This window comes from Pinus tabuliformis, chromosome 4_2 (assembly GCF_031772625.1).
Source record: "Pinus tabuliformis cultivar Carrire ecotype Pingquan chromosome 4_2, CPIR1, whole genome shotgun sequence".
Taxonomy (NCBI): Eukaryota; Viridiplantae; Streptophyta; class Pinopsida; order Pinales; family Pinaceae; genus Pinus; species Pinus tabuliformis.
In genome coordinates this window covers 1,132,093,725-1,132,165,813 of record NC_142304.1, presented here as the reverse complement: position 1 = coordinate 1,132,165,813, position 72,089 = coordinate 1,132,093,725, and positions in this window count along the sequence as shown.

Below are 72,089 nucleotides of genomic sequence, written 5' to 3'. Positions count from 1 at the left end.
TAATTGGGATACTTTCAAACTATATCTCAAAGTGTCTCACTGTGATATGCCACTGGATGCCTCTACTGGGTAAGAATTGCACCAATAGCATAGTCAGAGGCATCTGTCTCAATTTCAAACAGTTGTTGCAGGTCTGGTAATGTGAGCACTAGTGCAGAGCAGAGGCGATGCTTTAACTTGACAAAGGCCTTCTGTTGGGATTCATACCAAAAGAACTTTTCTTTCGCTCCACCTTTGGTGACTTGTCTCAAAGGCCAAGTGATATGGGAGAATCCCAAGATGAACCTGCGAAAGAAATTGGAAATACCCATAAACCTGCAAATCTATGTTCGAGTCGTTGGTGCTAGCCAATCTCAAGTCACTTGTATCTTGGTTGGGTCCACATGCACACCTTGCTCATTAATGATGTACCCAAAATATTCAACCTGGATCATACCAAAAGTGAATTTCTCCAAGTTGGAACATAATTTGTGTTGTCAAGTGGTTTGGAGGACCTGCATGATATGGTGTAAGTGCTCTTCCAAAATTGAGCTGAAGATCAAGATGTCATCTAGGCACACTACCACAAATGATTTGGTAAAGGACCACAAGATTTCGTACATCAGTTGCATGAAGTTTGTAGGGGCATTCGTCAACTTGAAATGCATGGCCAACCATTCGAAAAGGCCCTCCTTGGATTTGAAGGATATCTTCCACACATTAGAGGGTTCAATTGGTACCTGGTGTACCATACTTCAAGTCAATCTTACTGAAATATTTGGCACCCTTAAGATGGTCCAAATGGTCATCAATCTGTGGGATCGGATACATATTCCAAAGAGTGATCTTATTCAACACTCTATAGTCAATACAAAATCTCTAGGTGTCGTCTTTCTTCTGTACCAGCACAATCGGTCTCCCACAGGGTGATGAACTTGGCCTAATGTGCTCTTTCTACAACAACTCCTAAATCTGCGTCTTAATTTCACCATTCTCTAGAACATAGCATCAGTAGATCAGCCCATTGAGCAGCGACATGCCTAGGGTCAGATCGATGGTGTACTTGACCTAACAGTGTAGGGGTACCCTTGTGGGTGAGGTGAAGATGTCCCTGTACTCTTCCATAACCTTTCCAATATGATGCTGCCATGCAGAGGAGCCCTATTTGGAGGTTGGGGATGTGGCCACTGTCTTCTTCTTTCCTTGAGGGAAAATCATAAGGAAGATAAATTTTCGGGTTTGGGAAATGATCTTAAAGCATTTCTTTACAGATTTCAAAGATATGGCGATAAGTAGTGCTACCTCTGGTACCTTGTATAACTTATTTCCCAAAGAAACAGTGAAAGTGTGAGGCCTAGACTCATACATAGAATGACACTTCCACAAGTATGTTTAGCCTAATAATACATCACAAAATTCAAGAGGAGAAACATCACATAATACCTCATTTTTGAAGGATTTGATGTTGTAGGGAGGGTGACATTGTTGGATGATGCAGAGACCTCGCCCTTGGTGAAGCCACCCGATTATGTACGACTGCGAGTGTGGTGTGGTCTGTAGGACCAAAAAATTCATGAACTTTGCTAAAATGAGGTTCTTTTGGGTTTCATTGTCGACAATGAGTTGCAATGGAGAACCCTTCACCCATATCCATAAGTAGAAGAGACGCTCCCCCTCCTATGGATATCCAGGCTTAATCTTCTGGATGTTGGTGGTGGAAATTGTGGCACTAGGCTCTGCATCAATAATCTGCTTCCCTTTGTCATTCCCCTTGTTGGCTTCTGACTCAGAGTCGAAGCATGCATCTGATTCAGAAGCCTTCAGCTCAGCCACCTGTGACTTCTTGGCTCGAGACTCACTTATGTTGTGAGTGGGTTTCTTACGGAACTCACACCATTTCCCTATGTCCTTCATTATCTTCATGGTAATTTTCTTTGATTGCAACTTCAGCGGGTTGTCTTGGGTCACCCTGCCTTGGATTTGTCAATTGTTCTGTAGTTTGGGGGCACCTTTCCCTTGCTTCGGATTCACAGATCCAAAGTCTCGCTTGTTCTATTTAAATTTCTACTCTATCTTGATAACATATTGATAAGCGGTGCCAAATGAGGAGATATGTCGGAACCCCATGTTTTCCTAGATGTACTTGTGTATATAAGTATGGTACTTGGGCACCAAATGTCACTTAGAATCCTTGATACCCAACTTCATGCAAAGGGTATGAAAAATATTTGTGAACTTCGACACATATTTGTCCCTTCCTTGTCACAGTGTGGTCCACTTTATGTATTTATTTCATAGTTCTCGACAACGTAATATTGTTCCTTGATGGCATCTCATAAAAAATCCCAAGTGGGTGCAGCTGAAAATAGTGAGGATTCCCTCTCATACCTTTTTCCACAATAGGTTGCCCACGAGTCCTTGACATGGGGAGTGGATTTGAGGAGTGAAAAAGTAATATTTTCATGACTGGACATGTCATGAATCACAAAATATTCTTCCAACATATTTAACAATCTATCTACATCGTCTGCATCTATCTGGCCTACAAATATGGGAATGTCAAAATTAACTTATAACTTAAAAGGAGTGGCGCCTTCAGACTGGCTTCTAGATGAAGATGGGTCATCGGTGGGTACCCATCGAAGGATTTGGGAAAAGTTATCCGTCATTGCATTCCTCTATCATTCGAGGGCTTCCTCGAGAAATATTTTAAAGGATCTCCTGCTCCCTCATCTTTATTTTCTTCCGCCATGGGAAGTTGTTGAGGTTTGCGAGGTTTTTCTTGCAAAGGTTCAACCAGTTTGAGCCCTAACTTCTTATACCCTGCCATTGTTGGGGACATGCAAAAAAAAATAGAGAAAGAACATACTGCTCTGATACCACTAATTCAGACTTATGCAGGAATGCAAAAAATACAAATATAAACATAAACAAAAAGATGCAACAGAAATAAAACTTCATTTCATTAATATTAAAGAATAGAAATATGCTTACATGAAGAATGGAAATAAACTAGCTCGAGTAATGGTAGCTTAACTCTGAGAAGAGATGTGGTGGCTACATCCTTCTGAACTGTGTTACAATTAGGATCAAGGTTCTTTTAATTATTGAACCTAAATCCTTAACAACCAAAACCATAACCCCAGGAGTCGAAACACCAAGAGCTTTTGGGCCCCATTGGGGTTAGTTGGGTAACCAACTTCCAAAGGTCGTAACTTGGTCATATGATCTTTGTTTGGTGTGTACGATACCTCGTTGGAAAGATATATTCGAGTAATAAAGGTTTTTTTCCCTTTCCTATGTCTATGGGTTGGATGCAAACCTCAAAAGAACGTCGTTTAGGGGGTCAAAATAGATCCAAAAGTTCAGGACCTAAAAAACTGCTAAAAATAGTAAATGATGCTATAATCAAGGAAATAGATGAAACCCACTGGAGGTCTAGGTGGAATAGGCGGGTGGCCACCAATATCTACCTAGATCATTATTTTAATATTTCCAATGTGTCCTTGTCTTTTTTCTAGTTTATACCAATAATTATAAGGTTCAAGGATCTTTTGTGTCGTTCAAGATCCAGTTCAATTAATTTGTTCATTTACTCTTTTGTGGGTTTGATATCTAGTTGATGTGTTGTGCTACGGAGGTTTGAATTATTATCTAGGTTTTCTTTTAATTATTATTTCATCTTTCAAGGTACAATTTTCTTCTTCCATCAAATTTTTTTTGTCTTCTAAATCTTGCCTCCTATCTTTCATTCTTTGGATTTCAGTCTCGAATGTAGTAATTTTATCTTCTAATGTTTTTTTAACTATTTCTAAGCATTCTAGATAATTCAGCTTTATTTTTTGTAAGAATTGTAGACAATTCTTGCTTGTGTTTATTTTCCCTTTCTTCTCTTCGTTGTTCTAAAGATTCAATGTATTCATATAGAATTTCTAGGGTAATTTTGCTTGTGTAAAACCCTCCTCCCACATCCACTGAAGTAACTAGGCCAACCGGGGTAAACATGAGATGAGAGGCTAATATGATCATACTAGACCTCCTATGTGACCTTAAAGAAGTGGAATCGATGGAACACCACACAAAATCATTGAACATCATCAAGAGAACCCTTAGGAGACAAGTCAACCACTCAGAAAGCATATCCCTGGGTCCCACTGTTGTTCTGGACCTCTTAGGCCATAGTATCTCTCATGTTATGGGCAAGGGAGAGACCAACAACCTAAAGTCGCTCTCATATGCTTGTTTGCCAGTGACCAGAGACCCAAATTTCCAGTTCTATGCCAGCGACCTCGGGATTTAAGCCACTTTTTCAGGCCCAGAACCCAGGCCATTGCCCAAAATGGAATCATAGCTTAGAATCAGGAAAAATATAGGGAAACAATGATGCAAAAGCAATAAGTTGATCAAGACCTTAACTAGACCTCTACTATCCATGACAGACATTTTGTCAAACATATCATCAATATGTAACCTATAGGTGTAAACAACATAATTAAGTGTAGGGATCTCATACTTATCTCAAAATAACTATGAACCATTTTGCCCTCATGTCATTTGTTGCATATTCATCTATTAGGTTGTAGACACGTTAACCATTCACATACAAGTAAAAACATGTTGAGAGCCATGCACAATTGTTGTCATAAAATGTACATATAACCAACATAATAGGAACATAAATACAATAAACATATCAACCATCAAAATCCATATATAAACTAGTACATTTACATTTGAAAATCAAGGGAATGAATTTCTCATTAATGAATGTAATGAACCAATTGGTGATGGGACTACCACGTTCCATCTGACCATAGCTTGGTTGAGCCAAGTCTCTGTTCATCCAATCACCCTCGTGCCATATGCCAAGCATGAATGTGGGACTCATAGAAAACATAAAAAACACCAACCAATGTAAATTCCACCGAAGTTCTCCGCCTACACTGTGAGGAATTTGAGTGCCTCCTAGTTTCTCAGGATTTATCATGCATCCACAGTCTGATCCAAGGATCACTAGGCCTTACACCAAAAAATACCCTCCAGGATTTACCATGCATTACATCCCAGAACCACTAGGCTGAACGAAGATAAAATCCACGTCTTGGCTTTATTGTATATGCTGCCATTCACCATCAAGGATTCCTAAGCCCACCGAGGCACACAATCTAGCTTTACCATAACCCACAATCTAGTTCAAGGGTTAGTAGGCCAGTGGCTTCATGATCCTCAGTCTGGTTCAGGGACCACTACACCATGTGTTTGTCAATTCATAGATCCACCCCACTCAACTTGGAATCTAATCCGGCCATCCCACATAAACCGAATGAGAGAACCCATCTCATCAAAGCTATCAGGAAATGGAAAGAATAGGGTGAAAATGTTGTCACACCTAGAAAAGCCCATGCCAAGGTAGAAAAGAAACACATGAAATCCCATGCATTCCAAATATAGCAAGGAAAATACACATGCAAGTTGATACCTGCAATGAAGCCTGTTGTAGCTACCTGATCCTACCTTTCCCTACTTGATCTTTTCTTCCTCTTACCTTCTTGCCTTTCTTGCTCCAATGACAAAGTGCTCCAGGAAAACTCTAAGTATCCAAGAGTACGAGAGAAAGAGAGAATAATGAGAGAGCTCCAACACTTAATTGAAAAACGGTTACCAATTGATCCTCAGAAGCCTTTTTATGGATGAGGCCTCTATTTTCATCATGTTCCATTATTTTCCTTCATTTTCCTCCTCACATGTAACCTGTGAGCTCTCACCTTCTCTTTCTCCTATTTTCCATTATTTTCATAAATAATTGTGCAAAAAATGCCATTTTTCCTTTCCAAAGCCTTAGCCATTTCCTTTGGCAATTTCCTTAGCCATAAACAACCAATTGATGACACACTAGGATGTCTTGCCCAACATTCAAATTCGAATAATCATCCCATCAAAAGTGGTTATTGTTTTTAACTTTTATTACATGGAATTTTCACTAAGGCTATTATAGAACTCTCCCCCTTGGGGGAACCCTCCTCGTTGTTCAATCACACATATACCTCAACAAACTATTGAAATAAGACATATTTCTCATGGATATTTATAACGCAACTTGGTACAATATTTACAAAAATACACACATATACACATATGCACATTTTCTCAACCAACAAATAAAAGGATACGATGCCTGCATCTGCAACAAGGGAATGCAGAGGCTTACACCTCTACCCTCAAAGTAATACCAGGATTCACCTCCTTCCCAGGAAGTCCATAATCCACTGCAAAGTCAAAGATACATCCAATGTCCAACGCTAAATCGTGTGCCACTTGTCCTCTTAGTGAACAGTTACTGACTCATTTTTCCAGGGCACACTCCCAATGTGCATCTGATTCCATATGGCAATGCCAATGACCAAAACAAATCCATCCATGACCTTTCCTTCTCTGTTACACAGTCCCTTGGGGAATCCGGTCAATCCCTTATGCGCAGTCACTCACCTTCCAAGTTCTGGTGGCACCCCCATCTCGGGCAATCCATCCCTTGGCAAGCCTTCCTTGCATCGGAAGATACAAAAACCAAGGAATATACCTACTTGAAAACCATCATATCGGTCATAGCATGTTCATGGAAATTAATGGACACTATTGGGTACCAGTGTCCCATAATGGCCTTGCTTCTGAAGTGCTTTACCAACATATTGTTGCATCTTCCAATTTCTTTCACTGTTGCCGCCGATTCTTATAGTCAATTTCAATCACCCAATCGATATTTTTGTGCTTCCTGTACCAAGCACATAGCTTCCATTATATTTAAAAGCAAATTGAAATAATTCAATATCATACCTCATTAGTAACTCGTCAATAAGGTACACTTGCAATCTTGTTCACTTCCTGTCACAACAAGCCAAACTATCATATTTGACCAAATCAACGTGTATAAAATTATCACATTAGGTTAGATCAAAACATAACCATCAAAATCATAAATCACATGTAACCATCATAAACCAAAATCATAGATCACATGTAATCATCATGGACCAAAATCTTAAATCACATTCATACTAAAACTGAAATAAAATATTAATGTTTATCTTTCAATCAATCCTTAGCTTCTACCTTTGTCTTTATTTTTTATGCCCTTTGGATAGGTTGCCACACTAGACAAACACCTAGTTCCTTCTCCTCAACCATGTGCACATACGCATAGTGTGCATCACACACATACAACCACACATGTCATACAACACCATGTAATACATGCATCTACACCAGTACCATATGTACCACCTATACATAGTACCATCTATACACTGCAACCACCTGCACAATGTGTGCACAACATCACATGTACACGACACTACCTGCAAAACATGTGCATAACATCACATGTACATGTCACCACCTGCACAACATGTACACAATGTCACATGTACACTGCACCATTATACAAGATGTACACAATATCACATGTACACATTACCACACACACAACATGTACACAACACCACTTGTACACTACACCATTGTACAACATGTACACAACACCACATGTATGTAGTACCACACACACAACATGTACGAGACACCATATGTACACAGTGCCACATGCATGACATGTACACAAGACCATCTGCACACAACGCCACTTGTACAACATGTACACATCACCAAATGAAGACAACACCACTTGTACAATCATGCAAACAACACCATATATACATAGCGCCACATGTACAATATGCATGCAACATCACCTATACGTAGCAGTACATATCCAACATGTACTTAGCGTCATCGATACACAACACCGCATATCCAACATGCACAGAGCACCATATGTACACAACACCACATATACATCATGCACATAATACAATATGTACATAGAATAATTTGTACACAACACTGCATATCCAAAATGTGCACAACACCATAGGCACACAGCAACGCATATCCATCACGTACATAGCAACATCCATACCCAACACTAGATATGCAATATTCACACAACACTATTTGTACCATCTTGTACATAACATTTCACAAACAAAATGTACACATGTTATGTATATATAACATCATAGATGCAAAATTTACAACATATGCACAACAATAGTACCTCACATCCAAAAGCACATTGTCTCTACCAAGAAACCTTGCTCCCAGTGTCTTATCTATGCTTGTCCCAACATGTCACAGACCACACTACTTTCATTTCACTCATGTATCCTTCCACATTATCTGTCATAACATAAACATAGGCATAATAAAATTATACAATATAAACTCATATCCACATGATACTTACATCATATATTTGTCAGGGCTACTTTTCCCACTTGATTCCCATAAGACCAGGAACCTTGTCATGCCATTCACTTGTATAAGAAATCATCCCTCCACAAGAATAATCCCTGACAAAACTGTCAAATAGTAACATAGATACATGGATACATACATACATATATAAACGTTAGCATAAAAAAATCATGATCCTGCGAGACAATGACATACATACATGTATACATATGTAAACATCAACATAATCATGATCATAAAATAATTACCATATAACATAAGGCCTAGGTTAATAGAACTTGATTATTTATGCACAACATGCACAACATTGAGAACCATTGTTCCCAACTTAGTCAAATGATTTGACATATCAAGTCCATTGAATTAACCTTTTCTAGTTACCTTTCTCATGTATGTACTTCCACCGTTCATTTACCACAATGGACCAACTAGTCCAATTGACTGCCTGATCTGAAAATTAGTTATGAGTGATATCAGTTAATTAATGTAGGTATTACATATTCATGCGCTGGGATATGCCTATGTTATTTTAAGCAACGGATTGATAAGATTGTGAAATACACAGGCAATTGGAAAACAGTAAGAGAAACATAGCAAGCAAATGCAAGACACAACAATTTAATAAGGAGTTCACCCAATCCTCCTGGGCTATGTCTCCTATCCAGCTTTCAGTGGTGGCCTTTTTTTATTGTGTCTTTAAGTAGATTTTTTACAATGAGGAGCTCAATTGGAGTCTCCTGTAACAGAAAATGCTTAGTAGGGTGGTACTTGGATTCCCCAAGCCACTAGAGTACATAGACTCCCCCTTACCAAGTCTCGACCTCAACTAGTCTTAATGGGATGAGTCCAATTTGGTACTCAGTTCCCGACATATATCCTCACAAGGATTGCTTGAACCTCTCAAGCCTTCTCAGTTTTGTCTGCTCGATGTTGCCTTAGCTCTGCAGGTCAGTTCGACTTCTCTGTTCTCTGCTTCTTGCTTCACTCTCTCCTCCGTCTCCCCTCTGTTCTTTGTCTCCTCGTGGCTTAAAGCCAATCCATCCCTTGACTGTTCGCTTCCTGTTCCGACTCTTCAGATCGCCTACCTATGTCCACTGGAATTCCCTGCTTTTGTGTCATCGCCACTATGTAATGTTTCATAGAGAGGTGACCACTTGTCTCCCTATGAACTGGGCGCCAGCTTTTCCTCGAATAGTCGTTATTTCGGTTATTCCATGAAATGATTCATCTGCCAGCTCATCGGTCATTCGGACCCCATTTTTCATATGCCTCAGCCTATTCTTTCATCAAATCTGGTCTCCCATCGGGTGCAATCTCCACCGTTGATCTGGGGCCTCCAGATCCTACGGTCATCGCTTTTATCGCACGGGTGAGTTGCTCGACCGTTACCCTGCGATGAGAGCAGTTTTTTCTCTCATCCACCAAACACGGGTCATTCGTTTATGGAATTGCTAAGTCTTCGTCCAAACCCACTTACGCCCGAAATGCCTCCGATATTCCGTCGGTTTTGAGCGCGGGACCCGCCTGTTGGTTTTAGCGCTTTTCCCATGGTTTTCTGGTTTCCTTTGTGATAGGGCGCTCGGGGCTTTTCCTTATCGAGGGGTTCTGCCTAGCGATATGTGATCAGAAACAGCCTCCGTTTCTGGGTTTGAGCTTTCCAATTGCCATTTTTGCACCATGCACAGTCCCCATGGGCCAACGGTCAGCGCGCTTTGACCGAAGGTCCTCGTTGCTCCGTGCTGATTGCAAATTACCATTATTCAGAGGTTATTTCTAATAGCTAGAAGATTTCTTGAAGTCTGTCATCCATTCTTAACAATCATGGAATTATTTGAGGATCCAATTCGGATCACGACCTTCCCACTGAAAAAGATTTTGGACCACCAAAAGTTGGTTTTCAAGCATCGACTAAGTGAGGATACAACTTTTTCACTTGTCCAATCTCTATCCATTTTGCACTGCTTGGCTTTGAACCCTTGAGCCCAATTCTGAGGTACTCAACATCTCCCCTGCGCGTCGTTCTCACCTTCCTATCTAGAATTGTTTCTTCCTGCAATTCATTAAGATATTCAGGTAGCAGATCATCAATAGAAGGCAATTGACTCTCTTCTTCAGGATCTTCAATTAACGAAGGTTCAAATAGTCTCAAGATGTCTGCATTGACGACTGAGTAGATGTGCATATAAGCTGGCAAATCAAGGTGAAAAGCATTCTCACCAATTTTCTCAAGGATCCTGGTCCATACCTTATTGGTTTCAGCTTTTTACCTTCACCTTGCATCCTGTCCTTGTTGATATACAGCTAGACTTGATCACTAACTTGGAAACTATGCTCCATCCTATGCTTGTCATGTCTTGCCTTGTATTTGGCCTGGCTCTTTTCCAGCTGTTCCTGTACTACTTGATGGATCTCTTGGATTTGTTCAATGAACCTAGTTGCCTTGTCCACATCGTTGTGTCCCTCAACTGTTGTGTCCTTACCAAAGACAAAATCCAAGGGAGACCTTGGTGTGAAACCAAAACAGGTCTCAAAAGGAGATCTCTGTGTGGAAGAATGTTTGGCTCGGTTGTAAGCATGCTGTACATAACACAAATGTTCATCCCAAAGCTAAGGATGCTTGTTGCAATATCCCCTGAGCAACTGGATCACTGTCCTGTTGAATACTTTTGTCTGGCCATCGGTTTGTGGATGGAAAGTTGTGCTTTTCTTTAGGTTGGTGTCCATCAGTTCCCACAGACTTGACCAAAAATTTCCCACAAATCGGGTGTCTTGATCAGATATAATGGAAGTGGGTAATCCAAAATGAACCCATACATGTTGAAAGAACAATTTTGCATTTTGTTCAGCTGTAATCTGTTTATTACAAGGTATCAAAATACACATTTTGCTGAACCTATCCACAACAACATACAGATAATCATGACCTTTCCTAGATTTAGGTAGTCCTCCAACAAAGTCCATGGAAACACTTTCCCAAGGATGAGGAGGAACTGGTAATGGAGGGTACAAGCCTAGTTTTCTATTGTTGGGCTTGCTTTTAGCACACATAGTACACCCTCTTACATATCTAGAAATTGTCTTGTTCATTTTTGGCCAATAAAAAAATCTTTGCAGCTGTGCAATTGTTTTACTTACCCCAAAGTGACCAGATATTAGAGAAGTGTGTGCTTCTCGAATTATCTTTACTCTTTTAGTTTGTGGAATGCATAGCTTCCCACAATGATACAGGAGTCAATCCTTAATATGATAATCCAATTCTTCTACTCGTTTGCCTTGACTGAAAGTTGCATATACATCTTTAAAGTCTATATCTTGAGCATATTGTTCAATGTAACTCTCATGTAACACAAAATTATGCTTAAGTATAATAGATGCATTTATAATGGGTCTAGATAACTGTTTGGTCAATTTAGTGTGTCCTAAATTGCTATTTAAAATGTCAATCCGAGAGTCGTAAACTGCTGAAGTGAAGTGCATTGTATATGAAAGATAACCGATTTCTTAGTTATTTGTCGTTTTTGAGTTTTTGGTTTGTTTTTGGGTTTATCTTCTATTGATTCCCTAATGTGAGATGACAAAATTGAAAGTCAAATATGGATGGCAATGGTGATTTCTACAATGATTTTCCAAACTTTTAAAGTTCTCAAAAGGGCTGTAAAACTTGCTGTGATGGAATCAATTCCCAAAAGAAAAATAAAAATGTACCAAAATAGTGAACTAGTGACAATGAAGCCCAGTATCCTTACTGCTTTGTAAAAATAAAATAAAAACTGAACTCAAAGCAATTCAAAGACTGTAAGCAAGGCAAACTAAACCACACTACTTCAACTCATAGTCTGACCCCTCACCTTTCGACTTGCTCTGGCTATAGGAGGTAATCATAAACAAATTGAGTAATTTGATATCTAAATTGCAGGAAATGAAATTGCATAAAATGAAACTAAGATTAAACTACTCATTCATACTTCAATCCCTGAAAATGACATAAGTAATTTAATCACTAACTTGTAGGAAAGTAAACTAAATCATACTACATCAAGTAATATTCTGATTCCTCACTATTTGGGTCGCTTGGCTATAGGAAGGAAATCATAAACAAATGAGTAATATGATATCTAAATTGCATAAAAGTAAATAAGCAAAGTAGAACTGAAAGAAATGACAATGCTGGAATTAAAACTCAGAAGATAAATCAACAGAAAGGACAAGATGATCTCATGTCATTAGTCATTAAAACTATGTAAATTTCCTGGGCTGCCTACAAGAACCTGAAAGAAAGACACTGATCAGCTAACAATCATAAGAAAGCATAAAAGAAAATATGGACAACAGTTAACATGAATAATATACAAGCAAACAATTATGAAAGAAGTGACATAATGAAATAAAGCGAGAAACTATACAGTAGATACAGAGCCTTGGTGTATAGGGGCCCTCTGCAACCTCGGCCAACCAATGCTCAGTCACAAATTGAACTTAAGAACGTTGTCTTCTCATATATTAAAGTGCAGTAAAAACATAAAGATAGAGCACAACATAGTGGCTCGTAAAAACAGTCAAGATTACATGTAAAATCTAGCTATCAAGCGTATGATAACGCGTTATTTATAACTGAAGATGCTATAAATGATTCCTAAATTCTACGCTGCCAAACAAACACGTAAATCTCCACGTCCTAAGATCTAGCAGTATGGTAGCTGTGAAAAATAAATCTATGGAGTGGTGGCTTGTTCAATTTGGTTCACGGATTGATTCATAGGTGTTAGCACACCTCCGTAGATTGAGGAACTTGCCATGCAAAACTTCACGTGGGAAAAACAGAGCCGTGCCACTGCAAAACTCTTGGTTTGACCACTCCTTTGACTGTCCTTGACCATGGCTGTTTGTGAGTGATTTGGCCGAACCAAGGGGACACGCTCCATGTACATGTCATTTGCAACTTGTCCATGTGGCCGGATTCTCCATTGGACACCTGTAACATAGTCTTCAACAAAATGGCTGCGGAAACTTGAGCTGACTGCGGAAAGTGACAAGTTTTCGTAGCTGATTGAACAAAAATCTAAATCGAACAGTAGTCACAAACATAGTTAGGAAACCATTTTATAAGCTCTTTTTAAACTAATATGCAATGATTTGACAGCTTGGTGGGTCAAGTAAATGGAAAAGAAGGCTGAAAAGGTGTATAGGGAAGATGCAAGTTTGGGACTCAACATATCCCCACTGTGAAGGTGTTGCATGTCCTCATGCAACCAAAATTTTAGTCATTCCCCTTTAATCCATATGTTCTGAAGCCTCTGCTAGGACAACTAGTCCTCTTTTCTTCTTTCTTGGTGGTACCACCATCCTGGGTTTCCTTATCAGACATCTGAATTTGAGATTGATCAATTCTCTACTCAACTTTCTGCACTTTTTCTTTAGTTTCTTATTCTTCTTTTGCCATAGTCCCAAATGAAGCATAGTATTATCATGAATAATTTTATCCACTTTGCTCTGCTCCTTAAGTGCTTCATTTTCTTGCTTAATATGCCTGTTTAGAACCTCTAATTCAAACACTTCTTGCTTTAAGGATTGGACTTGTGCATTTGGTGTCATGTGGGGCAGAGTGGTACTCGGGCCTGCAACTGTCTTTTCTAAAGATTCGAGGTAGTCATACACCTCCTGTTGACTGGGATCTATTTCGGGTGTTTTCTTGTGGGGGAGGAGGACTGCTTTCTAGCTCTGGCCGAGAAGGGCTTTCATCAACATGTGGAGGACTAGTTTCAATACTTGGCTGAGGATGAGGTGGACTACAGCCAGCTGGAGGTTTCTCGGGTGTTTCCCACCCAAGTCAATGAAGTGGGGCCGTTTTACTTGTGTTTTACTCCCCCTTCCTCTAAGCTTGTTGCTTCTTCTTAGATACGGTGGACTAGTACTCCCTTCTTCTATGCTCCGTTTTCCTTTTTCCTTCTTCTTTGCTGTAGCAGCCTGTTCTTGAAGATGCACTAATCTCTTAGACAATGTTTGATAGTCCTCTATAGATGGCTCTAGTGGTTGGTAGACTTCTTCTATGTTTCTTTTGCCTTTCAATTTTCTCTGTTTTCTGTCCTTAGTTCTTTTCTCCTTTTCTTTTTGACCAAATTCTTGAGTTTCAGTAGTAGGAGAGTCTTGGACTATGGCACTCTTTTCTCTTCTCCTACTCCTTCTCGGTGTCTTTGGTGTACTACTTTCAGGTGCCTCAGATGGCTCTTGAAAGTAATTTCTTACTAAGAATTGTTCCCAGGTATCTTTGTTTTTCTTCAGTTGGTCTTCAATGAGAATCCTTACAAGTCCATGATGATATAGATGAGGTTCTATATTTCCTATGTGCTTTTGGACTGTGGTACTCATCTTTTTCAAACTCAGCAGTAAGAAATAAGGCAAATTAAGAGTTTGACTCTCTAAGAAGTTCATCAATAACCTAGCATGGTACATGTACATTGAACCAAAGCGTCCTTCGCAAGTGATAAAATTTTGGATAATTAATAGTAGGCTGGCCCATTCTTCCTTCAATGCATGAACAAGAATTCCTTTCGTAAACACAGTAACGTCCATACCTGGGTTACGTAGCATAATTCTCCATGCCTTCTCGTCCACGCTTTTGTTTTTAAACCATCGCTCACCTTCCTGGGGTAAGCCTGTGGCAGCTGCTACTGTTGTTTCAATGACCGTGAGGTTTAAGTCTCCAATTTCCACCATCTAGCCATCGAAAGACCATGCAAAGGCTTTGGTTACCTCTTTATTATGGCCCTTGAATTTTTGGATGAAGCGTAACCATTTTGCTTTCTTCAGCAAATCTTTTGCTTGAGGGTAACCTTCTAAATATTTAGGTCCTTCTGGTTCTGCCCTTAGTAATCGTCCCATTCCTTCCTCTGTTTTGAAATTCAACTGAAAATTAAATTGCGTGTGAGGGTTTAGTAGAGGGAAGGTGGCTCGGTTGCAGGGTTTATGGCAAAAATACAGTGGCTGCAATCGGTAGATGGATAGCAGGTAACGAGAGTGTTTCGGAATTATAAGCGGAACAGAGGATGAGCAGCTGTGGTGAGTTCACAAGATGAAGTGCAGACGTATGTGAAGAAGATAGTCTTAATAGAATGGTAAGAAAATGGAGTGAAGTCAGGATTTTGAATTAAACGGCCGCGTGCGAAATGTTACACGTTTAATGAATGGCTGTGGAAAATGCGGTGGAGAGGAGCCATAATGAGATAGGTCACATCTAATGATTACAGGTGGTGTATGAAAGTGCAGTTGACTATGAGTTTAAACCCGAAAATCAATCATGAGACCGTTAAGAAATAAATGCATGGTGTGTGGAATAATATCGTGGGATGGTAATGGGTAATGGAGCTATCGTGACGATCATTGCACATAGTAGAGCTTTTATGGTTTGACAACTATGCATAATCGTGACTTTAATTGCTATTTGAAAGAAATTTTTGCTCATACCTTTGGAAACCTTGTCATTTGTTGTCCATTAGCCTTTAACCAACTGCTCTTTATTGATGTCTGGAGATGCTCTATGTCTTCATAGAATATGCTTAGTCACACCTGCATTTTCATGATTATTGCACTAACATTTTGACTGTAAATTTTGAAAAATGGAGTGGTGGTTGTGGAAACTGCTTCTGGCTGCGGAAACTACCTCCAGCTACGGAAACTGCCTCCAGCTGTGGAAACTGACACAACACTCACTTGGCTTGAACAAAGATAGTTAGAAAATAACTAACTGAGTGAAAATGAGAAAGAAGGAGCGAATTTTTTTTATTTTTTTGGAAAATATAGTGTCAGGTGTCCCTGATTTTCACTCTACATTTTCTGTATAAGACCGCCAATCTGTGATTGGTTTCCAGGCTTATACAATTATTATTATTATTATTATTGTTATTATTGTTATTATTATTATTATTATTTTTAACTGAAAGAAACAAAGGCTAGGCTGGTGGGGAAGAAGGATTCTTCTTCACCAGCCTTATTGCAGAATTCTCTTGAAATATTTTGACAAATTCCTCTTTTGAGAGTGGCTTATGATAAATTTTCAATCTGTGGCCATTCACAATAAGAGGAGTTTGAAATTCATCAATGGTCTTGATTCTTACCACTCCATTGCTAAAGACTTTGTCAATTTCATATGGCCCAAGCCAATGGGTCTGAAATTTACCTTTGAAGTCTTTAAACTTGGAATCAAACAGTAGTGCTCAATCTCCCTCTTGAAACTTTTTCTCTTTGATGTATTTTTCATGCCACTTAGCTCTTTGATGTTGAACTAGATCAGTTCTTAAGAATGCTTCTTGTCTGATCTCATCTAGCTCATTCAGCTGCTCCATTCTGTGCTTTTGGGCTTCTGATAGATTCATCCCCAACTGAACTGCCATCTTGAAATTCTTGACTTGAAACTCAATGGGGAGTAGGACTTCTTTCCCATAAACGAGTTCATAGGGAGAATGTCCTGTTTATTCCTCCATGTAGTTTTGTAGGCCCACAAGGCTTCAGGAAGCCTTTCTGCCCAATCTCTTCTGTGTAGATGGACAATTTTGGTGATGATGCTCTCAAGAACTTTGTTTGTAGACTCCACTTGGCCATTTTCTTGCAGATGGTAATGAGTAGATTTTCTGTTCTTGATTTTGTATTCTTCCATCAGCTTCTCCATCAAGTTAGATGTAAATTGACTTCCCTGATCTATCACAATTTCTCAAAGGGTTCGATGAGTAACTATGGTTGTAATGGCATTTCATTTGAAAGAGTCGGTCTCCTAACTCTTTGGCAGCTGTCACACCTTCTAACATATTGTTTTGTATCTTTGAAGAGGGAAGGCTAATAATATCCTAAAGAAAGGATTTTATAGGCCGTCCTTTTGTCAGCAAAGTGTCCACCGCATGGTTCATCATGACATGCCTTGAGGATGTCAGGCATTTCATCTTCCCGAACACATCTTCTGATCACACAATCTAGCCCTGTTTTAAACAATTCGTTAGAAATCCATGAATAATTTGAACTCTCTTGAATAATTCTTCTTTTTTCACTAGGAAATAAATGTGGAGGTAGCTTCCCTGTAACCAAATAGCTAGCAATATCTACATACCAAGGAGTCTTAGTAGTTATTGCAAATAAATATTCATCTGGAAACTTATCCTCTACAGGAGAATCTTCGTTAGTATTTTGGATCCTAGACAAGAAATCAGCTATTGTATTTTGTTTCCCTGGTCTATCCAACACAGTAATATTGAATTCTTGTAAAAGTAAGAGCCATCTTGTAACTCTGCCATTAGTAACAGGTTTGTTCATTAGATATCTAATTGCAGAATGATCAGTATGGACGAAAGTTTCATAGCCTGTTATATAATGTCTAAACTTATTGATTGCATGAACAACAGCTAAGAACTCTTTTTTAGTCATAGTATAGTTCAACTCAGTGGGAGTCAAATTTTTACTGGTGTAGTAAATGGCATAAGGAACCGAATCCTTTTGACCCAACACAACTCCTAGAGCTGTATCTGAAGCATCTGTAGAAATATGGAAATGAAGTTTCCAATTTGGCCCTCTCAAAATGGGTGCTTCAGATATTCTTGTTTTCAAAGTTTCAAATGCAGATTGACAATCAGGATCCCATTTGAATTCACAGTCTTTTGTAAGTAATTTGAAGAGTGGAGATGCTATTTTGGTGAAGTTTTCTATAAATCTTCTATAGTATCTAGTAAACCCAGAAAACTTCTAACATCTTTTTGACAATTTGGAATAGGCAACTTGGAGATGACTTCAACTTTTGATCTATCAACTTCAATCCCATCCCCTGAAATATGATGTCCCAAAACAATACCTTTAGTAAACATCATAAAGAATTTTTCATGACTCAATGAAAGGTTTGTTTCTTTACACCTTATAAGGACTTTTTCCAAATTCTCTAATGCCTCTTCAAATGAATCACCATAAACTGTAAAATCATCCATATAAGCCTCTACACAATCATAGATTAGATCAGAAATGATTCCTAGTATTACCCTTTGAAATGTTGTGGGTGCATTACATAATCCAAAAGGAAGCACTCGGTAGGCAAAATCTCCCCATGGACAGGTAAATGTGGTCTTATCTTGATCTTCAGGTGCTACGTGAATCTGATTATAGCCACTAAAACCATCCAAGAATGAAAAGTACTTTTTTCCTGCTAGAGTATCTAATACCTGATCGATAAAGGGTAAAGGAAAGTGATCCTTCAAAGTTGCTTTGTTCAATTCCCTATAATCAATGCATACCCTCCATTTACCATTCTTTTTAGGTACTATAACCAAAAGAGAAAATCATCGGCTATCTGAAATTGGATAAATGAAGTTTACATTGAGTAGTTTTTGGAGCTCTTCTTTCACTATCTCCCTAAGGTTTGGATTCATCCTTCTCTGAGGTTGTTTGATTGGTCTACTGTTTTCCTCGATGTAGATGTGATGAATGCAAGTCTTAGGGTCAATACCTTTCATATCGGTATACTCCCATGCAAATGCAGTAGAATGTTTTTGCAAGATTTTGGTTAGCTCTCCCTGTTGTGATTTTTCCAAGTTTTTGTTGATATTCAATGTTTTACCTGGAAAGATCTCAATGGTGGAACTACCAAACTCTTCCATAGAGAAAAGAGACATTTGTCTAGATGATATATACTCAATGTCAGAATCTAACTGAAATTGTGTGTGGTCATATTCTGAACATGTTTCAAATTTTTCTAATGTGTTCAGAATTTGACTATCTTCACTGATTTCAGAAATGGTAAAGATAGGTTGTATAGTACCCTCATCATCAACCCACTCATTATCTCCTATTTCTGTAACTGCTTTTGCTGGAGGATAAAGATTGAATTTCTTTGTCGAATTACCATCAGAAATGTACATATCCCCAGATCTACAACTAATAAAAGCATCAGCTGTGGCTAGCCAAGGTCTTCCTAAGATGAGAGGGTGTCCTCCTAGATTACTCTTGGGAGTTAAAATCATGAAATCTACTAGATATTCCCAAGAATATAAGGAGACCGAAATGTATTCTAATACACCATCTGGTTTGATAATTGATCGATCTGCAAGTTGCAGTAAAGTAGGTGTAAAAAGAAGATTAGGAAGTTTTAGCTGTTCCATAGTCTGTCTACTCATAATGTTGATAACAGCCCCTAAATCAATCAAAGTATTTGGAATTTCTATCCCATTGATATGTGTTTTGACAATTGGACTACCGGGATCTACATACTTCTGCATAGTAATTTTTCCCATCATGATATCTGCAATTTTTCCTACCAGGTGGATTCTTCTTGTATCTCTTGGTTTCCTTCCTGGTCTTTTAAGACTCAACTCCTTTATTGTTTTTGCTAGAATAGGAATCTCTCTAATGGCTTGTAACAAGGGAATATTTATACAGACATTCTTTAATTCATCTAGAAAATCATAGTTAGGCAACAAGATTTGTTTTTCCACCCCTTTGTCAATTTGTAATCTTTTAGGAAAAGGAGGTGTGGATGAAGATGCAGGTTGCTCAACTATAGGAGTTGTGGGGGTTGACTCTTTTTCTTTTTCTTTTTGAGTGCTTTGGTTTTGAAGAGATGCTTCAAAACCTTTATTGGCTTCAAGAGAATCTTCCTCAGAAATGCTTTGCTTTTGAGCATCTATAGAAGGCTTATCTAAAACTCTACCAGATCTAAGTTGTACATCATTGAGAGGAACAATCATATAGGTAGGAAATTGTTGTCCTTCTACCATGTAAGCATTTTGAGGGTTTTTATTGTTGGGGTTCGGCAATGGCTGGGAAGGTAGTTGATTTGTCTTCTGTTGGAATGGAAGCAAGAGTTGAGAATTTGGATTCTGTTGAGAAGGTTGTTGTTGTTGTGGAAATGGAAATGATAGTTGTGGAGCTTGTTGATTTTGAAAAGATGGAGGATATTGATAAAGTTGAGCAAATCTCCCATAAGGGTTTTGCATACCTTTTACCCATGATTGAAAAGGATTTTGAGGTTGGGACCAAGGTTGTTGCCAATGATTCCAATTTGGTGGGGGTTGAAAGTTCATAGAGTTGTTAAACCCTTGATTTTGTTGCCTCTGCCAAGGTCTCCTTGCAACAAAACAGAGAGACTCAATTGAATTTGGATCTTCTTGAAAGACAGATTTGAGCCCAGGAATTGAAGGACAATCCTTGGTCTCATGGTTTTCTGAACAAATCACACATGTTTCTACAACTTTTGCATCCAAGGGACATTCCCTTAGAGCATTTTTCTTTCTACATTTTGGGCAAAAGATGGCCAAAGCTTCAGCTTTTGATTTCTGCTTGTTTTGTATCTTAAGGGTGTCTAGTTGCTCACTAAGACTCCCTAAGATATCAGTTTTGAATTCATCAAGCATGTTGCCAATCTCAGCCCTACTTACTGATCCAGTTGCAGATTTGTTTGCTCTAATGAGAGAAGGATCTCTAGGCCCTTTTCCAGTTTTAGATTTTCCCCTTGAGAGATGGACACATAGCTCTGCTATATCATGAAGTGGAAGTTGAGATATATGTCCTTTTCCCATCATGTTCAAAATATCTATCCATTCATCTCTAATGGCTTTTAATAGAAGGGCTTTCAAGGTTTCCTCATATAAGTTATTCATTTTTGCTCTTTTCAGGTTGTATTGAAATCTTTCAAGTAAATCCTCCAAGTTTTCATCTTCTCTTTGCACCATTTTGAATACCTCATCTTTTTGATTGGTGGGCATACAATAGTCTAGGTATCTATCCAAAAATGTTTGTTTCATATCATTCCAAGTCCTAATGGATTGAGTGACTAATCCCATGAACCATTTCAAAGCAGCTCCCTTCAATGTTGAAGGAAACAATTTGAGTTTTTGAGAGTCTTCCAGATAATCATAAGTTCGACACACGACTTCAAACTCAAATAGAAATGTTACAGGATCCTCATTTCTTAACCCATGAAAGTTTGGGAGGACAGATGGTGAGATTTTTTTCATTGTTGCTCGAGAATCCTCATCAACTATAGGAAATCCGAATGAGTTATCTCCATCCCTATTTCTCCCATTGTTACCTCTACCTCCTCCATTGTTTCCTCCTCCTCCTCTATCTCTACCTCTACCAAATCCGTTTACTACTTCCTCTGTCATGATAGTTTCCTCAGAGACTTCAGAGTCCTCTGGTTCCTCTACTAATGGCGAATGAGGAGGAATTTCTCCCTCTTCTTCTTCAGGTGATTCTACTTCTTCAATTACAATGTGTTTTCCTGTAGAAGAAAAGAAAGGGTCTTTTCCTAATTCAGATTCGGTGGATGGTCTGGGAGAGTCTCCTAATTCAACTACTGCCTCTTGAATTCTAGGAATCCTAAGGCTAGGAGTGTGAGTTGGAGATGATGGAGGTGTTTCTTGTCTATTCCTTGAAGTAGATGGAGTTGTAAAAATCGAACTCTTGGCCCTAGCTAAAAACCTTCCCCTAGAATCTCTTGCTCTATGCATGTCAATTTTTTTTTTTTTTTCCTTCAAGTCGAGCTAATAATTCTCTTTCTAATCTTCCAAGTCACTCTAGGTGCAAGAAGAGAGCATACTCAAGAAATTATTAAACCAATAACTCTCTTTTCTGATCCTCCAGATCACACTAGGTGCAAGAGGAGAGCATACTTTGAGAAGTTATCAATTTTTACCTTCCTTGAAATTTTCTTGTTTTTTTTTTTAAGAGATTGGCTACCTAGTTTCACTTCCCCGACAACGGTGCCAAAATGTTTGGTCAATTTAGTGTGTCCTAAATTGCTATTTAAAATGTCAATCCGAGAGTCGTAAACTGCTGAAGCGAAGTGCACTGTATATGCAAGATAACCGATTTCTTAGTTCTTTGTCGTTTTTGAGTTTTTGGTTTGTTTTTGGCTTTATCTTTTGTTGATTCCCTAATGTGAGATGACAAAATTGAAAGTCAAGTATGGATGGCAATGGTGATTTCTACAATGATTTTCCAAACTTTTAAAGTTCTCAAAAAGGCTGTAAAACTTGTTGTGATGGAATCAATTTCCAAAAGAAAAATAAAAATGTACCAAAATAGTGAACTAGTGACAATGAAGCCCAGTATACTTACTGCTGTGTAAAAGAAAAATAAAAACTGAACTCAAACCAATTCAAAGACTGTAAGCAAGGCAAACTAAACCACACTACCTCAACTCATAGTCTGACCCCTCACCTTTCGACTGGCTCTGGCTATAGGAGGTAATCATAAACAAATTGAGTAATCTGATATCTAAATTGTAGGAAATGAAATTGCATAAAATGAAACTAAGATTAAACTACTCATTCATACTTAAATCCCTGAAAATGACATAAGTAATTTAATCACTAACTTGCAGGAAAGTAAACTAAATCATACTACATCAAGTAATATTCTGATTCCTCACTATTTGAGTCCCTTGGCTATCGGAAGGAAATCATAAACAAATGAGTAATATGATATCTAAATTGCATAAAAGTAAATAAGCAAAGCAAAACTGAAAGAAATGACAATGCTGGAATTAAAACTCAGAAGATAAATCAGCAGAAAAGACAAGATGATCTCATGTCATTAGTCATTAAACTATGTAAATTGCCTAGGCTGCCTACAAGAACCTGCAAGAAAGACACTGATCAGCTAACAATAATAAGAAAGTATAAAACAAAATATGGACAGCAGTTAACATGAATAAGATACAAGCAAACGATTATGAAAGAAGTGACATAATGAAAGAAAACGAGAAACTATACAGTAGATACAGAGCCTTGGTGTACAGGGGCCCTCTGCAACCTCGGCCAATCAATACTCAGTCACAAATTGAACTTAAGAACGTTGTCTTCTCATATATTAAAGTGCAGTAAAAACATAAGGATAGAGCACGAAATAGTGGCTCGTAAAAACAGTCAAGATTACATGTAAAAGCTAGCTATCAAGCGTATGATAACGCGTTATTTATAACTAAAGATGCTATAACTGATTCCTAAATTCTACGCTGCCAAACAGACACGTAAATCTCCACATCCTGAGATCTAGTAGTATGGAAGCTGTGACAAATAAATCTATGGAGTGGTGGCTTGTTCGATTTGGTTCACGGATTGATCCACAGGTGTTAGCACACCTCTGGAGATTAAGGAACTTGCCACACAAAACTTCACGTGGGCAAAACAGAGCCGTGCCACCGCAAAACTCTTGGTTTGACCACTCCTTTGACCATCCTTGACCATGGCTGTTTGTGAGTGATTTGGTTGAACCAAGGGGACACGCTCCATGTACATGTCATTTGTAGCTTGCCCATGTGGCCGGATTCTCCATTGGACACCTGTAACATAGTCTTCAACAAAATGGCTGCGGAAACTTGAGCTGGCTGTGGAAAGTGACAAGTTTCTGCAGCTGATTGAAAAAAAATATAAATCAAACGACAATCACAAACATAGTTAGGAAACCATTTTAGAAGCTCTTTTTAAACTAATATGCAATGATTTGATAGCTTGGTGGGTCAAGTAAATGGAAAAGAAGGCTGAAAAGGTGTATAGGGAAGATGCAAGTTTGGGACTCAACAATAACATATCTGCAATTTTATTGTGTATGCCCTTTTCATATCTGATGACTAAATGAAACTGTTGTAGAAAACCCATCCATCTATAGTGTCTTGATTGCTGCAACTTAGTTTGGGAGTGTAGGTATTGAAGTGGTTGATGATCAGTATGTATAACTATTTCTTTGCCCATTAAGTAATGTTTCCACTTTTTCACACTCTGTACTAATGCATACAATTCTTTATCATATGTGGGATAGTTAACTACTGCAGAATTAAATGTCTCAGAATGGTAACATATGGGTTTACCATGCTGTATCAACACTGCTCCCATGGCATAGTCACTAGCATTCGTCTGGATCTCAAACGGTCTTTGAAGATCAGGTAGTGCTAGTACTGGTTTTGTACTAATCTTTTCTTTCAAGGTGTCGAAGGCTTTCTCCTGTTTGCCTCCCCACTGAAACACCTTGTTCAATCTTGTTAGATCATGTAAGGGAGCTACAATTAAGGAAAAGTTAGAAATGAACTTTCTCCAATATTGTGCTAAGAAGCTCCTAACTTCTGTAGCAGATTTGGGTTTAGGCTAGTTTACAATCACTGCCACCTTAGAGGGATCTACCTTCAATTCACCACCCCCGACTATATGTCCCAAATAATTCAAATATGTTTTTCCAAATTCACCTTTTGAGAGTCTAACATAAAGTTTTTCTCTTTTCAAAACATCTAGTGTCTGCTTAACATGCTTTAAATGTTCTTCCCACATTTTGCTAAATATTAGAATGTCATCCAGATATAAAATAACAAAATCATCAAGAAAAGGTATGAGTACATCATTCATTATTCTCATGAAAGTAGCAGGAGCATTAGTTAAGCCAAAAGGCCTAACTAGCCACTCATACAATCCCTGCTTTGTTTTGAATTCCATGCATCTTGTTCTGCAACCCTGACCTGGTGATATCCACTATGCAAGTCTAACTTGGAAAAATAAATAGCTTCTTTCAATTGATCTAATAGATCATCTATGCGAGGAAGGGGATAACGATTTTTTATTGTTATCTTATTCAATGCTCGATAATCAATGCACATTCTCCATGAGCCACCTTTCTTTCTCACCAAAATGATTGGTGACCCACATGGTGATGTGCTAGGTCTGATGAACCCCTTCTCGAGAAACTCCTGTACCTGCTTCTTGATTTTTTCATTCTCTAAAGCAGACAACCTGTACATTCCAATGTTAGGCAATGGAGCATCTTGTTGCAAATTAATATCATGCACTATTTCCTTTCTGGGTGGCAGAACTTTAGGTTCTTGAAACAAGATATCATACTTTGAAAAAACTTTTTCTAAATCAACTTGCTGTTTAGCATCACAACCCTCAAATACATTGGTTTTATCAGGTTTCTTTTCCTTTTCAACCATCAGTAATTTTTTTTTTCATGAATTTATAATTCGTTTCATCTGCCCTGAGTTTATGAGAGTGTAATTATTCTTGAGCTTATGAGCTCTTACAAAGTATTTGATTCCATATTTAACGAGTAGATACTTGTTCTCAGCTCCATAGAAACTAGATTTTCTGTCATACAAGTAAGGACTTCCTAAAACAATTCCACATATATCTAAAGGAATTATGTCTAACTCAACCTCATCTACAAATGCTGACCCAAAAGAAAACTTGAGTTTGCATTGTCTAGTCACTCGTAGTTCTGCTTTATCACTTAACCATCCTAATGGGTATGGTTTCTTGTGAGGTGTAGTCAGTAATCCCAACTTCTTTACAATTTCTTCAGAAATTAAATATACTTGTGAGTCACTATCAAACAAAGTATCAATCTTTTGATGTTTGGAAATAACTCGAATATGGAAAAGCTCATGTCTTTTTCTCTCATTTTCTTCATCAATAGTAAATTGTGAAGAATTACTAGTAGATGCTTCAGAATTCTTACATTTATAACTGTGGGTGCAATGGTTGTTCCATCTTCTGAGTCCGACACCAAAGCTTTCTGAATAGCTACAACAGTCTTCTTCTTCTTGCCCTTGAACTTCTTAGGTCTCAGCTCCGGATGCAAAACCTAACAGTGCTCATCATCATGCCCTTCCTTCTTACAGTGAGCGAATGAAGACTTTCTTTTCTGCGCAGTGTTGGCCTTCCTTGCTTTCCATTTCTGTTTTCTTTCCTCCTTATTCTTGCTTGCAGTGGGTTGGGATGATGCCCCAACTTCTGGGTTTCCATTCTTTCCTCTAGCTTCTAGATGCATAGCTTGAATAAATACCTCATCTATACTAGTGGGACTAAACATGAGGATAGTGTGCCTCATGTAGCTGTGTAGACCACCGATGTACTTCAACAGAGTCTCAGGTGAGTCTAATGAGATTCCTAGAATCAAAGCTCTCTTCCTAAATTCTTGGGTGTAACCTTGTACACTTTTCCCTTTCAATTGTCGAAGAGTTTGCCATCTCATCATGGCTTGCTGCATGTAGGCTAGTGGATAGAACTACTTTTTGATTGCAGAAACAAATTCACTCCAGACAAAAAGAGTCTTACCATGTCTCTTCATGTCAGCTTGGGTCCTTCCTTCCCACCAAACCAAGGCAGTGCCTCCAAGGCATAGGCTGGCCAACTGAATCTTTCTCTTGTCTGAATCGATACTCTGCACTCTGCAATAAACATCAATTTGTCTAATCCAATTGTCCATCTTTTCTGCATTCAAGTCTCCGTTATATATTGGTAAATCAAATTTAACATCTAGTTTAATCAAAGATGTCTTCCTTTTATGTTCAGGGCTATTAGGAGGTGTGAGAAAGCTTTCTTCTTTCCCTTTGTCTTTTGAGTGGTCATGGAGGAGAGACTCTTCTTATCCTTTATCTTGTTTGGAGCCTGATGAATCTTCATCTTTATGTTTTCTAAAATCCTTATACATTTTCTCTACCATGAACCTTATGGCCAGGAAACTATCTATAAATTGAAGGTCTGGCCCCACAAAACGTTCCTCCAACATTGTCTTTTGAGGATAGACTCTTCCAATTCCAGGATTAGTTTCGACCAACTCTCCTTCTCCTAATTTGAGCTTTGATCTAGTTAGCATTCAACAACTAAATCCAACACAAGCTTGTCTAATCTTAACAACCTATGCTCTGATGCCACTCGATCTGAAAATCACTTATGAGTGATCTTAGTTAATTAATGTAGGTATTACAGACTCATGCGCTGGGATATGCCTATGTTATTTTAAGCAACGGATCGAGAAGATTGCGAAATACACAGGCAATTGGAAAACATTAAGAGAAATACAGCAAGCAAATGCAAAACACAACAATTTAATAAGGAGTTCACCCAATCCTCCTGGGCTACTTCTCCTGGTCCAGTTTTCAGTGGTGGCCTTTTTTTTATTATGTCTTTAAGCATAGTTTTTACAATGAGGAGCTCAATTTGAGTCTTCTGTAACAGACAATGCTTAGTAGGGTGGTACTTGGATTCCCCAAGCCACTAGAGTACATAGACTCCCCTTACCAAGTCTCGACCTCAACTGGTCTTAATGGGATGAGTCCAATTTGGTACTCAGTTCTCGATAGATATCCTCACATGGATTTCTTGAACCTCTCAAGCCTTCTCAGTTCTGTCGGCTCGATGCTGCCTTAGCTCTGCAAGTTAGTTCGACTTCTTTGTTCTCTACTTCTTGCTTCACTCTCTCCTCTGTCTTCCCTCTATTCTCTGTGTCTTCGTGGCTTAAAGCCAATTCGTCCCTTGACTGTTCGCTTCCTCTTCCAGCTCTTCGGATCGCCTGCCTCTGTCTGTTGGAATTCCCTGCTTCTATGTCATCGCCACTGTGTAATGTTTCACAGAGAGGTGGCCACTTGTCTCCCTACGAACTGGGTGCCAACTTTTCCTCGAACGGTCGTTATTTCAATTATTCCGTGAAATGATTCATCTGCTAGCTCATCGGTCATGTTAGACCCCAAATGTCATATGCCTCAACCTATTCTTCTGTCAAATTCGGTCTCCCATTGAGTGCAATCTATGTTGTTGATCTAGGGCCTCCAGATCCTATGGTCATCGCTTTTATCGCACGGGTGAGTTGTTCGGCCGTTACCCTGCGATGAGAGTGATTTTCTCTCTCATCCACTAGACATGTGTCATTCAGTGTATGGAATTGCTGAGTCTTCAGCCAAACCCACTTACCGCTCGAAATGCCTTTGATATTCTGTCGGTTTTGAGCACGGGAACTGCCTGTCGGTTTTAGCGCTTTTCCCACGGTTTTATGGTTTCCCTTGTGAATGAGCACTTGGGGCTTTTCCTTCTTGAGGGGTTTTTCCCTGTGATATGCGCTAATTGTGTATCAGAAACAGCCTCCATTTCTGGGTTTGAGCTTCCCAACTGCCATTTTTGCGCCATGCACAGTTCCCATGGGCCAACGGTCAGTGCACTTTGACCGAAGGTCCTCGTTGCTCCGTGCTAGCTGCAAATTACCATTATTCAGAGGTTATTTCTGATAGCTAGAAGATTTCTTGAAGTCTTTCATCCATTCTTAACAATCATGGAATTGTTTGAGGATCCAATTCGGATCACTGTCATAGTCTCACCTTCTGCGGTGCTTACTCGTGCACAGATCTTCATCCATGTCTTACATCACCTATCATGTACCACACAGTTCTCCTCGAGCTCCATTAACTTTCCTCTTTCCCAAACAATTCCCAATACTCAAAACATAAAAGGAAAGAAAATAAACAAACAAGAAGAAAACCATGGAAACCAATAACAACACGACACCACAAACAAAGTGGCATAGCTATGAACCTGACACATTAAAAATCGCAAATCAAGTGAAACAATTGCAAAACATCGAAAGAAAAATACTAACAACATACACCATGACTCAATCCCCATGGTTCCCAAGGAAATCTCGACCTGATCCTTCTTCAATATTTCATGGCAACCTCTCTTTCCATGCAACTCCTTACATCATACTTCCATAAACACATAACTGTTAGTGCATAAATAAACATAACAATACACTGGTTACCTCATTTTGTTGTGCCAAGCGCATTGCTTGCAACTGAACACATCCACACCATCTCTCAAGGGACTTCAATCCTTTGACAGATCCACATGTAACTAAAGACTAGATAATATACATGTCAGGTACATGTTTATGAGTATAGCATGTATTCACATAATGCTAGACAAGATAAAGGTTAAGAAGACTTCTTGTAGGAAAAGCACTCATTCATTTGGAATTAGGGTTTTCAAACATAGCCAAATGAATTTTTGTCCAACTCCTTCCTTTTACCTTCTTATTTTGCTGCAATCGAGGCTTACTATGTGTTGTCACATCACCCAAATGTTAGTGATATAAACATATCAACTATTACCTTGTCAGTCTAATACCAACATGCTTCCTGCAACTACTCACGCATGTCAACCACATGTTCCAAATATCAAGGCAATCATATCTATCAATTTGAAATCAACATTTAGCAATACTAACAATCATGTCATAATCCATAGTCAACTCATCATCATTAGACATAATTATACAACTATCACCTACTATACTGAAGTATATATCAACTGTCTCAACACATATGTGTTAGTACAATCATCTTAAAACAAGATCATTTCTTTATGCAATACTATCGAGTCATACTCTTATCATGTGATTAATCAAGCATTCAATCAACCAAACGATAACATATTCAAACATTCAAGCACATAGTAGATGACATAAGAACGTTCATACCTTATTGTATTTAGGGGAGGCTATCTTGTCTGCACAATCATTCTAGGTTAGTAAGATACAACTTCACAACATATCAACTCAAACATAAATCATGATATCCGTAACAGTAACTAACTAACATGTTAACATCATAAGCTCATAAGAATTTGTCGTTCATGCATAATAATTATATATGTACGATCAATCTAGATTAGTACGACACCATATCATAAATATGTTGCCTCATACCTGAATATCGTAGCCATAATCATATGCATAGGTCAAACCAGGTTAACACAATACATATAACATCACGATCTTCAATGTAATGAACATAACCATCACGCATATGACCAATCCAAATTACAACATCAAGATCTCAATGAAATAACCCTAATCATCAAGTTAATATCATATAATAAAATAAGCTATATATCCTACTCATCAACAACATATAACCTAATCATCAAGTTATCTAACATAAAACAACAATAACAATGCATACAACCATAAATTACCATCATTCTTGACCATCTGACTCATGTGAATATGACTATTATAATCAACTATCATCTATCATGTACGTAACCATAACATCAAAAGACATGTATATAAACCTAATGCATATAACAATCCTTAACTTACATACTTGCATGCCAAACATACAATACATGTATGACGATATGCTCTTACCCCAAAGTCTAATGATGAAACCTCATTATGGTGATATGCATCTCTTGCTCTATCTCAACCAACACATTAACATCATAAAAACCAATAGCACCATGATGACTCAAATTACATACAAATACTTCACAAGGCATGCTTGACCTATTATTCATGCATAACTATAACCAAGACCATTCATGCATAACAACTGCATATAGACATATAACATATGAGTACCAAACCATATACACATTCTTATAGATAGAGTCTAGTCATCCATGCATGACCATATCAACTACACAAACCATCACCTCATGCATGACAACAACCATTACTCCATTGTACACAATTGTCACATGCAACCATCAACATGCATAAGAAATGCCTAATCAACTACACATACTCATAGACGCATGTAGTCGAGCATAAGTAATAAATTCTTGTAACCAACCTACAAGACTGATACATGTAATCAAACATACAAGAATGTGGCCTAACATACAAGAATGTAAGTAGGCAATATATAATCAACATGTAAGTGACGTATAACCATATGCAACCAGTCATATACTCTTGATGATACATTCCACAAAATAAAGATCAAGTTCCTCATGACAACCTTACTACAATCATGATCAACATTATGCAATGCAACAAGCACATGGAATACAAGTGTAAGAGACACACATGCAACTAACATGCGTGCATGAACAACACACACTTCCCGTCCAGTCCGAGGGGTGAACCATGCTCTGACACCACCATGTAACACCCTCCTCCCACATCCACCCAAGTAACTAGTACACCCAAGGTAAATATGAGACGAGAGGATACTATGATCAGAATCGACATCCTATGTGACCTTAAGGAAGTGGAATTGATGGAACATCACACATACATCCAACATCATCAACAAAACCCTCAGGAGACAAGTCAACCACTTAGACAACCTGACCCTGGGTCCCATTGTTGTTATGGACCTCTTAGAAGTTAGGCCATAGTCACTCTCAGGCTATGGGAAAGGGAGCGACCAACAACCTAAAGTCGCTCTCACAAGCCTGTCTGCCAGTGACCAAAGACCCAACTTGTCAGTTATGTGGCAGCGACCCCGAGATTTAAGCCACTTTTTCAAGGCTAGAGCCCAGGCCACTGCTCAAAATGGAATGATAGCTTAGAATCAGGAAACATACAAGGAAACAATGATGCAAAAGCAATAATTTGATCAAGACCTTAACTAGACCCTTACTAGCCATGAATGGAATTTCTTCAAACATGTCATCAATATGTAACCTATAGGTGTAGACAGTAGAATTAAGTGTAGGGATCTCAAAATTATCTGAGAATCGCTATGAACCATTTTTTCCTCATGGGATTTGTTGCATATCCATCTATTAGGTCATAGACACATTATTTATTCACATACAAGTAAAAACATGCCGAGAGCCATACATAGTTGTTGTCATAAAATGTACATATAACCAGGATAATAGGAAAAAAAATACAATAAACATATCAGCCATCAAAATCCATATTACACCAATACATTTACACATGAAAATGAAGGGAATGAATTTCTCATTAATGAATGCAATGAACCAACCAGTGATGGGACTACCACATTCCACCCGACCATAGATTAGCTGGGTCAAGTCTCTCTTTAGCCAATCACCCCCGTGTCATATTCCATGCATGAATGTGGGACTCATAGAACACATCGAAAACACCAATCGATGTGGATGCCACCAGAGTTCTCTGCCTACATCTTGAGGTGTTTGAGCGCCTCCTAGTCTCTCAGGCTTTGTTGTGCATCCACAGTTTGATCCAGGGATCACTAGGCCCTGCACCGAGACATACCCTCTAGGATTTACCAATTCCATCCCATAACCATGTTATCGGGAAAACTAATGTCTATACAGAGTTTCTAGTCCCACTAAGGCTGCTAGCTACCTTAGAAACAAACACACTAAAAACTACTTTCGTTTTCCTTTATGAGAAATAGATAAGAGAAGAATAAGGAGACCAACCTCTATCTTGCGCTTGGTTCCTTGTTCGATTCCTCTCTCTTCTGGTAGGTCTTTGCCACTCGCTTCCTTGTCTACCCAGCTTCAAAGAGTACCTGTATCAAAGCAGCATAGCACTATCCAAGAACATAGATCTATTATCATAAACAATATAGGATTAGATGTACATTGACCACACAAATTCATAAATCATCAATCATACAAGAATGTGGAGGAAAACTTGAATAGCTTTATTGATAATCAAGAAAGAGCAAAGAGGATTACAACCAATTGTTTTGACCCAGCATCATCCTCTCAGCAAGAAAGCCCTTCTTCACCTCATGAAAAGCTTAGATCACCCAATACTATGATATTGCACCCAGAAACCAACAACACTTCCTTACAAGATACAAAATTCTAGCCTCTTGGATCTCTGGGATGAGGGATCCATATATAGATGTCTGCAATGGAGGTGAGTCAGCTCTTGAGATTTGATTAGTGTCTTCTCTCTGATAGTTCTTGATTCCACTTGGAGATTGATGATCTCTTACTCATCCCTGGTCGAATTCAGAGAGGCAAGTGTCACAAGAGAGGTTTCTGGAAGATTCCATGCTCCTCCACCTTGCGGATTGACGCTGCCATTTGTCCCTTCTCGCCCATCGCACCCAATAGAAGGGTTTTTTGACATGAGTCGCACCTACTGTGTGTATTCAGGTGGGATGCAACGCACTTTGCCTATGGAGCAGGTGAAATGGTCCAGTTTTGACCAGTTCTGAGTAGTTTTTCATGGAGAACTTCTGGGAGATGCTGTAATCAGTTGACCTTGTTCTTTTAGGGGTTGGAACAACACCTTTAGGGACTTAGGAGCCCTTGGTTTATGGACATTTATGCTTGTGGTTCCAGTGCCAAAAAATGTCTATAACAGTTGCCCCCTAAAGCGTGAGGTCGTTAATCTTTTGATGTCGGGTGAAATTCTTTATCATGAGGATCCAAAGTTTTTTCAAGCTGGAAGGCGACCTGTAATAAGATACAATAAAATACATTATCTTCATATTATTTTCATGATCTAGCTGAGGCAGGAATTCCCATGCTCAACTTTATAAATTCATTTTCATGTACATAGGATAGACAATCGTCTGAGTGTAGACTAATGATTCTGGTAGAGGCATCATCCCTTAGATTGGATGATTATCTCTGCAGAAATGATGTACATTTGATGTCTTTATTTTCTTGAATATATATCGCAGCCCGGATGGATGAAACTAGATCCAGGGTCTTCAATCTTGTTTGATATTCACTCAAAGTACAAGTCGATCCATGTGAGAGATGTTCTGGAGTCGAACATGGAAAGACATCGCCTGATTACCAGCCAATGATGTAAGTTGTTAACAGGTGCAAGAGGAATCATCGATAATGATGATGACCCTCAAGGTACTGCAGTACAATTCACGTGGTGTGAATAAGGGACTTGGCGTTGAACACCACGCAAAATCTTTCGGTCGAAGGCCATTGATGTAAACCTGTCGCCGGAAGTGAGAAACTTGCCATTGAGCCATGCAAGCTTCAAAGTACTGAAAGGGTTGTTCCTAGATCGACTTCTTGGATAATGAGCTGATGTCAACAAGAAGCGATCTGTCATAGGAGGGCCTTATTGAATCCCACATCAATGACACGGAATGGAGCAAATGATGGAGGTGAAAACGATCTGGTGATATACGGTTCAGGGTGGCGGTCATGAAAGAATGGAGCGAAAATGTATTATAGCGGGTGAGACACAGGTGAATTCTCTGAGCGACTTCTCTTGAAAATATCAGCGACACTGACATGATGGATTGGTAGCATTAACCCCAAATGTGGATGGTGTGATGGAACCATGGTGATGTGACCAGTGAATGGAACAACCCAACCTGACTTGGATGCGGAGTGAAAGTGTCATGTTCAAGAGCGGCTTGCTACCAACAAAGTTTCTTCAAGTTTTCTTCCCAATTTTCCCCAGTCATCGCTGACCAGTACCTCTTTATTTTTGTCAAGCTTGAGGAGGATAACATATGCTTGTTCTATAATTTTCCCTTTGGGCAAACCCATCGCAATGTTTTAACGAGCCTAGTGATAGTGAAACTCGTTCTTGTCTGTTATGGACAAGTTTGTCGCTATTAGGTTTTAACGAGTTTAACGACAAAGATAACTCGGTCCTTTTCAATTTTAGAGAGTTTGAAAAGGGACGTAAAGGAAAATCCAAAAATCCTTTTTCGTCATCTAATCCCTTAAGTCTGAAAAAGTATAAAATAATACAAAAGGGATGAATTTTCGGTAATTTTAACGAGCCGAACAAAACAAGCGCTTGATCTTTTTGTGTAATAATCCCTCAGGTCTACAAAGATTAAAATCTAAAGGAGGGATAGCACTTTCGGTCACTTTAACGAGCTAGAGAGGCCAATGGCTTGGCAATCTTTTCATATTTTACGAGTCAGTTGAAAAGAGCTTAAAGGAGACTCGTTTTTTGAGGAACGAGTGATAGATTCGGGTAGCAGCTGATTCCAGGTAAGGTTTGGAATTTTCCAATCACGGCAGTCACAAGGATGGCTAACAAGATCACTCTTTGCAGCTGTTCCTCAAAAGGGGTAAACAATCAAGTGGAGGTGAATGATCGGCCAATACAGAGTGGAGGTGATGATGAGAACATGACCAAGGCTTCAAAGGCTGAAGTAATACATTCACGATGATTATTTACCGGAAATTGGTTCATTTTTTAATGAGCTTAAACGCTGGGGGAAAAACTTGCTCATTGCTTATGTTTATTTTTTAACGAGCTTGAATTCCGCGTTAAAACAGCTCGATCCAGTCATATACTAAGAATGTCTCATCTAAAAACGACGTTTTTTCAAAGCTTTGCCCCACATCCTTTCTTTATGCAAGTTAGGAAATGACCAATCCTACGAGTTTACAGGGTTAGAGGGCCTATAAATTTAAAAAATAAATGGTTGCTCTTCGCTTTCATGCCAAAAGGTTTGCATGCCCCCAGGTATAGTGAAATAGAGTTTCGAGGTTACCCCTCAATTTGCAGACAAAACATTTGTTTTATCGGGAAAGGCCTACCTTTTTCAAGTTACCAAAGATTGTTCTATTTGTACCACAAACAAAACACTTCTTCGGCGATGTCTACCGAAATAGACAAAGGTGAGTGGCGCAGACGCCTCCACTCACATAACTTTGACGAGGGAATCTTATTCTAGCCTAATCCCATTTTCCTAAATGGACGGGTGTGTTAGACTAGTCATATATCCTTCGAGGAAACCTAACCTATACATGAAGTTTTCCTGCCGAAGCAGACCAGGGTGCATGCCCCCTGGGTTTCAGTCATGCCCTCCAAATCACTTGTGCTCATCAGGAGGATAGATTGGGGATTGATGAGACATTCCTTGCGTGAAAAGACCATTCAGGGTTGGTATATGACTATTTGCTATGTGTGAACCGGGGAATGACAGTTGGTCTACAAGCTTGACCACTCTTCCTTCGTGCGGAAAACACATTACTCTAAAGTGTGAGGAGACAACGACTCCCATGCAATAAATATAGTCTCTTCCAAGGAGTTTATTATAATCCAGGGGTCCTTGGACTACCATTACGTTCATGTGAACAGTTTTCCTTCTCAATGCTATTGGCACATCGAGAAGGATCCCTAACGGTCGACTGGTTCCTTTGTCAAAGCTTGTTAGATTTCTCATCTCAGGCAAAAGTGATGGCAAACCAAGTGCTTTCCAAGCAGTTGAGGAAAGGATACTCACAGAAGCCCCTTCATCTATGATGGTGCTGGCCATGACCATTCTTTATATTTGAGCAGTGATTCAGAACGGTACACTAGCCGGTAAACGGGGTCTGCCTAGTAGATTCCAGTCAAAGGAAACAACCAGGTTGCTTGGAGGTGGAACTGAATAGACAGCCAGATACGACTCTGATGAACTTCCTTCCTGTGGTAAAGGAATAGGTAGATTGCCCCCATGTTCATCGGAGTTTGTGCTTATGAAGAGAATTTGAACGGTGTCGTTCTTGTTCTCTTCGGTGACCGTATCATCTGAAGATGGACCTTCTGAAGGCAAGACCGCGTCAACTGCCGCCTCGACCTTTTAACTTTCATCTGGTATGGATTTAGATGGTTTATCTTCAATGATAGACGCTTTTGCCGACCACAAGGGCGTGTCAGCTAGATTTTCAACTAGTGACGAAATCGGCAAGAGTTTCTTGTATCCAGGAGGAAGCTGTAATGGTGAAACTGGACGGTTGTCCAAAACTCTTTTAGCTTCGTCTAAGAAGGGACAACGGTGGATGGCGTGATCGCCTTCACACAATTTACAAGGAAACTTATATTTTCCTTTTTGTCCAGGGGCTTCACTTTCACTAGTTGACAGTGTATGCTCAACATGATCGTCAGACGTTGATGACACCGGATTGTGCAAATGAGGAGACCAGTCCCTTAAGATCCAAGGGATGCAAGGACAATCTCGATGATAGTGGTCTCCTTTGCAAATGACACATGGCAATTTATAGTCGGTGTAGTGTGTGGATTTTCGCTAGATGATGCTTGGTTGCCCCTTTTCGCCTTTGGCTCCTTCTTCTTCTCTTTCTTCTTCTTCTCCTTCTTCTTTTCAGTTACTTGATTTTGGGCTTTACCAGCTTCATCAAGTGAAGAGGAAGGAGGAGAGGAAGAATTGGACGAAGTAGAGGGTTGGGGGGTAACTCTAATATCGTTTAGTTGCTGACTTGATTGTTCAGGAATCACGGTGTTCTGAACGACAAAAGTTGAGAAGAGCCATACGGGCAAGCCGATTTTCAATCCTCGAAGAGACAATGTGGCCATATGGGGTGCACCAACATCTCCCCAAGAGGAGAAGGGACTAGGATTTCCTCCAAGGGGAACTCCTTGGTTGGTGGACTCCATTTTTCTCAACTTAAGATCAACGTAGGAAAGGTGAAGATTATTCCATTTAAAATAAATTTTAGATGCTTTAACACAACTTGTTTTTTCAATTTTTAAGAGTCGAGAAAAAACAAAAGATGACTCTAGTCGCCTTCAATTTTTAATGAGCCTGAAGTGACAAGTGCTCAGATGGAACTTTTCCGTTAAGGAGTCTGAAAAGTAATGAAAGGGACTGCTCTGGAAATCTAGACAGAGGGATTACCAAACCAATCGCAAAAATTCATAATACTTTTTACGGTACGACAGTCAATCTTCCCGAATGCTGTGTTCAGTGCATTGTGATCGATAGGGTGGCACAACTTCCTATGGATAAAGGATAAAGCCTATTGTGGTCTCCCAAAATATACTTGACGGTACATGGGAGCACAAGTCTGTACTGGCACTTATTGTCTCAAAGTGGAGGAATCACCCAACCAACAGTGAAAACAACAGTTACCAGGCTTTACGACGCCGGAATACGTCTCTAGCCTAGACTTCTAGATGTTGTACGGTAGGTTCCAAAGCATTTTTAGATTCATTAAATTTATTTTATGGTTGATCTTGCTTAATAAATTTTCCTTTCAGGTTCACCGTGTGATGTATATGTACAATTCCTAAAATGCAATCTAAGATGATAAACAGTCGTTTTATCTTCTTTTTGCAATGAAAATCCTAGCTACTAAGGAAAGAGAGATGGCGTTCTTTCACCAAAGAGCAGAGAGCACACACTATATGCATTGTCCTAAATCAAACCAACAAACAGTCTAAATGCAAATGCACATGCATGTATTTGTTTTCAGCCTTCTTAATGTGTAAATGATAAAAAGAAAGCTAAGTGCAAATTTGAATTATTTTCCAAAGCGACAATTACTAACAAGTTTCTTTTCAAAACAAAATGAGGACAATGATGGCACTTTGTTATTTGGAAATGAAAACTTGCTTTCGACACTTGAAAAACTACTAACTCAAATCAAATACAAGAGTAACAATGTAATCGACTATCAAGAACAATCAGATTCTCTTCTATGACTGAAAACGACACTTGCGACACTTTCAAATCAAGAAACGATAGTACAACTACGCTACTTCTTTGTAAAGGAGAATTGGAAATGACTCAAAAATACATAAAAGAATTTACAGTTCTTTGCACAATGGAGGCGGAATAACAGCAAGGAAAGGGGTTTCAAATAGAGGTGTACTGACTATCGGCAGCAAAACTCCTGAATAGAGCTGAAAAGAGTGAACACAGAAACCAAAATTTAGGAACAAGGCCTTGTCTGATCAACGCACCTGTAACACAGTGAAACTGAAATGCAGCACACCTACTACACTCGGGAAGTGTGATGCATTTGAAGTTCACAGAACAGACAGTGCGCTGGACCAGGGACGAGACTTTGATTGGATTCCGGCTCACAGTTTGCAGTTCAGTTCAGGTATTTAGGCCGAGCAAGTGGTAATTAGTAAATCAATCACAGGGGTAGATCTAAGGAGGTTACTAGAGCCACCACGAGGGCAATTAGAGAGCTTGTATATCAATCATTTAATTCATAAAAAAAACCAGGAGATAGATTGAAGCAGCATTGATCTACTTTGCACTTGCATAGAAAATGCAGTTTGAAGGCTAGCTGGATTGACTTCAGGCTCCGTTTGTAAGTTTATAAAGTAAAAAAATGTAGATGAACAAATAATCTATTCGCTCCCCAGCAAAGTCACCATTTTGTTATCGGGAAAACTAGTGTCTATACAGAGCTGCTAGTCCCACTAAGGCTGATAGCTACCTTAGAAACAAACACACTAAAAACTACTTTTGTTTTCCTTTATGAGAAATATATAAGAGAAGAATAAGGAGACCAACCTCTATCTTGCGCTTGGTTCCTTGTTCGATTCCTCTCTCTTCTGGTAGGTCTTTGCCACTCGCTTCCTTGTCTACCCAGCTTCAAAGAGTACTTGTAGAATCAAAGCAGCATAGCACTATCCAAGAACATAGATCTATTATCATAAACAATATAGGATCAGATGTACATTGACCACACAAATGCATAAATCATCAATCATACAAGAATGTGGAGGAAAACTTGAATAGCTTTATTGATAATCAAGAAAGAGCAAAGAGGATTACAACCAATTGTTCTGACCCAGCATCATCCTCTCAGCAAGAAAGCCCTTCTTCACCTCATGAAAATCTTAGATCACCCAATACTATGATATTGCACCCAAAAACCAACAGCACTTCCTTACAAGATACAAAATTCCAGCCTCTTGGATCTCTGGGATGAGGGATCCATATATAGATGTATGCAAGGGAGGTGAGTCAGCTTTTGAGATTTGATTAGTGTCTTCTCTCTGATAGTTCTTGATTCCACTTGGAGATTGATTATCTCTTACTCATCCCTGGTCGAATTCAGAGAGGCAAGTGTCACAGGAGAGGTTTCTAGAAGATTCCATGCTCCTCCACCTTGAGGATTGACCCTGCCATTTGTCCCTTTCGCCCATTGCACCCCATAGAAGGGTTTTTTGACATGCATCACACCTACTGTGTGTATTCAGGTGGGATGCAACGCACTTTGCCTATGGAGCAGGTGAAATGGTCCAGTTTTGACCAGTTCTGAGTAGTTTTTCATGGAGAACTTCTGGGAGATGCTGTAATCAGTTGACCTTATTCTTTTAGGGGTTGGAACAACACCTTTAGGGACTTAGGAGCCCTTGGTTTATGGAAATTTATTCTTGGGGTTGCAGTGCCCAAAAATTTCTATAACAAACCACTAGGCCCAATGAAGAGAAAATCCACCTTTTGGCTTTACCCTATATCCCTCCATTCACCGGTAATGATTTCTAGGCCCACCATGGCACACAATCTGGCTTTATTGTAACCCATAGTATGGTTCAGGGGTTACTAGGCCAGTGGCTTTGTGATCGTCAATCTGGTTCAAGGAGCACTACACCATGTGTTTTTCAATTCGGAAATCCACCGCACTCAACTTCAAATCCAATCCAACCATCCCTCATAAACCGAATGAGAGAACCCATATCACCAAAGCTATCAAGAAATGGCAAGGATAGGCTGAAAATAATGTCACACCTAGAAAAACCCATGCGAAGGTAGAAAAGAAACACATGTGGTCCCATGCATGCCAAATATAGCAAGGAAAATACACATGCAAGTTGATACCTGCAATGAAGCCTATTGTAGCTGCATTCACCAAGGAACATTCACCATGAACACTAGTCAAGAAGATGATGGAAGGAAAGAAGGAAATCCAGAACCCATCAAGGAAGATGAAAATAAGAATGATGACATAAAGGCCAAAGAAGACCTAGAAGAAGAAAGCAAAGAAGACTTTGAAAAAGATCTCCTGACTAAACTTATAGCTGTCATGGAAGAGATAAATAGTTTGAAAAAGGAAAATGAGGAACTTAAGAAGAAAGCGCAAGATGGTGACAAGGACAATACAAGTAAGGAAGTTGACCTTTTCAAGCATCAAGAAAAAGATGAGGAGCTCACCAAACTAAAGGAGGAATTTCATCAAAACAAAAGAAAGCATCATGAAGAAGTCATATCCATGACAAATCAACTGGATAAGGCAAAGAAAATGGAAGAAACTTTGTCAAGCCACCTTGAATGAAGACTCAATAACTTGAACAAACTTGAAGCAGATATTGGTCAATACAAGGAAGAGGTCTCCTCCCTTCGATCTCAACTAGAAGAAGCTAGGAAACAAGAACAAGGTGATGAGAAGGTGATGAAATCTTTGGCATTCATAGAAGGACAAGTTGGTGAAGAAGAAAAGGAGAGCAACACTATGATGTGCCAACTAGAAGAAGCTAGGAAACAAGAACAAGGTGATGAGAAGGTGATGAAATCTTTGGCATTCATAGAAGGACAATTTGGTGAAGAAGAAAAGGAGAGCAACACTATGATGTGCCAACTAGAAGAAAAGAATGATGACATCACCAAGTTAAGATCATAAATCACTTCTCTTAAGGCCGAATCATGTGAAGAAACCAAGATGAAGGAAGAAATGGAGATAATTCTATCAAAGAAGGATGAAGAATGCAAGGAAATGAAGGAAGAAATTATCTTTCTTAAAAAGGAAGTTGACTTGCTGAATAAGAACTTGAAAAGTTCTCAAACCTTAGATGACATCCTAAGTCATCAAAGGTCTCTCGATAAATTAGGTCTTGGATATGCAAGTGAATCCTCAAGCAAGAATGATAATGCTTTCAAACATCAAGGATGTGAGGAAGCTTGGAAGAAATGTTCATGCTTCCAGTTCCATTAAAGGCAAGGAGAAGAATCAAGAAAACATTAGAAGAAATCCTACTCCAAGAAGACTTGTAGATGGTGTTAAGAATCCCAAGGCAAAGAGACTTCAGAAGTACATCAAGGAAATATTCATCTCCCAGGTACCAAAGTATATTTCTTGGTTATTTCTATTCTTGTACAAACTTTGGGCACATGGCAAAATATTGTAGGGCATATCACAAAGACAAATATAATGGTCCTCTTCAATCTCCTAGAAGCAATTTTGCAAAAACAAGTCATGATTACTCATTCATAAACAAGATGGAGTGCTTCAATTGCCATAACATTGGACATATGGCATGTGATTGTAGCTTGACTTGGGTCCATACACAAGCTAGAACCATGATAACCAAGCCAAAAAATAAAGTTACACATATATGGAGAAAGAAGAAAATTGGATCTGAAAGTCTCTTGAACACTCTAGCCAACAACTGTTATGAAACCAGCTCACAAAAAGATAAAAAAGAGAGATAAATGCCTTAGAATTTAGCCTCTTCGAGGGGGAAACCTCCTTTACGTTACGCAAATGAATAAATCTGGGATGATATAAATGACAAGACCTCATTTCCATATATAGGAGTCTAAGGGGTTATAATATAATGGGAGTCGACCTAACAATAATAATGTAAGGGCACAATAATAACAATAATGGGCTTCTATGGGCACAATAATATCAATATGGGGACTACATGGGCACAACAATATAATAAGGGAGTTGTACTAATATAAACAAGGGGTTACACTAGTAGTATAGGGACCTAACACGCCCCTCTCCTTAAAAGAGTGTTGTCCTTAACGCTTAAGTAGTTCTTGATGCTTCTGTATAAAATTCTTGTCCTCCCATGTGGATTCTTCAGTGGGTAAGTTCTTTTTCTTGATGAGATACTCTGAGATTGATCAATTTCGTAGCTTTCAGGTTCTTGATTTTGTGACTGCTCCGGGTTCCAATATGATTTTTCTTTCCTCATCAAGTTATGGAAATATTGTTTGAACTGGGATCTTCTACAACTTTTGAATGAGTGGCGACACTTTTTCGTCCTTCTTCCATTCATTCCTTGCTTCATTTATCCAATATGGTTGGATAATAGAAATAGCACAAAACAATGCTTCCACATCCTCATCCTTTCTTGAGAGTGCATCTACAACAACATTTTGCTTCCCTTTTCTGTAGATGATTTCAAAGTCATAACCCAACATATTTGTGACCCATTTTGTCTGTTCTTCTAAAGATAATCCTTGTTCTAAAAAGTATTTAAGACTATCATGATCCAGTTTTACCTTGAAGTGTCTTCCGATTAGGTAAGGTTGCCATTTCTTAAGTGTATGTAGTATTGCCAACATTTCCTTCTCATAAACAGATTGCTTGAGATGTAGCCGTAAAAATACCCAATCGCCTACATCAAAAATTATTTCACTGCGATGTTGATATGCCTGTTGTTTCATTCGATTCTGCACCAAAGTGGTGTTATCCTTTAAAAGTTGGAGAACTTGTTGTTGATTCTCGATGTGATCTTTCATTGATTGAATATTTTTCTTCTTGATATGTCCTTCTATCTTGAGAGTTTGAGGAATGGCAATTTATTCCAATGAATTACAAGATATGGTCGGATTCATTTCTTGATGCTTGATGTGATCTTTCACTTCTTGAACATTTTTCTTCTTGATATTTCCTTCTATATTGATAGTTTGAGGAGTGGTAATTCCGGCCAATGCATTACAAGATATGGTCAGATTCATTTCTTCTTTCTCGATGTGATATTTCGCTTCTTGAACCTTTTTCTTCCTGATATGTCCTTCTATCTTGAGAGTTTGAGGAGTGGTAATTCTTACCAATGCTTTACAAGATATGGTCGGATTCATTCATTCTTTCTCTGGGATTGGTTCTTGGTGTATATCCTCTTCTCTTGATGTTTCTTGATCCTTTTCTTCCTCCTCTTCATAATCTATGTCAAATAATTTCTTCTCAACAAACTTATGAACTTTAGTGTATTTGTTATCACAATTGTAACAAAGCCCTTTTTCTATTTTTTATTCCAATTGTTGTGGTGTAAAACTTGTAGGTTGTGGAAGGCTAGGAGAAACAACACTTCCATAATTATAGTCATGATTTGTGGGATTCCTTGTTTCCATAATTTCGCTTTCAATTTTTCTTGCCAACCTGAATGCCTTCTTCAATGAATCAGGTTTCCAGAGATGAACCTCATGTTGAATGTTATCCTTTAAAGTCCCTATGAAGGCATCAATCCTTTGATTCTCTGGAATATAATTTACCCTTATATTCAATTTTTTAAAGTCCTCAATGTGCTCTTCCATTGAACCCTTTTGTTTGAAATTTATCAATTGGATAAAGAAGCTGTTTCTCTTTGTATCCTCATATTGTGCTATCATTTCCTCTGTGAAAAGTGACCACATGACAAGTGGTTTAAGAGAACAAAGACCTTTATACCATAAAAAATGATTCATTTCTAAATATAAAGATGCCATACGTACCTTTTGTAACAGTTTCACCTCATGTAGATCAAAATATTGCTCCATCTGTAGTATCCAATTTACCAGATATTTTCCATCAAACTTCCTCATATGCTTTTTCTTAATTTAAGGAGCTCGATATTGAAACAACTTTAACTCTGTAATTTAAAATATTTAAGTTCTGAAATATTGGTCTGTTATAGCCCTCTAAGCCCTCTATGTAACCCCACAAGTCTAATCAATATTGGATTCTCCAAGGAAGAGTTATGCCAAATCTCCCATGGTGACTTGATTATAGACTAGTTTAGTAGAGCGAACTTGTACAAGTGCCACATGTCATTGTTTCGTCCTTAGTACCTGAAAGTGATATACAAAAAACTACAGGCCGTCCTCTTTCTGAAAATTCTTATGAAATTTCAATCTAATTCTCACAACAAACGTTATGATGATTTTCCCAAGGTCACCTGTTTGGAATGTAATTCGGGAGTCTGCAAAAACGCTAACTTCCTCAGGTCATATCTCCAAAAATATAGCAAGAAAAAATCTGAAATTTGGTCCCGACGTTCAAAACGATCTTATATCAAATGGGATTTTTCTTTTATTTTGTGAAACATCACAGAAAAGAAGTTATAGTGAAAATGCCATGATGACCTGTTTGGAGCAGTGAAACCCTAGAATCCAAAGCTCTCATACCAAATGTTATGAAACCAGCTCACAAAAAGATAGAAAAGAGAGATAAACACCTTATAATTCAGACTCTTCAAGGGGGAAACCTCCTTTACATTACACAAATGAATAATTCTTGGATGATACAAATGACAAGACCTCCTTTCTATATATAGGATTCTAAGGGGTCATAATATAATCGGAGCCAACCTAACAATAATAATGTAAGGGCACAATAATAACAATAGTGGGATTCTATGGGGCACAATAATAACAATATGGGGACTACATGGGCACAAAAATATAATAAGGGGGTTGTACTAATAAAAATAAGGGGTTACACTAGTAGTATAGGGACCTAACAACAACACATGTTATTGATTTGATGAAGACATCCTTGAAAGATGTGATATTCCCGGGGTTTGATAATGAAAATCTACTAAAGGAGACCATGGATATTGTTAGGGGGAGCTTATGGTTCTTAATAATTCTTGCAGAAGCTATCCATGAATGGGATCTATGAAATCCTTGATGAGTCGCACATGGATAATCATATTTTGATAGATCATCTCTTGCGAGCTACTCCATTGAAGAACATGATTCATTACTTATCCGATGGACTATTGTTGAAGATTTCTTCCACTTGATCACAAGGGAGAAATATTTCTTGTCTAAAGAAGCTAGAGGAGTTTACGCATGCAAGGGGAGCTGTTTCATTGCATGAATAAATGTAAACACATCTGTCATCAAGGATAATTTTAGGGGCGAGCTGTTTCATTGCATGAATAAATGTAAACACATCTGTCATCAAGGATAATTTTAGGGGCGAATGTTCGCCCTTTGGCGAAATTAAGGGGTTTTAAATTTTTAGTGGGTGAATATTTTGTATCATAGTACATTTTTACAAATCACCTCAAATAGCCCACCTTATTTTAAGGGAGAGGGTAAAAAAGGTAAATTTAGCCCTTGAAATTAGGACTTACAACCTTCCGTTTGCCCATTTTCAAGAATAGGTTTTATTTAAGTGAATCCATTCGCCCATTTTCAAGAATAGGTTTTATTTAAGTGAATCCTATGGGCCAAATACCATATTTATAAAAGAGGTATGGTAAATTAATAAAAATATAAATAAATGAGAGGTATGGTAAATAAATAAAACATTTTTTATATTTACTCCATAAGTCACCTTATATACATGTAAGGGTGTAAACAAATAAAAATATAAGTAAATTGGAGGTATGGTAAATAAATAAAACGTCTTTTTATACTTACTCAAAAGGTATGGTAAATAAATAAAAATATAAATAAACTAGACGTATCGTAAATAAATAAAACCTCTTTTTATATTTAATCCATAACCCTCGTTCTATTTATGAAGGCTCAAGAAAGAGGTTTTATTTAAGTGAATCCTATGGGCCAAATACCATATTTGTAAAAGAGGTATGGTAAATTAATAAAAATATAAATAAATGAGAGGTATGGTAAACAAATAAAACATTTTTTTATATTTACTCCATAAGTCACCTTATATTTACGAACACTCAAAAAATGGGTTATATTTAGGTGAAACCTATGGCCAAAGTACTATGGGACAAATACAATGGACTAGATTGTTATTAATACCATGCAAAAAACCATTATTAACCCTAATATTAGAATTAATAAAAATAAAAATGGCACATGGTATTGACCCATGGTATTCACCAAAATGGCACATGGTATTGACCCATGGTATTCACCTGGAATGTAGCCTATTTAAATGGGGGAATTAAACCAGCATGTAGCCTATGCTAAGATTCACTAGGACTTTACAAAGTTTTATTATTTAGTGAAAGACTCGCCAAGATCTTACAAGATTTTATAATTGAGTAAAATATTCGCCATGCCTGGTGAGAGATTCGCCAAAAAATTATATATACATATTATATTATTGATAAAATCGCCTTCCATTTTTCCTATATACCATGGAGATTCGCCCATTTATTATATTTATAAATTTAGGGGGGGTTCTTAAAATTTTCCCTGTCTGTCATGCATCAAATTTCTAGAAGGAAGAGCACCATGATAGGGGAGTAACATACCTATGAAGAACTACTATTGATGAAGAAAAGAAGTAGCTTGACAAGGGGAGTACTTTGGCACCCCGTTTCCATTGATGTCAAAGGGGGAGAGAATGTTCGAAGGGAAATAATATTGCCATAAATGAAAAAGGGGGAGATTGTTAATCAAATTTGTTATTGATGTCAATATGGCATTGTTCGTGATGGAAAATTCTTGTGAGCTATGATGTTGCCCTAAAGCTCCTTTGATCATAGTGCCCTAGATGTCCTTGAACTAACCATGAATATGCCATAACCTCATGCATATTATGATATCCTTGATCATGATGACAAGTTCTTCTTGATTGATAAGGATGCCTAATCCTAATGACATTGTGTGGAGCCCTAATCCTTATATACAAGCCCTTGCGCTAACTAGCTCTATTGAAGAACAATGAAAACACATTACATTTGATAACATGGACAATGTTTGGAGACATGACATGAAGGACTTGGAAATCACTTGATGAAAAATTGATGAATGTTGCACTATGACATATGGATGACATATCACTGCAATATTATTGGATACATGATGCTGCACTATCAAGATGACATACATGATGACACACTATGATGAAGGTCTTGGAGTCATAACAATAAATAAGCCCTAATGACCCTGATTTCCTAATCACCTTCTGCACATAAAAAATTTAAGGATAGTCACAAAGAAAAATTATTTTGGACACCTTGGAGGCATCCTTTAAAAATGGATCCTAGACCATCTTAAAGAGGATTCTTTCCTCTTTCTAATGAGCCTTTATTTGTCCCAAAACTTCTAGTAGTTTGAGAGATATTGAATTTTTAAGGTATGAAAAATATAATTAATGTTGAACTGACCTATTCTCAAAGACACAAGTTGGCCTACCTCCAAAGATGTGTCCCTCAAATCAAGAAACAAAATGTGTATAAATAGAGACCGCAGACCCTCATTTTTAACAAAGAAGTTTCAATCAAGAAAATAGAGAATTCGGTGGAGAACTCAGAGGAAAATAAGCGGCCAATGAGGACATTAAAGTTTATTGTTTGGGTAATATTTTAAGGAAGATGAGGAGGAATACATTACAGTAGACCACATTATAGTAGACCAGTTTTGTGAGGCTTGGTTTTTGTGACAAGTGCATTGGTAACTCTGCTTGTGGATGACAGTCTTGTGTGGAGGGCTCAAAACAGTTGCAGAAGGCTTAGACAAGCGTTTTCTATGGTGATTTTTGAGATCTATAATTTTTCTATCATAGAACTCGCACCTAGACAGAATGATGACCTGAGGCCAATCATCTATTGAAGTTTGAAACAAGAGAACGGTGGAAATCTATGAGTGGAGGAAAGCTTGTTAAAAAATTATCGAAGCTAGATTGAAGAAAATCCTGGAACTGATTGAAGGTATTTTTGGGCTCATTTGGAAGATATCTTAAAGAAATCCTTGGAGCTGAAGTGTGGAGAATACTTGGAAACACTTGGTTGCAAAACTTGAAGGGGATATTAAACAAGGGCATTGAGCAGCGTTAGAATAGAATTTAAGGAACATATTAAAGACTATTCAAAGACATTGTACCAAATCTTGGAGCATTTGGAGGAACCGTTGTGAAGACACCTTGAGGAATCTTGGTTGAAGTGTCTTGGAAGACATTATTGGCACAACCCTTGGAAAATATTTTGTGGGGACTTAAACCTTGCTAGAGCATATTTGTTCAATAGATTTGAAGCCTTGAAGAAGAGTTTGCAGTAGTCCTTGTACTTGAAGCTGTTTTGAAGACCTTGTGCAATTGATTGAAGGACTTATAAGACACTCTTGGTTGGAGAATTCTTGGGACAATCTTTTGAAGACATCTTGTTGAGAAGCGTTATTGAATACCGTGATGCATTAGTCATCACAAGGTTACCTTGGAGAAAGAGTTTGGGTAATATGAAGAGCAATGGTGACACCTTCTAAGAGATCAAGGTTTCCATTGACAATGTAATGTGGAGACCAAAGTGAAGACTAAGCGAAGATTGATAGGGCTTGTTGAAAAAGACATTGGAAGTTGTGAAGTATAATCAAATACATCTTGACAAAGTAAAGTGAGGGTTGGAGCCCAAGAGTTTGGAGCCTTGAAAAGACAAGGTTGGTGCCTTGGAAGATAGGGTTGGAGCCCTAGAGGATCAGATTTCTCAAGAAACTAGGTCGGAGCTTGAACTAGATATAGGGTTGGAGCCCTTGAGTTTGGAGCCTCAAAATTGACAAGGTTGGAGCTTGAACCAGATATAGGGTTGGAGCCCTTGAGGTTGGTGCCTCAAAATTTACAATGTTGGAGCCTTGGACGTCCAAGTCAATGCTTGGCAAATACAGGTTGGAGCCTGGGAGATTGAAGATGGGTCTCTTCACCTAGGGTTGGAGCCCTACATATATTGTATTTGATTTATTGAAGAAACTAATAAAAACATTTATTCTTATTGTTCATTTTGTGTTCTAAATATATGTGGTCTAACTGGTAAAAGTAACAATTGAAAAGAAATACTGATTCACCCCCCTCTCAGTAGTTCCAACAATCAACACCCTCCATAAGCCTTAGTCTGGCAATGAACATACAGAACATAGTGTTGGGCACCGAAGGTTATGGGGATGAAGTCGAAATATTGAAACAAAAGGCCCAAGTGGGGAAGTGGGCCTTCAATCGCATGACTGGAGAAAAATGGAAAGTTTGGGAAGAGAAAATATCGTCTCCTATACTGAAATATAGACCTGAGATCAACAATAGTAGACTGCAACATCAGTGTGGACTGCTCCGCCGGAAGCTGTGTATGTCCTGTTGTGTTGTGTGTTCCTAGCTGAGTTGGGAATGATCTCTTTCAACCTGGAACTCACCTTCACTCTCTTCCCCTCACAATGAAAGAACCATTAACACAAGTACACTTACACTCATCAGACACGTGAACCTCACTTCCCAAAGACAAAGCAGACCACTCTCCTATGATGACAAGCAAGAGTTGAGGAAAATCCTTAAGACAATGGCAACTGGGCCATCATACTGGATGGGACTCCCACACCAAATGGTGTGAGGTCTAGTTGGGACTTCATACTGGGGTGATCCCCTGAATGTTGGCAGTTACAGTACCATCAACACTACCCAATCCCGCTTGCCTCTGAAAACGGTGTAGAGTTATCCTCCAAGGCCTCATCCTACAGTAGCCACTGCTTGCTTGAAAGGCACAATTCTATTCCTTAGTGGGAACTACACAATTTTTTCCCTAAGTTGGAACTTTGCAGTCTTATCCCTTAGTCCAACCCAGTCACTAGGACTTCTCCCCCTTGACCTTATACCAGTTCTGACTCAATCATTTGATTATCGTGCAAAATCTTAGACTAGGGGTTTATCAGACTAATGTCGTATTGTCATGAGTTGATTACAGATACATGAATTTTACTAGGATATGGAAAGATGATTAGGAAGGAGATTAAGAAGGAGGACACACTATATGATGCCTAAGGAGCTGAGGATAAAAGATGATTATCAAATAAAAAGACCAAGGAACCCAAGGTATGATAGAAGATCAGGACCGCATGATGACTCCATCTGATTCATGACCCTTTGGAGGGTAGGTATGAAAAACAAAGCACATCTTTCATGAAGTTGAAATACACCTCTTAGCATAGTATGAATGACAACTTATCATTGTCATATCATTATGTCTTCAATGACATGTATGGTCACAAACACTGAAAGTCATTCCATGTGTCTTCTCTAAGTGTTTTTCTCCCTTTCACTTGTTGGATCAACTATCGTCTCTTGGAATGTTTGGATGTTATGACATGTTTGCGAGCCTTCTTTGGTGGTTTCTAAGGTTGACCTCTGTGTACATGAGTTGTCTTAACCATGTAAATACTTGTCATGCACATACACAAAGTCTTGAGAATTGTCACACAAGTGTCATCAAAGTCACCCTAAAGATTATCTTAAGTGTTGCACTTGTCACTTCTTGGCCTGACACAGTCACATAATGGAAAGTTATTTGTTTGTTGTTCCAGTGGTCATTAGGGGATTTTTGAGGTCTAAAATGGGCCTCCTAATAAAAATGTACAAAAAAAAAAAACTTTATTACAACCAATAGGATTCAATATGATTATGTCAACCATGGGGGATGATTCACCATTTTTGGAGTAAAAAAATAAAAAGATTATAAAACAATAAAATAATAAAACTACTTTTTCAACTCTTATTTTCAACGTATCTCCCTAAGGTTTTACTCAAATTTCGAGCAGGAGTACTTGCTGGATGAAAAATTTAATTCCTCATCCAAGGAGTACCTATGTTGCCTACTTTTGATGGACCCTGCTACACGAAAAATGAGAAATACATGAAAAAACGTGATTGCAATAACATTTTTCATATATTTGTCATTTTTCATGTAGTAGGGTCCATCAAAAGTATGCAACATGGGTACTCCTTGGACGGGGAATAAAATTTTGCATGCAATGAGTGTTTATGCTCGAAATTTGAGTGAACCCATAGGGAGATAAGTTGAAAATACGAGTTGAAGTTATAGTTGTCTCTTTTTTCCCTTTAAAATTTGATGATGTAATCAAATATTATTTTATAATTTCCTTAGGAGGCCCATTTTAGACCTCAAAATTCCCCTAATTCCATGTTTTCTTTTCATTGAAGAATGCTAAGTGTGTGATCACATCACGATTCAATCTCCCTCCCGTACTTAGCCATTTTTGGAAATTATTCCCGACTGGGAAACTCAACTTCACCAGGCCCTGACTGAGTTGTGCACTGCACAGTCTCAGACCTTAGTGATGTGACCTTGCTGCCTAGAACTGTGCAGTCACTGTCCTCTAGGGAAGTTGTACTATGCTAGTCCAGAGCCCAACATCCTTCCTTCACTCCAAAAATTGTTTGAGAGTTCCTCCTAGCCTAACTTGAACTACACGCTTCACACTTTCAGTCCTCAAGATTTTCCCCTTGCCTGCTGGAACCTTGTAGTGTGTAGAGATCTCAACCTCCCTTGGCATCCAGAACTACACAAATGTGTCCTCTAGTGACCCTCCCTCAACTAGAGCTCATTTTCCTAAGACTCTGCGCAGATTGGTCCTCTAGGCTTCTCTACTAACTAGTCCTCCTTACCTCTGGAAACTACTCAGATTTGTCTCCCAGGGTCTCATCCCGCATGAGCCACTATCTACCTGAAGTGCCCAATATTGAATCCCTATGGCCACTGCACAATTTTCCTCTCCAGTGGGGACTGTGCTAAAAATTTCCTCAGTCAAGCATGAGTTGTGCTCTGTGCAACATCAATGATTAATCCCTCTCCCTATCACATGGTACTGTGCAAGGTGCATTTACTAGGCCTTCTCTCGCACCATGTCACTTGTCTCGAGCTCAGTTCACATATAGTAATGCATCATCTTAGGGTAGGGATTTTTTGGATTGATGTCATCCCGTCATGAGTGAATTGTAGGAACATGTACAATATCAAGCCATGGCGAGATGATGAAGAAGGAGAAGAAGGAGGGAGGCATGCCTAGAGACTCACTTGTAGCTAAACAGATGAGTGAACCTATCAAGGGAAAGCAAAGGGACACAAGTTTGCAACCACCTCCCAAGAACAAAAATCATTGAAGGCCCCACATCATCAAACTATGTGGAGGAGAAGAGAAAGCATATCCAAGAACACATCTATCACTCAGCAACAATAATGAATTGACATTTCCACACCATCAAGTCATTCCATGTCATTAGTGTCATGTCAAGTTATGTCATGAGTTGTCATATGCCACATCAATATTGTGGGCCAAGTATATTGTAAATCAGATGTATTGTAAAGTTAGAGTTCAATGGACACACAAGAGTATGAAGAGTCATGTAAGCTGAAAAGTTGTAGTAAGTTGAACAATCATGAGAGTAGTGAAAGAGTCACAAGGGGAAGGCATTACCCTTGGTTATATATACCCCCTCATTGTATGAGAAAAGGAATTTTCACCTTGGCTCCTCCCGCAAGAAATTATTGAGACCAACTAGTTCTTTGAGGAGTAAGGAGTGGCTCCAATGTCCCACTACTAGGGCTAGTGATGTACAATATAAATATTTGTCTCAGAAATTTTGCTTAATAACGTAAGCCTTTTAAGGTAAACACGTTCTTTATGCATGATTTATGATTGTTTGTAAGACTATTTTGTAGACGTTTGTATTTCATGTTTTCTTTCACATGTACAAATATAGTTGAAATATTTTGGTTTACTTTAGTGCTTATCTTGTTGAGAATGTGTTGTAATGGTTGTTATTGATCTCTCATCCTTGTTGACTATTCCGCGGGATACTAGACAGACCTTTCATCACTTATCGGTTATAACATCTATCACATCCATTATGGACTATTCCACTAGATGTTAGACATATATTCCCTTGTTCATTGGTTGCAATGACTGTCACATCCATTTTTGACTATTCCACTAGATGTTAGACATGTCTTTCTCATTAGTGTGTGTCTCTTCCTGGGTGGTACTATTACCTCTCACTTAGAGGCTCACTTTTCTCCACCTGTTTTGCAGTAAGAGAAGCTAGACACAGTTGCACTTCACACTCACCAGGCACACTCACCTTATTGGTCAAAGACACCATTGCATAACTCTCCTATGCTGACACCTAGGGCCAAGTTAGATATTTGAGGATTTGGCAACTAGGCCTTTATACCAGATGGGACTCCTACATCAAATGGTGTGAGATATTATTGGGACTTCATATCAAGGAGATCCCCTTTGTTGATGGATTTCCAGCATCGTCAACAAAATGGCGCTAGAAGGAGGGCCATACGATAGGCTGTGCCCATTGAGTCTAGTTTGAATCTCTTATTTAAAATGGCTCTTACCAAAATCATAATCCCGGGATGTTTTTCTAAAGAACTTAATTGTACCATCCATGCGAAAGTTATTTATGACCTGTCCGAATTTAAGTTTGATGGTGAGGGTGGATCAACTCTTCATAAAAATCTATTTCAAGTTGTTTGTCTTTTTCTTTGTCAGAGAATATTTTCCAAATATTTCATGGCTATATTGTAGCAATTCTCTTGTAGATTAAACTGATAATGCAATGTTCTAAAGCAATATACTTAATATACTTCTATAATCAAACTTGCAGAAGCTTAATCGATTTTGAGCAAGATCAAATAGAACACATATAATAGATGAAGAAGAAATCAATCACACATGAAATGTAGAAGAATACTCTGGGGAAAGCCTCAGCTAAAAACCCCGATATTTGTGTTATCATACAAGTGGAAATATCTCAGGATTACACAAAGCTTTAGCTCAAAAGCTATCGAGTTGTCATTACAATCCCTCATTGCTGCTCATAGATAGAATACACAACACATATGCCTTCCTTCAATCCTCCAAGCCTCCTATTTCCTTGCACAATTTCTCTTGGGTCTTCCAGTTGTCACCTGTGTGAATAATCCTCTCACACACTGCTTTGACCTTTTTCTAAACTGCGCAATCCTCAAGGAATGAATTCCTTCTGCATGCAAGAGATATCCTCAAGGGAATATTCCTGCAACTGATAGTACACTTTCCCATCCTTTGATCTCAACTGGGTCTCTGTCTGAACTGGCATGCATGAGTTATTTATGAGAGAATATTCAATTATCTGTAGTACACTAGTTGCATGCATGCATGCATTAACTAACTGAACTCACAATCAGTTCCAAAAACTATTGGAACTAATCTAACTAGACTTAACTCAGTTAACTGATCAACCTAATTACAACTCAAAGTACAACTCATCCTGATCTCCTTAATTAAGGGATAACTTCCTCAATCAAAGGGATAACTGTTGCATGTCTTCACAAAGACTTGATGTTTTATTTTCTCCAACTAATTAACTCAAGATGAATTAATTAATTATTTTACAAATAGCTGCTGCGATCAAATTCGAATTTTAATTCTCAATTTTAATTGAGGGACTAATATATATTGCAATATTCCTATTGAAATATGTGATAGGGCAGACCCGGCGATATTTATAGACTCCATCACATAAATTTTGAGGTCCGGCCTAAGCGATCAGGATGGAATTTTCAGTGTTTTCCCATGTTTTGCCAAATTTTCCGAAATTACAAAGGATTGGGTTTTCAGTGTAAAAGAAGGGCCTGTGAAGTCTTGATAGTGCAATTGCGCATCGGGGCGGTGGAAGGCATGGGTCATGTGACCTGAAAGGGGGCCGATACCCAATTAAAATGAAAGGAAGCCCTTGAAAATTGTGCCAAGCCTATGGGTTGAGTGGGAAACTATATGTTGACTGTGTATCAAGAATAAATCCTTTTCACACTGGTTCAGTAGTTTTATAAAATGAATGAAGGTAACTTTCACATTTGATTGAACATTTTTGTTCTATTGTTCACAATCATCAAGCTAATGATAGCTATCCTTGCAGGTGAGAAGCAAAGGACGCAAGAGGAGATTCGAGGGGCCTTGTATGTAGAAGCGCTGCGTTTAAGGGTCTAACAGCAAGCGTTCCAGGTTGGAACCCCACGCATTGCCTATACATTTTGCAAGCAGAGTTGTCCCGGTCTTCATTATGGGAAGGCAACATACAGTCACCCTTTTCACCAAAATTTGTTCTTTTCCTCAGGAAAGGAATCGATCTGGCCATTATACTTTCTACATGCGAGTGATCACACTGACAATCCTATCTCTGTGTACTCAATTTGCATATCTGAAATAGTGGGAAGATGAAGAGGCAAGGTAGACTTAGAGTCATGGGGCTTTTGCATAAGTATTACCTCCGAACAGGAGAAAGGGCTTTTGATTTTCGAGAAGAACAATGTTGCTTTATTGTGAATGAGGACTGTTTTTTTAGGGAAGAAGGAGCCTTTAGTTTTAGACTCATTGTATTGTTTTAGATCAGAGCGTTGTTACTGGCATGAATGTAAATGTGATTTATATTTATGCATATTGATGACTTATAGTTCACTATTAGTCTTGTTAAATTGAATGTGATTCAGTTTCATGGTTAACTTGTGAATGGTCTTTGATTTGAAACTAAATTAAACATCAGTTACAGTTTTAATTCCATAGAAGAATGTGGATTCCTATATGGGTGATTGGATTGCAATTTAGCTTTAATATAGTCTTTTCCAGCTATGAATTCAGTGATTGATTCATTTGGACTTGAATCTATGCATGATGTTTAACCTTCTTTATCACGCTCCTGCTAGACATATATATGATGTTTAAACCTCTGTATTATGCTCTTGCAGGATAGAGTAGGATAGCTAGGACTAGATTAGAGTAGTAGAAGTAGTATAGATAGGATTCAATGCATAGTGGTTAGCTGTTTTATTTTGTTGATTTAACTAAGGTCTTCCTCCCAGAAGCAATCTTTCGACATGTTCTAACAGTTTACGGGGTCCCTTAAAACCAGTCAGATCTAGCCATTCCAAACAAAATCAGGTATAATTGGGGCTTGCGATTAGGTTAGTTCCCCTTGTTGGCATAGCCCATTAGCCATGTTAATAAATTGGCGCTAGAAGGAGGGCCTGAACCACTGTCCCCAACTTTTCAAGATTTCATCTATAAGTGCCCTGTATGGATTCAAAAGGATTAATGTATGGATTGTAAAGGTTGGAGAGATCCTGCCACACATTTGAAAGAGCCTCATTTTGAAGAAACAGAGACCCCTCTAAGTCCTATTTCTGAGTCACACAAGGAATGATTGTGGGAGTATCTTGTCACTCAGGAACAACTATTCAGATCACTTCCTCGGGCCTACACTCGTTCCCTCTCTTAGCTTCCCATATTTCACTCTTTACCTCCGACAACAAAGAGAAAGCCAAGGATCTTTACCCTGAGCGAAGATACATCTGCAGCCACTTCTCTTGAAGATATTGTGCTAGAATTCTTGCAAAGTATCGACACCCCTTGGGAAGAAATTCCTGAGGATTCCCCTTCTAAAGGTAACTCCTCGCTTGATTTTTAGAATCCTAACGGAGAAGTATCCAACCAAAACTTCCCTGTCCATAATATGGCCAACGTTCCTCCTCCACGTGGGAATCAACCTCCACCTCCTCCTCTAGGTGGGAATCAGCCTCCATCTCCTCCTCCGGGTGGGAATCAACCTCCACCTCTTCCAGGAGCACTCCCTCCTTGGCTTGCATAGGATGTTGTAGCGCTACCTGGGCAGCAGCATCCCTTACCCAAAAATATAGAAAGAGTGTTACCCAATTTCGACCCTGAGCGGGGAGATACCGCTGATAACCATATTCGCTCTTTCTTCCTAGCCTTGCGCAGGTTGGGGGTCACCGATGAATATGTCGTGTGCCATCTATTCTCTTTTACTTTGACTGGTGTAGCCTCCACGTGGTATTTCATCTTGAGAATAGGGTCAATCACCTCTTCGGATGCTTTTCAGTAGGTCTTTTTAGATAAATTTGGTGATGACAAAACACCTGTGGCCTTAGTTTTAGAACTATCCCGTCTTAAAATGGAAACCAAGAAGAAGGTTAAGGATTTTAACATCCAATTTAACACCTTGTTCAACAGAATCCCAGTCACTGCTAGACCTACTGAAGAGGTGCTAATGGAATTCTATATCTCTGCTCTCCCTGTCCCTACAACGATGTGGGTTAAAAGGAGTAATGTGCAAACCTTACAAGGTGCTATCGATGAAGCGGTGAAAGTTGAAAATGAAATGATCAGCCTCACAACATGCCACCCTACAACTGGAGAAAAGAAAGCCTCTCAGACATCCAAGAAGAATAATGGAAATGATAACAAAGGGGCTGAAACTAAAGACAAGGACACCACGGATGTGGAAGGGTTGCATCGGATCATTAAGAAACTTATGAACACAGTCATTGATATGAGAAGGAATCATGGAGAGAGTACTAGTGGTAAGGGAGGAGATTATAATAACAGAAAACCCTTCAAACCTTTCTACCGGAAGAAAATAGAAGGTGGTCATGGTCAGCTTGCATTGCCTGCTCCACCTAATGAAGGGGCTTTAAACACAAAAGAATTGGCTCTGATTGGATCGCTCCTCAACAAAGAAGAACCTATATTGGAGCTCGAACTAGAACAAGGAGACGAGGAGGAATACCAAGTAGAAGAACCCTCAGATGAGGAAACCCAAATTAATGTGCTGTGGGATTTCCATAGTGATGAGAATGACGACAAGGGAGATAACACTACAGAAATCAACGCTAATGAAATCCACACGTGCAGTAAAGGGCTGCTTCCAGGTGCGACAAAGCCCTTAGGCCGAACAAAGAAAGATGTTCGCCCTGTGAAAACATCTGCTCCCAGAGTTCCTGTCGAGAAGAGTAGGCCTGGCGGTCAATCCAAGAATACCCCTGTTGCAAGTCACCTAGAGAAAGAAAATGCATCTCCCACTGCAACGAAGGCTACTCAACATGGTAAAATCCCACTTAAAAATGGCAAAACAGGTATGTTTACTCTGCCCTATCCTATTTATAACATTGATTATAATATTGTGGATGATCTCAAGAAGTCTAGGGCCAATATCACATATTTTGACTTGTTAAAATTAACGCAGCAAAGAGATTTGCTGTTGAAAGCTATGAATGAGTGGAACTGCAAAACCCCCACCACCTCAAGCACCCAAACCAAGAAGCCAATGTCCAAACCTGTTAGGACCACTAGTGTAGCCCAAATACCATCAGCTATGGAGGCCACATTATCTAAAATGAATTGAAAACCCCAAGATGTCAGTGCAGTTGTTGTAGGGAAAAGTATCCGACTCGGATGACCCTATCCCACTCTAAGGGTGATAGTACCTCAGCAACAACTGTAAAGAAAACTACTTAAGGTTTACTTCTTTATGAAAGCAAGAGAGAATGAAGAAATGCACTAACCGTTGCCTTGCGCTTAATGTCGAATCCAAACTCTTCTCTTTGCTTGCTTGCTCCCAGCTCCTTGCTCTTTTGCTGGCCCAGCTACAATGAGATCCTGCAAAATGGCAAAGAAGGAAACTACAAGCAACATGCAATCATAACTGATTCAAGGATTAGTGTAAACCAAATATACAATTATCACAATATATCATTGAAACAAGAGCATATAGAAGAACCTCAATAGCTTTTATTAATGAAGAAGTAAAGGTTCTGAGAGTGTTACAACCATTGAAGGCTCCAACCCAGCAACACCTCCCAGCAGAAAGAATTTCTCCTCTTCACCTCCCTCAAGCAATCACCCAATAGTTCAATAGTGAAACCAACAGCATATCATTACTTTGCACAAAATTCCAGCCTCCTGAGCTCATAGGAGAGAGCTCAATATATAGATGAATTGAGAAAGGATGAGTCAGCTTGCAACTGATGTGTAGCTACCTTGTGTCCTCTCTCTCTTCAGTTGATCTTCAGTTCTTGAGTCCACTTGGAGAACCTTGCTTCCACTTGGAGAAACAGAGCCTCTGACTCATCACAAGGCGAAATCCCTGATCCAAGTGTCATTTTTGGAAGATTCCAGAGCAATGACTCAGTGTGCCACATGTCCAAACTCGCTCAGCGCAGGTGGCCTTTGTTCCACTTGCTTTGCAACGCAGGTACACCATGGAGCAACTGAGTTTCAGCGCAGAAGCCTAGTGGAGCACCTGCTTTGATTTCAGGATTGCTTGTTTTTGAGTGTTTTCAGGTGGAGAACTGATCTGAGAGCTGTTGGCTTGCTGACCTTGTTCCTCTAGGGGTAGGAACATCATGTTTAGGGACTTTGGATCCCTTGGATTATTGACAATTCATGCAAGGCACAAAATTGTCTATAACAGATGCCCCCTAAAGTGTGAGGTCGTTTATCGGGTGAAATGCTTTATTAGGAGGATCCGAAGTTCATTCAATCTGCTGAGAAGTGTCCTGTAATAAGATACAATACAATACATTATTTTTTCATACTTTTTCATGATCTAGCTGAGGCGGGCATTCCCATGCTCAGCTTTATAAATTCATTTTGGTACATAGAACAGACGATCGTCTGATGTTAGACTGATAATTCTCTGCTGAAATTATCATCCTTTGAGAAGGATGATCATCTGCTGCAATGATGTACATATCAAATGTCTTTATATCCTGAATATATATCGCAGCCCGGATGGATGAAACTAGATCCGGGGTCTTCAAACTCTTCCGATCTTCACTCGATGTACAAATCGATCCATGTGAGAATTTCTTGAAGTCGAACATGGAAAGACATCGCTTGATTACCGGTCAATGATGTAAACCGTTAACAAGCGCGAGAGGAATCACCGATAAGGATGATGACCCTCAAGGTACAACAGTACAATTCACATGGTGGGAATAAAGGACTTGGTGTCGACCACCATGCAAAATCTTCTGGTCGAAGGTCATTGATGTATACCTGTCGCCGGAAGTGAGAAACTTGCCATTGAGGCATGCAAGCTTCAAAGTACTGAAGGGGTTGTTCCTAGATCAACTCCTTGGATAATGAGCTGATGTCGACAAGGAGCGATCCGTCAAAGGAGGGCCTTAATGAATCCCACATCAGTGACATGGAACGGAGCTAGTGATTGTGATGAGGTGAAAACAAACTGTGATGTATTATTCAGGGTGGCGGTCATGAAATGGATGAAGGACAATGTATGGCAGTGGATGGGACCCGGTTGACTCTCTGCAGAACAACATCTCTTGAACATATAACGACACTGATGTGATGGATCGGTAGCATTACCCCAAATGTGGATGGTGTGGCGAGGACCATGGTGATGAGACCGGTGAATGAAACAACCCAACCCGATGTGATACGGAGGACAAAGTGTCACGTTCAAGAGCGACTTGCTACCATTAAAGCTGTGAGGTTCTCCCAATTTTTCCCCAGTCATTGCTGACCAGTACCTCTTTATTTTTGTCAAGCTTGAGGAGGATAACATATGCTTGTTCTATAACCTGCCCTTCGGGCAAGCCCATCACTATGTTTTAACGAGCCTAGCGATGGGGAAACTCGTTCTCGTCTAAAGACAAGTTTGTCGCTATTTAATGATTTTAACGAGTCTAACGACAAGGATAACTCGGTCCTTTTCATTTTTAGAGAGTCTGAAAAGATACAGAAAGTTAACTCCAAAATTCCTTTTTCGTCATCTAATCCCTTAAGTCCGAAAAAGTATAAAACAATACAGAAGGGATGAGTTTTCGATTGCTTTAACGAGCCGAACAAAACAAGCGCTCGATCTTTTTGTGCAATAATCCCTCAGGTCCAAAAAGATTAAAATCTAGAGGAGGGATAGCTTTCCGGTCGCTTTAACGAGCTGGAAGGCCAAAACTCGGCAAACTTTTCATATTTTACGAGTCAGTGAAAAGAGCTCAAAGACGACTCGTCTTTTGAGGAACGAGTGATGAACAGGGCAGCAGCAGATTCCAGGTACAGGTTGGAATATTCCAATCACGGCAGTGTCACAAGGATGGCTTAGTGAAATCACTCTTCGCAGCTGTTCCTCAAAATGGGTAAACAAACATATGGAGATGAACGATTGGCCAAATGAACGGATGGAGGTGAGACTGCAAGAACACGACCAAGGGCTTTAATATGGCTGTCAAAGGTTACATTTACCACGGTCATTTACCAGTTCATTTTTTCTGGGTGAGCTTGAACTCTAGGGGAAGATTGCTCACAACTTATGTTTATTTTTTAACGAGCATGAACTATGTGCTAAAACTGCTCGGATCTTGCGTTTATTTTTTAACGAGCATGAACTGTGTGCTAAAACTGCTCGATTTTTTGCATGCCCTCAGCATCATAATAACGTATGTCAAAGGAGGGTGCCCCCCAAGCTTCATTGCATTCAACTTGGTGGTTGGAATGAAGGTTTACCTTTGAATTTTGAAAAGGGGATTTGTTTCATTTTTTAATGAGGTTGACATAGTAAAAGAACTATCCTCATGATTCCTTGTTTCATTTTTTAACGAGGTTGACACGAGATAAGAACCATCCTCGGGGCCCACTGTATTTACAGTATTTCCATTAGGGCGATGATCCATGCTGACAAAATATTTAGGAATCTTCCGAATCCGTTAGATATAGAAGATTTCATATTGTAGGTTTCCACTGTGGCTACTTCCGCCAGATTACTTGCCGGCGGTAGGGCAAAAGTACCCATTAAGGCAGGGTCTTTTAGGAGACCTACTCCGATATTTTGGAGTGATTGATTACTTTCATGGATCATTGTGCTGCTTCCCGTAACTTGAGAACTGTTGGGGAGAAATGTTTGTTGGTCGACGATTGTAATTTTTCCTTGAAAAGGAAATACAATCCTCCTGAAGTAGGTCGACACAACTGCAGCCATGGCATATATCCAAGGTCTTCCCAGTAGGATGTTGTAATCGAGGTTTCCGTCGATTACTTCAACATCAACTTCTACTGTTTTGCCCCCCAGTTCAACTTGCAAGTTATTTAAAATCCCGTATGGAGTGTATGATCGTCCATCAAATGCTTTTAACGTCGTTGACGATTTCGACAAGGGTGGTGAGCCTAAATTTTTCCAGCAACTCATCGACATAAGACATGTAGATGCCCCCTCATCAATAATTGTTCGATGAACAGTTTTGTTGAGGGCTTTCACTTGAATAAGGAAAGCGAGTTGAGCTGGTAACTGAGGGTCATATCCTTTATGATCAAAGGCCACAAGATTGGAATCCATTGGGCCAATCCCACCAATGGCTGATAATAAAGCTTGCTCTTGGGAGGTGTAATTTTGCTGTACCTCAGGCGTCGAAATAGCGGACGATGGTTGAGCCAGGTCCTCTATTATATCGAAATCTATGACTCCGTTGTTCCTCATTACATTTGAAATTTTCAACATGAATGTCCATAATTTCTTGGTAGATTATGGTGCCTCATCCACTCTCATGCCTTATGTTGTTGCTAAAAGACTTCAGGCCATCCCTGAAAAAACTGCAACTCGAATCATGTAATTAGATAGGACAAATGTGACAGTAATTGGAGAATTGAAGGATGTGTTGATTCAGATGGCTGCTAAACCACAGTACACACAAGTCATTGATATAGTGGTAGTCGATATACCTGAGGCCTATGGAATGCTGCTTAGCAGGGACTGGTCAACAAAATTGAACGGATACTTCTTGACTGATTGGTCCCATCTCTTGTTGCCTCAGAAGGGAAAGGGTGATATGTTGAGAGTCGATAGGGAAAGATACATGAAGTATGTGGTAATGGAACTAAATGGTCCCAATGAACCTGTAATGTTTACCAACTCCATCCTTGGGAACTATAGTTTCAATGTTTATACTACAGAAACCTGTTTTGGAGAGTTTCATGCAGAAACCATTGAAGAAACTTTGACACACACAGTTGGAAATTCCCTCCAATATCCAACTGATGAGCTATCCTGTATTATAGTAGATGAAAGGATAAATTTCTTAAATATTAGTTCAATTGATGTACCATTAGATGCAATATTTTGGACACTCTATTTTGATGGTTCTAACTGCCTTGAAGGTGCAGGTGCTAGAAGTATTCTCATTGACCCACAAGGGAACCAACATCTAATGGCCAACCAGTTGGAGTTCGCATGCACCAATAACAAAGCGGAATATGAAGGCCTGCTGCAAGGCCTAAAGAAAGCCATTGGTATGAATGTGAAAAATCTTAAAGTTTTTGGTGACTCACAGATAATCGTAGATCAGGTAAGGAAAATGATACATTGCAATTCTCCACACTTGGTGAGGTTCCAGCGTGAGGTATGGGATTTAATTGAAAATTTTGATTCCTTTAATATTACATACATACCTCGAGGCAAAAACCAAGATGCCGATCTGATGGCTAATATGGCTGCTAAAATTTTTCCTGATTTTAGATTGAAGAAAAATAAATGTTATGTTGAATTGATTTTCTAACCGTCCGTGCCTGATAACATCTTGATTTGGTAGGTTTTCTAATATGATGAGCAAATCCTTGAGTTCCTACACTGCAAGAAGACATTCAAGAGTGCAGTCATTGAAGAAAAGGAGCATGACATGCTTATGAGTGAAAGGGAATATGAGGAAAAGGATCAGCCCAATGTGATTCCAAAATCAGTGGTTAGGATGGAGCACTTGTATGACTTGCATGATAAATTCAAGAAACCTACTAAATGCAAAACACACAGCTGATCCATGAAGTATGAAACAGTCAACCTTGGGACCGAAAAAGACACAAAAATTATCAATTTGGGCCTGGGGTTCTCTCCGCAAGAAAAGGCTGCATTTTTCAAACTATTTAAAGAATACAAGGATGTCTTTGCATAGACATATGAAGACCTAAAGACCGTTCATACCAGTATTATGCAGCATGTGATCCCTTTGGAAAAGGAGGCTAATCCCTACCAACAAAAGCTGTGTAAGATGCATCCAAGCCTAGAACCATTGGTGAAGAAAGAATTGAACAAGATGTTGGATGCTAAAATCATATTCCCGGTCAGACACACCCACTGGGTAGCCAATATCGTGTCAGTGAGAAAGAAAAATGGAGACATCAGGCTATGTATTGATTCCAAAAACCTGAACAGAGCATCTCAAAGGGATAACAATCCTGTCCCTTCTATGGAACACATCCTTCAGCGCGTTTCTGGGTCTGAAATGTTGTCCCTATTAGATGGGTTTTGAGGATATAATCAGGTATTGGTATCTCATTGGGATTAGCTTAAGATAACCTTCAACACCAAATGGGGCACCTACACATACCATAAAATGCCTTTTGGGCTCATTAACGCGGGTGCCACATTCTAGAGAGCTTTGGACATAGCCTTCCGAGGGTTGATGAACAGATCGGTAGTGGTGTACATGGATGACATCATTGTTTATTCATATCGCAGGAGGGATCATATTTATCACTTGAGGCAGATTTTTGAAAGATGCCGAAGGTATGGAATTTCTTTGAATCCCAAGAAGAGCATCTTTGCAGCCACAGAGAGGAAACTACTGGGTCATATCCTTTCTAAAGACGAAATTCTGATTAATCCTGAAAGAATACAAACCATCATGAGAATACAGTCCCCTGCTAATAAAAAAGCCAAGCAATCTTTCTTCGGGAGGATTCATTCTATTAGAAAATTCGTCTCAGGCTTCGCCGAAATAGTATGCCCCTTGCAGCTGATGATGAAGAAAGACGTTGTGTATAAATGGAGTGATGAAGCCAAGGAAGCATTTCAGAAAATCAAGGAAGCCATTGCTGAAGCTCCTGCACTGGTCAGCCCTGATTTTGGCAAAGGATTCTTCTTATACACCTTTGCTTCCGACCTTTCATATGCCACAATTCTCACTCAAAAAAATGATGATGGCAATGAAGTCCCCATTTCCTACATGAGTTCAAATCTCCAAGGAGTGGAACTGAATTACCCAGACGTGGAGAAACAGGGCTATGTAGTTTTCAAGGCCATTAAACATTTTTTCCCTTACTTACTAAAGGCCAAGACCAAAGTCATCGTGCCCCATCCTTCTGTAGGAGCCCTCTTCGTGTAGAAAGAAATGGGTGAACGAAGAGGGAATTGGATAACCACCCTTAAAGAGTTTGACTTGGAGATAAATCCGTCATAGATAGTTCGAGGGCAGGGACTTTGCAGGCTGGCGGCAAAATCCTTTGCAGACCAAAAGGAGGCATCCGAAGAATCAGGAACGTTGAGCATGCAATACGCACAAAGGGAACTCAGGGAGGAGCTCTTATGGAGTAATGAAGCACTGATGTATGAGCAAGAAGCATCGAAAACCTTTCTGGACCCTGAGTTGTGGTACCAAGACATACGCTTCTATCTAGTGCGGGGTTCGTGTCCTCTACACATGGATGCATCACAGAGGAGAGCACGCAGATTGAAATCCAATATGTATCATTTGGTTGACAACATCTTATACAAAAAAAATCATGATGGAATCTGGCTGAGGTGTTTGGAGAAAGATGATGCCAACCATGTATTGAAAGAAATGCACAATGGCCCAGCAGGTGGTCACTATGGCGAAGAGACCACTGCTCACAAAATATTGAGAGTTGGATATTATTGGCCCATAATTTTTAGAGACTCGCATGCCTATTCTTGCAAATACAAGGCGTGCTAAACCACCGCAGGGCAAGAAAGAAAGCTCATTGTTCCCCTCAGGCCTGTCATGATTTACCGACCATTCCAGCAATGGGGCTTAGACGTCATAGGTGAGATCACTCCAAACTCCTCACAGTAGCACAAGTATATATTCACAGCGACTGATTACTTCACCAGATGGACTGAAGCCATCCCGCTTCGAAAGGTGAACAAACATAAGGTAATATCATTCATTGAGAAATTCATTATCAATAGCTATGGCATCCCTGACGCTCTCATGTTTTATAACGCTTCTTACTTTTCATCTCTGAGACTGACTGAGTCTGCCATTGATAAGTCAATCCACATAAAATATGCATCAAACTATTACCCCCAGGGAAACGAAGTTGCAGAGTCTTCCAATAAGAACCTTATCCATATAATCCACAAGTTAGTCGCTAATAACCAAAGGAACTGGCACAACGCCTTGAAAAATTCCCTTTGGGCTAATAGGGTCACCCCTAAAGTGGCCTTGGGAAACTCTCCATACTTCCTATTCTATGGACAATAAACCATCTTGCCCCCAAACGTTGCCCTTCCATCCTTACAGCTCTCCCAAGCTTTAACAGGAACCCCTTCAGCCCCGCTTCAAGAAAGGATCGACCAACTAATGAAGCTGGAGAAATTAAGGGATAGAGCCAAAATTAAATTCAAAAATCACCAAATGATTGTAAAAAAATGGTTTGATCATCATCTGGCGGGAGATAAAGATTTCCAAGTGGGGGAGCTAGTCCTGAAATGGGACAAGCTGAGTGAGCCAAAAGGTAAACACACAAAATTCCAACACCTATGGCTGGGCCCATTCCAAGTTGTTGAAAAAATTGGTCAAGGGACTTACAAGTTGAAAACATTATAGGGGGAGACTGAAAATCTCCCTGTTAATGGCCAACATTTGAAGAGATACTTCTAGTAGCCACCGATTTGGTGGTTGCCTCCTGAGTAGGTTAGAGTTCATTTCATTTTTGTTGTTAGTTTAGTTGTATTTCTGTCCTTTCCTTTGGTTTTTGCCAAGTCTATTCTCCTGCTGTTTTGAATTACATTCCTTTTCATCCAGCTGATTGTAGTCATCTGGTCTCATTCTATCTTTCAGATGTGCTCTCATTCACTACTCTCGGCCTTTCCTTTCCTCATTAGCTTGCTGATGATTCCGCTATTCCTGAATCCATCATTTCCCCGCAAATCAAACAAACCTTCTATCAGCCCATGAGCACTTGATAATCAATAGTGGAATGCAAACTGAAACCCCTCATTGGCATCTGTTGGGAACTGTGTGAGATCTGTTGATAACTTGGACATCTGGAGCATGTAGGGGCATCTTTATAAAACAAAAATTGTGTAACTACAGCTGGACTAGCATGGAGGAATGCTACATTTAAATAAATCCCACTCAGACCTAGCCTATACTTGCTTGTAAGGTTTACAGTCATTCTCCATTGGTCCCATCCACCACACTAAATGGTCTAATACTTGTTACTAACAAGTAAACCTCCTTTCATGGGCTAAGATCACTATCTCATACCCTGTGGCAAATCTAATTGTGCTCTAGTCCTTGTGCCTGAAACTGGAAGGACTTATCTAAAAAGAAATGAAATGTCAAGTCCTTGTGCCAATCTGGAAGGACGGGTTGTTTGGGAAGTTGGTTAGAGTAAGGATTATTGTTGGGCTCAGAGTACTGGTTGACATAGCAAGCCCAAACTTGCTTAAGCGGTTCAAAAATATGGCATGATCCATGACTGTGCCCCATTCAATCAATAAATATAGCACTGAAATTCTCATATAAAGTGTAATAAAAACATGTCTACATCAAGCTTGATGAGCAATAAAGAGCTGAGGTACACACCTAAATAGGTATGGACAGAACAGTGACGACCCCAAAGGGATTTTTGAAAGTGGGAAACATGTGAAGGAAGGTCAATAAACCCCATAATACTGCCATTCGAGAATGCCTGTCAAAATCATATCAACAAGTAGAAGTTATTTGTCTCTATTCCTTCTGAAGTAGTAATGTTTAAGTGGAACCCATGCTTGTCCATCTATATAGTTTGCATTTCAAGTTTATGCTAACATCTTGATGTTCTATTGATCTGAAGGTTATTTGGAAACAAAGATAACTGGTTTGCCGAGTAGTTCACCATTTGTCGTGGCCACAACTACCACCCTATTAAAACATGCTCTGATAGAAAATTTTAAATGGGCCCCCTATAAGTCTGATCTATCATCTCTCTGAATGATCCTTTTCATCCTAGTAATTTTAACTCTATGGAGGGCCCAATATTCCATTCACAAATGGGTAATGCCCTTTAACAAATCCCTCACTTAAGCCCTTCATTCCTATGTTTATCGGGATTTTTTTAACCCCTCAAAACCCTCATCTCATTATTATTCCCACCATAATGCTTGATAGCGGAAATCCTTCACAAAGCATGCATAAACCCTTTTCAGGGCCTATCGCAATAACACAAGGCATTCATGGCTTCTGGACTCGACAGGTTTTATTAACTCAAATGTATGCATTTCGGGTCCGGAGCCCCATCGCAGATCGCTATTGGTCCAGCCCCAAATCCATGTGTATAAACAGTGCATCCCTGGTCTCCAGACCCTCTGACACTATGAACCACATTGTATACATTGTCGGGTCCGGCCCCCAATCACATATCGCATATTGGCGGAGCCCCGGGCCTTATACATATTACGTGCTGCGATATAGCAGACCCACTGACGTACCAAATACGACATATATATTTTTAGGTCCGAAGCCCTATTGCACATCACGATTGGCGGAGCCCCATGCTTGTGCCTATTGCGATATGTGATAGGGTGGAACCGACGATATTTATAGAGTCCATCACATAAATTTTGAGGTCCAGACTAAGTGATCGGGTGGAATTTTTAGTTTTTTCCCATGTTTTGCGGAATTTTCTAAAATTACAAAGGATCGGGTTTTCAGTGTAAAAGAAGGGCTTGTGGAGTCCCAATAGTGCAATTGCGCATCGGGGCGATGGAAGGGATGGGTCCTGTGACCTGAAAGGGGGCTGATACCTGATTGCGATGAAAGGAAGCCCTTGAAAACTATGCCAAGCCAATGGGTTGAGTGGGAAACTGTATGTTGATTGTGTATCAGGCAAAATCCTTTTCACACTGGTTCAGTAGTTTTATAAAATGAATGAAGGCAACGTTCACGTTTGATTGAACATTTTTGTTCTATTGTGCACATTCATCAAGCTAATGATAGCTATCCTTACAGGTGAGAAGCAAAGGACACAAGAGGGGATTCAAAGGGCCTTGTATGGAGAAGCACTACATTTAAGGGTCTGGCTACAAGCGTTCAGGGTCAGAACCCAACGCATTTCCTGTACATTCTACAAGCAGAGTTGTCCCAGTCTTCATTATGGGAAGGCAATAGACAGTGACCATTTTCACCAACATCTCTTCTTTTCCTCAAGAAAGGAATCGATCCAGTCGTTATAATTTCTACATGCAAGCAGTCATGCTGACAATCCTACCTCTGTGTACTCGATTTTCATATCTAAAATAGTGGGAAGATGAAGAGGCAGGGTAGACCTAGAGTCATGGGGCTTTTGCATAAGTATTACCTCCGAAGAGGAGAAAGGGATTTTTATTTTCGAGAAGAACAATGTTGCTTTATTATGAATGAGGAGGACTGTTTTTGAGGGAAGAAGGAGCCTTTAGTTTCAGACTCATTGTATTGTTTTGGATTAGAGTGTTGTTACTGTCATGAATGTAAATGTGATTTATATTTATGCATATTGATGAATTACAATTTACTATTATTCTTGTTAAATTGGATGTGATTCAGTTTCATGGTTAACTTGTGAATGGTCTCTAATTTGAAACTAAATTAAACATCAGTTGTAGTTTTAATTCCATAGAAGAATGTGGATTCCTATATGAGTGATGGGATTGCAATTTAGCTTCAATACAGTCTTGTCCAGCTATGAATTTGGTGATTGATTCATTTGGACTTGAATCTGTGCATGATGTTTAACCTTCTTTATCATGCTCTTGCTGGACATATATATGATGTTTAAACCTTTGTATTATGCTCTTGCAAGATAGAGTAGGAAAGCTAGGACTAGATTAGAGTAGTAGAAGTAGTATAGATAGGATTTAATACATAGTGGTTAGCTATTTTATTTTTTTGATTTAACTGACGTCTTCCTCCCGTAAGCACTCTTTCGACATGTTCTAACAGTTTACAGGGTCCCTTAAAACCCATCGGAGCTAGCCATTCAAAATGAAAGTAGGTCTAATTGGGGCTTGGAATCGGATTAGTTCCCCTTGTTGGCATAGCGCATTAGCCATGTCAACAAGCCTAACCCGAAGAAATAGATGTTGATCTTGGTGTACCAAGCACGAGGTGCTTGCTTCAGCCCATACAAAGCTTTCTTGAGTCGACACACATGCGACTCATGATCGAAGGTCTCAAATCCTTCTGGCTGCTCTATGTACACCTCTTCCTCAATCTTGCCATTGAGGAATGCAGTCTTCACATCCATATGATGGATCTTCCAACCCATCTTGTTGATAGTGCCAACATCGATTTGATAGATGAGTATCTTTCTACAGGAGCAAAAGTCTCATCATAGTCGATCCCCTTGACTTGTGAGAAACCACGGTCAACAAATCTTTCCTTATGTTTCTCCACACTACCATCAGCAACTTTCTTTACCTTGTAAAGCGAACAAGAACTCACAACTGACTTGTTCTTTGGTCTTGGAACCACATCCCAAACACTGTTCTGAACTATGGAGTCATACTCCTCCACCATAGCATCAACCCAAACTGGTTGCTACACTGCTTCCTCAAAGGAAGATGGTTCGGTCTCTACACATTCCCCAACAAGGGCCATGTAACCAGTGTACTGCTCAGAAGATCTCCTCTATCTGCACTAAGAAGATGGCTCTCCGACATTCTCTCTCGAATCCATCAACAATCTGTCAGCTTCCCTTGTGTGCTTTCGCCCCTCTCTAGAAGACTCTGCATGAGTGGATGTCTCCACTCCTGGAACCTCAGCATGTGGCTGCTCTGCATCAGTTTGAGGCTCCTCCTCCTTAGGAACCAAAAGTTCCTCATCGGCATGCAACTTGAGCTCCCTCTCAAGGGAAACTTGCATGGCCTTCTGCTCGTCAATCTTTAGATCTCTGCATACCATTGTCCTCTGACTGGTAGGCAAGAACACCCAATAGTTGTGGGGTGTATTAGTGTACCCCAAAAGAATCCCCAACTCAGCTGTTGGCTCAAGTTTCTTCTAGGCATATTTGGTCACATGGAAAAATACCGATGAGCCAAAGATCCTGAAATGACTCACATCTGGCCTCTTCCAGGAGAAAGCTTCCTCTGGTGTCTTCATCCCAAGTATGTGGTGCAGGCTTCTATTCTGCAAATAGACCATTTTATTGCATGCCTCAACCCAAAATTGAAGTAGTAGGCCTTGGTCGTGTAGCATCACCCGAGCTATTCCCATAATCGTTCTGTTCTTCCTCTCGGCCACCCCATTCTGCTGTGGGTTATGGGGTGCCGTCAACTCCCATTTAATTCCTTCTGCTGCACAGAAGTCCTTAAAATCTTGAGAGACATACTCTCCACCGTTGTCACTTCTCAAGGCCATTATTTTCTTCCCTAATTCGTTCCTAGCCAAAGCTTTGAACTCACAAAACTTGGAGAAGGTCTGATCCTTCTTATACATGAAATAAATCTAGCATTTACGAGAAAAATCATCAATGAAAATAACAAAGTACCTTTGTTTCACGTGGATGCTGTCGAGAATGGTCCACACACATCTGTATGAACTCGCTGCAAGATCACCTCAGCTCGACTGTCTCGATCATGAAAGGAATATTTTGCATACTTACCCAAGGTACAACATTTTCATATATCTACTTTCTCAAGTTTACCTTTGGGAAGTCCAGTAGAGATCTGTTGCATGATCTTCAAGGCCCCATGATGCAAGTGGTCCAATATTCTATGCCATAACTCGCCAATATCTTGGCTTTGCACCATCTCTACTTTGGAACTCAATGCAACACATTCATCTACCTCTATCTTGTAGAGATTCTTCACTTGAATCCCAATCCTCTTGGTCTGATCCGTGGTGATGTGTCTCAGGAACGCCTTTCCTTTACTAAAGACTACATCATAGCCTTTGTCTTCGAACATTGAGATGGATACCAGGTTCTTCCTCAGTCCAGGCACATACTTTACATCAGTCAGGGTGAGAGGAGCTCCATGCTCCATCTGAAACACAACCGTGCATTCACTTGAAACACGGTACTTTCCATCATCACCCATCTCTATGTGCTTCTAGAGTTCCTTCTC